General features: G+C 30.3%; 3 protein-coding genes and 3 long non-coding RNA genes across 6 annotated transcripts; 4 read left to right on the top strand and 2 right to left on the bottom strand.

Annotated features, from left to right (window-relative positions):
• Positions 1-13,856: 13,856 nt before the first annotated feature.
• Positions 13,857-22,619, top strand: Gp210 (nucleoporin 210). The gene is made up of 19 exons (XM_040712681.2): positions 13,857-14,127; positions 15,593-15,759; positions 16,296-16,467; positions 16,541-16,676; positions 16,736-16,877; positions 16,934-17,055; positions 17,134-17,316; positions 17,383-17,487; positions 17,545-17,718; positions 17,778-17,936; positions 17,996-18,197; positions 18,264-18,411; positions 18,491-18,633; positions 18,697-18,844; positions 19,569-19,692; positions 20,275-20,376; positions 20,445-20,532; positions 20,601-20,707; positions 22,336-22,619. Exons 1-19 carry the CDS (start codon positions 13,955-13,957, stop codon positions 22,450-22,452), a joined length of 2,712 nt encoding a protein of 903 aa, XP_040568615.1. The 5' UTR covers positions 13,857-13,954; the 3' UTR covers positions 22,453-22,619.
• A 6,810-nt stretch (positions 22,620-29,429) lies between these two features.
• On the top strand, positions 29,430-30,678 carry LOC139905399 (uncharacterized). The gene is made up of 3 exons (XR_011780104.1): positions 29,430-30,107; positions 30,161-30,300; positions 30,363-30,678. It is a non-coding gene; the product is annotated as an uncharacterized lncRNA (long non-coding RNA).
• A 263-nt stretch (positions 30,679-30,941) lies between these two features.
• On the top strand, positions 30,942-32,388 carry LOC139905398 (uncharacterized). Its single transcript, XR_011780103.1, has 3 exons — positions 30,942-31,422; positions 31,475-31,614; positions 31,677-32,388. It is a non-coding gene; the product is annotated as an uncharacterized lncRNA (long non-coding RNA).
• A 962-nt stretch (positions 32,389-33,350) lies between these two features.
• On the top strand, positions 33,351-34,873 carry LOC139905566 (uncharacterized). Its single transcript, XR_011780434.1, has 3 exons — positions 33,351-33,627; positions 33,680-33,961; positions 34,024-34,873. It is a non-coding gene; the product is annotated as an uncharacterized lncRNA (long non-coding RNA).
• Positions 34,874-42,071: 7,198 nt separating this feature from the next.
• Positions 42,072-43,762, bottom strand: LOC121118641 (uncharacterized). Its single transcript, XM_040713226.2, has 4 exons — positions 43,544-43,762; positions 42,632-42,903; positions 42,424-42,577; positions 42,072-42,368 (listed from the first exon to the last, which is right to left on the bottom strand). Exons 1-4 carry the CDS (start codon positions 43,610-43,612, stop codon positions 42,180-42,182), a joined length of 684 nt encoding a protein of 227 aa, XP_040569160.1. The 5' UTR covers positions 43,613-43,762; the 3' UTR covers positions 42,072-42,179.
• Positions 43,763-56,806: 13,044 nt separating this feature from the next.
• Positions 56,807-58,602, bottom strand: LOC121117996 (uncharacterized). The gene is made up of 7 exons (XM_040712529.2): positions 58,525-58,602; positions 58,379-58,450; positions 57,999-58,119; positions 57,737-57,945; positions 57,449-57,680; positions 57,122-57,390; positions 56,807-57,066 (listed from the first exon to the last, which is right to left on the bottom strand). The coding sequence occupies exons 1-7, from the start codon at positions 58,544-58,546 to the stop codon at positions 56,951-56,953; spliced, it is 1,041 nt and encodes a 346-aa protein (XP_040568463.1). The 5' UTR covers positions 58,547-58,602; the 3' UTR covers positions 56,807-56,950.
• Between the last annotated feature and the right edge of the window lie 256 nt (positions 58,603-58,858).

The raw sequence follows: 58,858 nt of genomic DNA, 5'->3' as shown, positions 1-58,858 counted from the left end.
AGGATCGGAGCCCATCAGAAAGGCTTCTTGAAAAATAGGAAGATTTCAGATATATCACGTAACCTTAAATAATTGATGGAATCACGGGGTTTGGTGCTATTATTACCATTGATTTCAGTAAAGGGGTTACTTCTATTTATTATCGATAATAATTCTGTCAAATTATTATTCCCCACTCGTTTTTTTAAAGCCAGTCTTTAATGGGACCTCTACAATCACCTTGGATGGTCTTAAAAGTGCTCCAAATCTTCTTATAAGGAGCTGCAGACAGGGATGCCCTGTGGCTCCCCTTCTTTTTATTGCTTCGATCGAGGAATTTGCTCAGGATATTAGATGCAAGTACTCTGGATTTGTAGTTAATTTTCGACAGAAAACACATCTTTTAGACATATTTGCCTATGATATAACTACATATTCATGTGATAGGGAATTCAGAATCGTAGTTGAAGGAGAGTTTTTAAATTTTACTTCCACTCTTTGTAAAGTGCAAGAAAATATCAGGTTTGGAATTAAATAAAAAAAAACAGCTATCTTCCTATTGGGAGAGTGGGCTCCTAAGAAGGTTTATGAAATTCATGAAAATTAAGGTTCTTGGAATTGATAAGGAATTGATCTGTTTCAAATAAAATCTATTTAGGAAGGTTTATAAACCTTAGGATAGCTGAATGCAGGAGATTGAAGTGTGTCGACATGTACAACATAGAATTGATCCTTTTTGTGCTTTATTTAGCTACTGCGTTACAAATTTTAGTCAATTGGCGATCGAAGCTGAAAAAGGTTGGATACATGAGTTATTTGACCGAAGTTATATTCTGGCTCTCAAAAGGCCAAGGAGACATTTTTAGGTCATATTCTACTTAAAATATACATGAAAATTATAATTGATTTTCCTCTTATCCAGAAAAAGAATAGTGTTTTGTCATTTCTAATAGTAAAATCTATTAATACATTATGATGGGAACAGATTTATTTTATTCTCTTCTGTTTGTCATAACAGGGCTGCCTCCCAAAGAATACGAGGATATTATTAGTCAGTTTTCAAAAAAGAAGGCGTTCTTTTGAACTTTTGATAACCCAATTAGTCTCGAGATTGAGGCTTCTTCCTAAGAAATTTTAAATATCCATGTTATGTTTACATTACAAAAGTCAAGGGTTAAGTCTGGAAAAAAAAGTCTGGACTCCTTTAGAAACATATTGCAAAGAAAATTTGTCAAACATGTATTTATCTTCTTGACTTCTTCAAAAACGGGAAAAGGCAATCATGGAGTCCCCTCACTTTTGTCAAGGACGATAGGAAGTTTACGACTCAGTACCGAATTTCGAGGATGTTTATATACTTCAACTCGCCCTTTAAGGAGTGTGGAAAGAATTTTAACTCCATGCATTTGCAAGTTGCCCAGCATTACCTGTTTTTCGATATTTCTTCGATTTCAATATTGATCTTTTTAATTTGAATGAATAACATCCCCGTTTGCCTACATTCTTATTCGAATGTCCAAAGGGAAGGAAAAGGCTACCCCAGAAATTATGGCTGTCTGTTTTCCTTTAGTTGGTGCTAAAGTATACATCCCTAACTGTCTCACTTCTGGGTGTCCAATAAGCTTTCACTCTCTAAGGAAAATTTGCATTGTATCTGCAGCAAGATATGCAGCCTTTTCTCAAGGGTCCTTGTTACGAAGTAAGTAAATGAAAATTCCCATTCATTGTTCTATTTTATCCACAGTACTCATGTAAATTCTACTAAACCCTTAAATGTGAAGAAGTAAATACCTGAGGATGAGGACAATAACATTGAAGATATAGTTGTAGTTTCTTTGTCCGTTTTAATTTCATCATTTTCATATTATATGTATCCATATTTTATAATGTAGACAATAGTATATTCTGTAAAAAAAAACACCCTTTTTTAACTTTAAACTAAGATAATTTGAGTTTTACACATAAAAAATTAATTTTAACAAATGTTTTGGAATTTTATAGCATTAACTTTTGAAATATATTCATTTTATTAATACCTATATCTGCAACACCAAATGCTAAAAAAATGAATAGTGCAAGCCAAAAAAAAATGTATAGCCTTTTCTTGAAATACTTGGGGGCATATTTGGAATCAGGGGATCAAACTAAGCTACTTAGATGTTTTGACATAATTACTACCTATGTAAATGGATTGTATGGTACTAAAACTAACTAAGTAGAATATATAATATGACTATAAAATTGTAGATATTAACAAAAGTGTCTATATAATGAATTCTAATTAGTTTAAGTTTTTTTTTACTTACTAAAGGCTATTTTCTTACTAATATTTATGAAGTGAAAAACACAATTGAATTACGTAAAAAAATATTTTCATAAATGTATTAAGGAATTTAATAACTTAATATATGAATTATTTTTCTAATAATATGATATAAATATATTTTACATAAAGTGTACTTATATGAGAACCTGCTAAAGAATAGAAATCCATATTATTTTCCTCTTTTTATACTTTACCTTCAAAATAATGTTGTAGATTTTAATAATTTATTTCTATTGTTATTAACAAACTGATATAATACATATAATAAATGCTTAAAAAAAATCAATAATTTTTGCTTACTTTTGTTCGAGATATTAAACAAAAACTGATATTAAGGATCATTTGAATGCAGCAATATTTTTATTTCTAATTTATGTAGATTAATTGAAATATTGACTATTTTGCTATCAGCTAATATGAACACATCAAAATTATCTTTTAGTTCATTGAGAGGAAATTTAAAATATTGTATTTTAACATTAAGTACAGTACAGTACTATATTGAGTATCTTTAATAAAGGTCTCTTTTAATAAGAAAATCGAAATATCAAACAAAAATATGAATAACTAGACGTTGATTGAGAGTCTCTTTGACATAATTACATGTGATTGATATAAAATATTTGAAATTTATATCTTTAATCAATCACTCACAGAGTAATTAAATGAATGATGTAAAAATCTTGAAAATGTTTGAAAGTAGATATAAGAAAGAGGAAAAGCAAAACAGAATCATTTTTTAGATCAAAAATTATTTAGTGAGTAATCAATTTTATTCATTTATATTTTAGGATAAGATATTGATTAGCTCTGTAGAATTACAGGAATCCCAACTTTGAACCAAAAAACGTATGGAAAAGCACAAGATTATTATTTTTGCAAAGTAGTCATCTATACGGCACTCATAGTTTACAATAGAGACGTTAGCTAGTACTCTATAACTATTTACGCAGCCTCCATGAGTCCCAGCTTTGAAATTGAATTAACAAGGTAAATTTTGTGAAGGAGAAGAACAAATTGCATGAACCCCACCAGGAGAGTTTTCAAGAGGCTTAGGCCACCTGACCCTCAAGATCAAGATTTATTATATTAACATATATATTTTATATAATTAGTATTTAAAATTATATTTATAAATTCCCTCTTCCAGAACAAATTTAAAACTCGTGCCCCCCTCTGTATAAATTTCAAACTCCGTCTATTAGAAAAACGATAAAGAAATGTAATCTGTGATATCATAAAAAGTGACCTTTTGTGAGTGAAAAATACAATAATAATTAATGTATCACATCATTTTATGCAAAAATTCATTGGAAAACCTAGGAACGAGATTTTGTTTATGTATTGCTACGGAAAGTGTTTATTATTTTTTTCTACGTGAAAAAAAAAATAATTAACTGTGTTTTAATGGCTTATTGTAGAGAAGTTGGATATCAAAGGAAAACAAGCTCAGGCGAATCTACTTCTGATTTTCAATTTACCATCTTATTCCAAAGTTTTGTCCGAATTAAAGGATTTTGAATAAATATGAGGGTGACTGCCGGAAAGGGTTTCTACGTAATACAGGGCGTAATATTAAAATTTACCAAAACCCGATTAAAATTATTGTTAAAAAGATTCATAGGTTGATTTGCTGGTCTTATAGAGATTATGACGGAATTCAACGAATTAATTGCATATAAAGCAACCAGAAAGTGATGAAGATATTGAATATTCCAGAATTTTGATTGAAATAATGTCCAGTAAATTGATATTAAAGTTGAAACACAAAAGAAGATTTCGAACCTTTTTACCCGAAGGAAAAAATGTTGATTTAATAACTGTTATGCAGTTAGTGCAATGGATTAGGTGTGTTAAGCCAGGTAAGAGATCAGCAAGCGACAGAGTAATTAACTTTTTATGAGTTTGGATCCTGAAGTTCTGTCACTCTACGATACTAAAACGAAAACACAAACATAGAATACATTATCCCGGGTAAATATGTTATTATTAAATTCCCAGCAGTTTATAGGAAGTATAAATATCCGTGGGGAATCTTTCTTATAGTTAAAAATGGTTAAATTCTATGCTCGAGTAGGCGGATGAGGACGGTATATTTGTAACTATTACATTGAATGGTAAAAGAGGTAGGATTTGAGTAAATATGGACCAACTAAGGGTCTATTTATAAATATAATTTTAAGTATAATCTCTTGAGTGATTGGAATTCGGATCCAACAAGTGAAATCCTAATAATGGGATACTTTAATATGTCAATGGACAGAAGAGAGAGATACTTTAAATTACAGAAATGAGAACAAAAAATCATCAACACGTAATCTGAAAGAATTCACATACCAACATGGATTACAATATATAGTAACAAAGTTCAAAAAGACACCAGAAGATACTTTTTTGGATCAAAGGTGGAGATAGAGTGGCAAAAAGTTTGAAGCTAGACTACTTTTTTATGTCAACCTATAGGTAAATGATTATCGGCCCTGTAAGGAATCAATTCAGATCTCACAATTCAATCATGATCACCATATCAATGTATACGTAGGAAGCCATGGAAACTGAATACAGAACTATTAAATGACAAGGATACTGGGAAGATGATCATGATGATTATGGAAAATATCATTCACAGAAAACAGGAAAATAATATAAAAACATACTCACATGCTCTCAAGTTAATTCTGGACTCAACTAGATATGTTATATCAAGCTAGGCGTGAGACTCAGCGTGGAAAGAAGATTAAAGGAGACGGAAATTAGTACCAATGAAATTACACAAGAGATGTTTGTCGAGAAAAAAAAAATCTTGACAATTTTTACCCTAGAGGAACCTTTATCAGAAACGATCTTCACTTGTTCCTTCAGAGATTAAAAAAATGGAAAGGGACCAAATGGCTAAAAAGAAGTCATTGCAGTGTTTAAGGCTGATGGTATAGTTGCGGAAGATATAAGGGAAATAAGTATTACTGTGGTGGAATATTTTCGAGATACATATGGATAATGGAGTTGTAGGTCAGGGGAAATAAGGAATTGTAACAAATGCATGTTCCAATGTGAAGAATCTCGCTCTCCTGTAAGAGAATTAAAATACTTTAAAGCTTCCCAATAATTTTACGTAAGAAATGTCCAACGTTGCTAGCTGTACTATTGGAAAAAAATTTCAGGTAAGTAGTCTTTAAAGGGCATCCTAGATAGAAACATTATAGATTGAAAACTTACATATTTGAATTCCAAAATTAGGTTAAGACCCTCGGTACATTGGAAATCATAGACCTCTAACAATACTAAACACAGCTTATAAAATATATAGTGGCGCATTACCTCAAAGAATGCAAATAATTTTTTTGAGGAATTAAAGATGCGAAATCAATAGCAAATAAAAGTGGTTTGGAGGTTGCTGTACTAACAGTAGATTTTAAGAAAGTTTTAGACAGTATATCACAAGAATGAATATTAAGACGTTTAAAGTTTCAGGATGTTAATCATAATTTTATTCAGATGGTGGCTATATGCTTATGTAACATTGTATACAAGTGCTACCAACTTAAGAAAGACAATTTCAATATTAATAAAGGGTGCCTGCAAGGAGATCCTATCTTTCCGAATTTATTTATCTTGGCATCGAATGCCTTGGTGCAAGAAATTGACTGTTGTGAAAATATTAGAGGGGTGGGGATTGAAAAAAAGGAGACTAAAGTCAAAGTTTACAGGGACGACATAACAACAAAGTACTCTGTTCAAAGACTGTGAAGAATACAGAAGCTTGTGTGAAAAATTAATTAGAAAAAAACTCTTGCTATTTGTATGTCAGTAACATATCATGGGATTAATTATTGAAACTTTTTATCCTTAGTGTTGGTTGTCACATTTTCTCTCGAAGTTCTATTGCTTAAAAGATTTTAAAAAAATGACAATCAATCAATATAGCGAAGGAATTACAGATGAAAAAGTTGAAGAGATTTTAACAAAGCACCATTGACATTGCCGACGAACATCTTAAAAAATTAACATAATGGAGCTCCCTTATGGATTCTTCGAAGCTGATCCTGCATCATAGGATGATAAGGATGATTTCAAGCAGTAATGGAAAACAATTAGGCCTCTCAATGTTAGTCTTTTACAGTCAGGACACATTAGTGCTCCATAATTCAATTTAGGTTACTGTTGTTGTTTTAAACCGATTTTTTTTAATAGTTAAGTTGTCAAAATATATTGGTTAATTATTCATCAAAAATAAAAGTTTAATAAAATGTATATTGAGACATCTATGTTTAAAATATTGTTTAGTTATAATTCCGAGGGAGTACGAAATATGGCTGGCATCGTAAAAGTTGTTACACAGTTTGGTTTGGTACAACCCTTACAGTTCGGTACGTTTTTACCCTCGGTGCAGTACGTATATCACGTCGTCCCCTTTATTGTATCACACAACCTTTGCTTTAAAAAAAACCCGAAATCATATGGTAGTCAGCCAAATAAGTATATCATACCAACTGCTATATATCTCTTATTACTCCCAGACTATCATCGTCATATTACTTCTTCACCATTTTTAAAATAAATGATATACATAATTTGTAATTTTAAAAATATACATTGTATATTGTGGTAACCCTCACAATTTGAAGATTGTTTTGCAGGAGCTATAATCAGCTGTGACGAGGAGAAATGAAATAAGTAAGGACATTGGCAAGAATTACTTTAATGTTGACCCTAAATTCTACTCAAAGTACTTACAATTTTAACTCAGTAACAAATTCTCAAGGTTATTCTCCATCTTTTATCATTTTGATCAAACACGAACGTTCAATCAAGTTTTGAATATAATTTAATATTGTAAGAAAGGAAGTCCCCTACTTCGTAATTAAAAATAGTGACAACAACTAAGGAAAAGAAAATTCATTCTTCAGATTACCGATTCCAAAAACAACGGCCCAACCAAAAAATACAGACGATTTATATCACTAGCTATATTTCTAGTGATGAAAATTGTGTCTATATTGGGCATGTTAAAAAAAAGAAAACGAAAATCAACATGGTACCCAGACAATTTGAAATATGTTTTGGAAGAGAGGAGCTCAGATGTCAAGACGTTTAATTAGATCAGCTCCAATCAGCAGTGACAAGGGAGAAGGGGAAAAAGGAAATAAACAAAAACATTGTCAAGAATTACTTCGATGTTGATCCTCAATTCTTCTGAGTCCAACAGGGACTTACTTACTCTGCAACAAATCCTCAAGGTTACTCTACGTCTGTTATGAGCACACACGAATGTTCAATCAGGTTTTGAATATAATTGAGTGTTGTAGGAAAGGAAGTTCACTACTCAAGAGTGAAATAAAAATTAATAATGACAACAGCTGAGGAGAAGAAAATTCTATCTTCAGATCACCAATTCCAAAAAAAAAATCGTGCACTTCAAAATAGAAAAACAAATTATATCTGTATGCTCTGAACTTTTGTGTTATTTTTATTAGATAATAACTTAAATCATAAGTACTTAATAATATTTAAAAATTTAAATAAAAACACAACTTAAATGGCATTTGCTATATGCTCACATCAAATAAAATGCTTATTCATTTTTTTTATGTCTTACAAAAGAAGCAAATTCTCTTTTCTTAAGTCTTCCCATATATTAAACAGAACAATATGTTGGTATTTTTTTTAATATTTTATCCAAAATTGTGAATGATCGGACAAAGGCATGTCACTATATTTTTAACCGAAACATCTAAACAAAACCAATTTCCTCGAATTCATTAAAAAAAAGTTATGTCTTGTTCCTAACTCAACTAGTAAATTTCTATGATTATTTTAACAATGCACAAAAAGTTATAAAAACAGTACCTGGATCCTTTTTGTCTTTTTTTAAAACCTATCTTTTCAAAATTATCTCTTTCCAAAATTACATTTTGTGAAAAAAAATCATCTCTTTGTTAAAGATTTCACCTACAAAAAATCTATGATTTGTTTTCCACGATGGATTCCTGCTATTTTATTATTTTTAACCATTTTTCGGACAGTTTTCAATTTTATTTTAGGATTTTCCTTCCAAAAAAAACACCTATACCATAATTATTAGAAATTTTGATTTTGATTTTTTTTGCTATAATTTGAAATCATGTATCAAAATCTAGTGCTTCCATTATAATGAACAACCTACTTATAAAAGTAAATGGGCAGGTTTTTTCATTATATGTCAATATACAATTAATAAACAAATAATTAAGGATTCACTTGATCTTTTTTTCCTGTGTTAGCTTTAGCTTAGGTCAAAAACCTTGTCTCTATCTATTTGGGGGAGAGCAGCTAACAAAAATTGACAGCATCACCTTATCAGATTTACTGCTCAGTTAAAACCTTTGCAGAGATCAAATGTATAAGACATGTGAGTATAACAAATGCAATATTGGGTTACATCTAAATTGATTCTATAATATTAGCAATTATACTATAACTTATGATTTTTTTTCATGAAATGATATTCATGTAAATATAAAGTCAACTTATCAGAATATGTTTCAATATAAAAATCTCTATAGTTTCATTTAAAGCCGCTAGGTTTAATTCATTCATTAACGTTAATTATGTTCCAAGACTTTCTGACTACCCGGTAGTTCTCAGTTGTAGATTATAGGTATATTACCTTCTTTGAAAGTCATTAAAATCTGTCATGGCTTATGAATTTGAAGAAGGATGCCCTATTTTGGGGACAAGCCCTGATGAAGATGTGGCTAATAATTTCATGAGGTAACTCAATCATTGCTATTGTGTCTATTAAATGTTTAAAAAAAATTGATAGTCAGGTGATAAGTGGCTGCTGTTCAATAATTACCTCAAATAATTCGAACTTTGATTTCCCCTATAATGTTTTGTTTCAGATAGATTTTTTTTCGATTTGATGGGCTAGCAATCCCAGATAATAATGATATGGTAAGGCCAGAAAGTCCATAAATAAATTTAGTATTGTCTCTAATTATTCCCTCAGTAGAAAATTTACCCTACATAACTAAAAAATAAAATTGAAGGATCTTCCTACTTAAATGGGGGCTTAATAGATACTCTTTTTACAGATTCATCTTCTGTATTATTATCCGTCTGCTCTATGTTATCTTCTGTCAAGCATTCTGGATTATTGGGAGTGGAAAGAATGCCAATGTGTAAAATCCGAGTGTAGGACAAAACCTCATTTATTTTACTTAGCATATGGTATGTAAAAAATGAATAATAGGTAAACATATTAACTCGATTATAAATAAACCAACGCAACTTTTTGATTGGGAGTTAAAAGTGTAAGTCGTATAATTCAGGATTGGTATTTCAGTAATTCCTTCCTATATTTTCTACTATATACGGAGAGGGATTTGCATTTATTTCCTTTCTCTCACCAACAACTTTGTGATACTTTAGAAATTGTTCTTCCAGATTCTATTGAATGACTTTATAGTTTTCTTCCTTGTATTCTCCTTCATTGAATTCGTCAAGGTGTTATCACCATCTTCAACACATTTATATTTAATCACAGTGTTTAATTAAAAACAACATGTAACCCTTGAATACTGAACGAATTAGGTTGAACTACCTAATTCGTCAATAATTTTATGAGTTTTGAGACTTATAAAAGAATTAAATGTGAACACTTTTCATTCCCCAATTGCTCTTCTTAGTATGGGTTGTCATTTTGAGCTAATTAGTGTTATTGGAAGTATACTGATACATGGAATTCGATACACTTGTAGCTTAAGTATTTTTTTTCCTCGTGAAGGATGGAGTAAAGAATCAGTTGTACTTTTCCTCCTTTTTTCAACCAATCACTAATTTTATATTATCGTCATGATCGTCGAGTGATTGTTCCATGTATCTAGAATTCTAATGACTAATTCCTGCGTTACCGAGCTTACGCAAAAAATATACATTGTATTTGGTTGTTAGCTGTCAATGTTTATGCTTATTTTCTTCCAATCAGTTTTTGAACGTTGATTAGTTGAATAAGAGTTAGTTCTTCTTAAGCTGTGTTCAATTACCAACAATAATTGGATTATAATTCTACCAAATGGTTTTGGGACTTTTTGCTGTTTCTTTTTTGTATGAAAAGTAGCCCAAAATTCGAAAACTGAAAACAAATTAAACTGTAAATTTTTTGATATTTAGGTAACGTCATTAATATTTACGTTTAAAAAATAGATTATATATATTGTATTCTAGCCGATAAGTCTTTCACATAACTTTTTTAAATCTAAACAGCCTCTCAATCTCTACGTTCAAAACGTATTTTCTCCATTTTACCAATCTTCTTTAATTTTTGTTATGAAGATATTTTTGGTTATAACGAGTTTTACATGTATTCTATACAATTTTCTCTAATACAATGTTAACAACATGTTAAACTAGATATTTAAAAATATTGTTGGGTCTTACACAATATCACTCACTAATTTGATATAGTCACACACCACTAATGTAGTACTAATAAGTAGAAGAGTTCTTTATTTTTGTTAAGGCCGCGGGTCTAGCACCTTTTGAATTCTGTAACCCGATTCAACCCGCAACATTTTATCAGATTTGCCTACTATAGACAATTTGAAAAATAAACAAATAATACTTACTCATACTTCTTGATCTACAACCTTATGGAATAAATATTAATTCAATGTATGTATTTAATTAAAATTTAGAAGTTTATTTACAAAATTGCCCATAAACCTAAATGCCGTAATCACGGTTTTGTTAGGGGGAGCGACTGAACTGACTATGATTATGGATAATATTAATTTGTCAATAATTAGTACTGCTGAAAAATTTATTAGGGGCCCAGGCCTTTCTTCCCCCCCCCCCTACCACCACGTTGATTACAGGCTTGAAACTTTCACTTATTATGAAAAACCTTTCTAAGTAGACATGTACAGATATCAAAAATTTCAGCTGAGCAATTTTCGTGTTTTACTACTTACAATAAAAATAATAAATGTTGCTTCAGACTAAGGACATGTCATTACCTAAATTTTGTTATACTAGTCTATTATTGCAGGTCACTTCTTTTATATTTAAAGAAAAATTGAGAAACAAATAATTTAATCCGGAGCCCCTACTTGTTTAAACCCCTAGGTTTAAACATAGTTTAGTCTCCACCTCATTTTATTGGTTCACCATTTCAAATAATAAAATTTAAAGAAATGTATTTTTTTAAGTTTAAAAATGCATATAAATAAGTATACATAAATTGTACCTGGGTATGACTTTTGATCAAGGACTCAACTGGACAAAGCCTCCAAGTGTTATCAGTTATGGAATATGGCCAAAACAATCATAATACAAAATTGGGACTAACTTCAGAGAAGGTTCTCTGATTATATGAAGCTATGATCATACCTATAATCTCCTATGGGTGTCTAGTATGGGGACATGCAATCACTACAAAGAAAAAGGCAAGGAAGATGCCCCATTCAAGGGAAAGCAATTTTGGAAATGACTCATACATTTCGATCGGCACCAAGTGCAATTGAGGCAGTTTTGAGTATTGCTCCTCAGGACATATACATTAAGGAACAGGCGATTAAATTAATATGGAGAACAAAGTATTTCTTACGTGATACCTGGGATGGAATTGATAATCTTCCAAAACGTCGTTGGCGTTTGGCCCTTTTCTAGCCCACCCAAGCAAGTGGAAGGACATAAGCTCAACGAGCAATGTCTGTATGGAAGAATGGCAAAGTACAGATAATCTCATCAATAGATGCCCTGCCCTATCTTACAAAAGACATTAAGCCATGAATGAGGAAAACGAAAACATTCGTATTTTAAAATTTATGAAATGTAAAAAAAAATTAAAAACATTATTGAACAAAATTTTAATGTAAACTAGGTTTTAGAATCTGTTGTAGTATACAAATACCCCATTGTGTGGTAGTGTTCGTTTCAATATATTTGATAATTATATATAATTCAACTTTATTTTAAAATTTATGGATAGTAAGCAGTAATAAATATTTAACTAACTGACTAAAGTGTGCATATGTGGTGGAATTGGCAGATTGAGCCGATTCCAATACTTCAAAAAGGTCGATTCTTGCAGATTCCCATCCATCGATACACACTTACTTATTAGCTTTTTGTTAATGTGAGATAGGGCATTTAAATAGAACCTATATACCATCACAATTTATATAACTTGTCACAGTGACAGCAAAACCTGCCACTACCGACAAGCTCTTGATACTATCATTCATTTAAATGCAGTTAATGATCTAGTTGAGCGTAGAGTTGCTCTCATGAAATAATAAAGTGGTCTACTAACATCTGATGAATTGCAGCTGCAGTTCCTCCTGCAAGTGGTCGAAGATCCTCGAAGCTTATATGTCCGTGATTCAAGGAAAAAGACTCTTTCAAAATTTTAATTTAAAAACATATGTGCAATAGAAATTACTAGAACTTTTTTACATTATTATCAAAATTTGGATTAATAATAAATTAAGAAAATATAAAAGTTTTAAAAAATATATATATATATTTTTAATGATAATTCTTATACTGACCCCATAATACAATGGGTGTAAAAGGATAATTTTCAACTAAATCTATCACATAATACTTCTCTATTACGAGACTACAAAGGTTTTATAAAGGCTTTTTTAATCGAAAAAAGTTGAATAAAAGCTCAAAAAAGGTAAATTTTATAGTAATTTAACATGTTCTATCTACTTTAAGTAAAAAATTCCAATATGAATATAATTTCTTGTACGGGCAGATAGATGGACATATAGCAAAAAATGCGAGTTATGGAAATCTTTGCTATTTTTGAGTAATTAGAACCAAATGTTATTTAAAAAAAAATTTTTTTTGATTGTAAATTTATTCAATTTTAAGGTTTTTTTTTAACACGAAGTGCTTAGATGATATTCAGGTCGAAACTCTTTTTTTCTTAAATCTTAAAATTTCTTAATATTTTTAAAAGCCGTTTCAAATTTGTACACTATGACTAAGGCCTAAAAGGAAAAACTTGCAACCTTCGAAGCTCAACATTTCTTAAATTTAAAAAAAAATAAGCTCCATCCTAAGTATATAACTACGTCTTCAAGTGATTAATACGTCAACTAATGTATTCATGGTTTTTTTTATCTGTTTCACATAACGTATATCCAGGTGAAATCAAATCATACAATATTATGGTATGCAATGTATTATTGCATAGCATTAATATTTTTTTTTGCAATAAATCAATAAAAAATTGACCACTTTTATTATTCAAAAGTTCAATGTACCTTTTAAAACTCAAGGATGGCTATTTATTTTCAAACAAGATACCTTTTAAAACATAGAGCAAAAATACATTTATTCTTCAAATCTCGGAGTCAATCTTTTACATAGGTAATTTGTCAAAACTGTTTCAATGGAGGCAATTGTTATTAAAATAAAGAAATAATGCTTAGTAAATAGAATTACATATTAGAAAATTTGAGGAATTAAATCTACGTGTCTGTTTCTCTATGTAGGCACATATGAAGCTTCAGGTAACAAAGATTTACAATGCAGAATTTAATAAATGGATGTTGTTGTTTTTTTACAGAAGGGAAAAAGAAGATCAGTGTTATTTTCTTACTTGTACCCATAGTCTTTGAAAATTAACACATTATTAATACTATTTTTAAGTATATGATATATCAAAGTATGAAAGTGTCCTTAAATAATTGCAAAGTTTTGTGTCTTTGGATACTTGTAAACACCGTAGGACAATCTGTTGGTTATCAACAGGAGTTTTATCTTCCATATTCTGAGACTGAGGATGTGGACTTCACTATTTCCAGAAATGATGGATGCTTTCAATGGTGAGTATTAGTACCATACATTTTCTTATGGATTGTTATTAACTCTATGGTATCTTTAATTTTACTTTTATGAGTTAATTTGTTAAATAAAACATTTCCCAACATTTTTTATATTAAAATATTAGTTAAGCATTTTAAAATAGAATAGAAATCAACTTGGCATATTAAAGGAGACTATTACGTCTAGGTATGGGAATATTGTCTAAATTGCTGTGATCGTAAAAATCACGCCTGAGATAATATCATAAATAATATGGACATATTGATGGACTATATATCTGCTGAAATAGATAACTCTAAATTATATGTTTAAGTGCTCCTTGCTCGTTGAAATTTTAAAAATAGATAGTATTCAGATCTTACCAACAAATAAAGGTCTTTTTTTCTTAAATTTACACCCACTTTAAAATAAACAATAATACTATCCTTAAGTATTTCAATTGCATATTACACAATAAAATAAATAGATGGATTTTGCAAATAAAATGGTAATAATAACTTATTTAATACTTAGTAGTACACTTGGATAATGAAATATTCTGCTTATAAATGGGGCATATGAACAATCTTTACTTAACTTTACATGTTTAAAACTAAACGATTTAAATCACAAAAGTCAAGGCAAAATTCTTTAAACTTTAGAATAATTGTTTTACTACTATTAGTATTAACTTTAGTTGGATTTCTGTATTACTTGAGCTCGAAAAAAATTAGACTTTGGTAGGACTGACTCAAATTTGTCGTAAATAATTTTAGGAAAATTTGACTTCACTTAAACTCGAATAATCAAATCACAAGAAATTCAAGTTATAATGAATAGTGGTATCACTGAATAAGATAATGCTACTCACATCTCTCTTTTTGAAAGAAACAAAGATTTGGTGTATTTACCTTTCAATTGTTTTAATAAGTTGACTATTGTATGATTTAAAATAGTAGACTCTACGTGTTATGAACTTCAAAAAGGTATGACATAGGATTTGGATTTTATACATATTTATATGAAAGGCCTTCATTTGATACTCTGTCACTGATACTTTTATTGATAAAACTATCAATTCAATGTCTATAATTATTAATAACTATTCTGTAAATAATAATTATTATTTGAAAACAATACAAATACAAAAGGCTAGCTCATGTATGTTTTTTTCTGTATGCATCATTGTCCTATGGACTCTTCCCAATTTTTGGTGGAGTATTTGGCAAAGAGGCAAAGGAGAACTAGGAAATTGTACTCCACAAAATCTACAGGCAACGATACAAACAATATAGAAGGATCCATCGGGCAACACGGCATACTCATAGTTCTTTGCCCGTTGCTCTACTAAAAATCGATCTAATATGTATTATCCTACTTCTAATGAAATTGAAATAAATGAAATCCACGTACAAGAAAAATATAATTTATGTATTCATTTATGAATTATTTAATTGCTAAAATTGTTACAAATAAACATTTCAGGAGTACAGAAGCAGTTGAAGTCGTTAATTTAAGACCACTTACTCTTGATTATTCTAAACAATGTGGAAATGTTTTAGAATTTGTTGTCATAGCAAAGGCAGCCCATCCGGAAAAAGAAACCATCATCAAAATATTTGCTGAAAATGTCAATGAGAATATTGATCCAGGTAGGATTACATTTGATTTAAAAGTTGATATTGTATGTATTCTATAGTGTATACTACTTTGGTTAAACGAACAAAAAAAATCGTTTTTTTCGATTTGTATTTTTTTAAGTCCCTGTAAAACGTGAACAAGGACTTAAAAAGATACAAATTGAGAAAAAAAATATGTACTTATTTTTGTAACTGTTTATAAAAAACATGTAATTAAATACTTTAACAGTACTACAAAATTTTTATAGATGGCTATACTTTTGAATTTATTTTATTTTTATGAGGGGCATTGAACTTTAATTGACAAAATAATATACGTTTAATACTATTGAGTATTGGTAAATAAATAATTTATGTATCACTAGCTAGGGATTGTTTGATATATCCTTACAGAATACAAAAATATGAGGCATATTTTGGTATAAATATGCAATAAGGTTTTATGCATGCATATGATTAAAAATAGGCAAATATAATGGTTTGATACAACAAACATAAACACAAATATATCATTTCAATTCATTCGCTGTTTTTTTTTTTTTTTTTAGATAACCCATCTATTTTTGAATATACCATTATCGTAAAACCTGTAGTCAGACTAGAAATCTTAGGTCTAAAGACAATTCTCAAAATTAGAGATCCTCCTTCACCTTTTGGTGTCAGTGCTTATGATGCAGAAGATAATGAGTTTGATACATTGGATGGACTTCAAATACGATGGTAGACTAAATTATTGATTATTATAATTGATTATAACCTTTATTAGATATTAATAATTTTTTTTTAAATCAAGGTTCATCGGTTCTGAAAGAGACGTTCTAGTCTTTAATAGCACTACAAACAATCATGACTCAACAACCTATGTCGTTGCAACAGCATTGGGTAAAGCGACACTCATTGTTCTACTAGAAGACCCTAACTACAATCAAGTAAAAAACACGATTATTATGTATTTATATCATTTCAATTTTTGTACGTTCCCTATAAGGTCATTAAGCCCGCCACTTTGGAGGTTGATGTAAAGTCTCCTTTTAAGGTTGAACCTGATGGAGTTTTTGTACTACCGGGAGGAGAAGTTGAGTTTAAACTCTTCGAGGAAGTTGTTTCTGATCATGGCTCAAAGATAAGGGGTAAGTTTGTGTCTAAGTTTTTGTATATGATGTGTTAATGTCTCTTTTTTTTTCAGATATCGATGTCACCGGTGACAATCCATTATTTACATTTGAGATTGAAGATTCTAGTATTGCATCCATTGACAAAGAAACCTCACTTGTGACTGCATTGAAAGAAGAAGAGGATGAGACTATGGTAAAAGAAAATGAAATGAAAAACAAAAATTATTTCAGAGTAATTAAATGTATAATTAATTTTATAAAATAAAAATAGATCATGGTGAAAAATCGTGAGGGAGAAGTTATCAAACAAGTTCCATTTCGAATTACAATTGCTGATTCCTTAACTATTAAGGCTCATCCTGGTGGTGATCAAGTTCAACTCCTCCAAGAAGAAGAATATGAAATAAAGGTTGAAATCTTTGATAAATATAAAAGACGAATTTATCCATCAAAAGTACTGCGATCATTCAAATATTCATTTTTTATGCACTGTCCATAATTTTTTTTTACTTTTTTTCAGAATATTTTATGCAAGACATCTTATCCAGGTCAGTTTAAGGTTGTAGAGCTATCCGACAACGGTCTTTGGGCAAGAATCCATACAAAGGAAATGGGTAGAGGAAGGGTAAATTAATTTATCGTTCGAAGTTGACAGTTTGATCTCCAACTAATATTTATCTAGGTTAAAGCACATCTCCGATCAGTTTTGACATCAGATGACGAAGAAATTGAGGTGGTTCCTCATCTCAGAGGGAATGTGGATTTCGAAATATATGAAGCTATTAAATTAAATCCAAAAGAGACTATTTTACCCTGGGATGAGACTGTGAAACCAGAATATTCCCTCAATTACAAAGTAATAACGAATTCATTTGATTTATATATATATTTGTATTGCTAAACTCTCTTATTTAGGCATCAGGTGGAAGTAAGTTGTTCAGATACTCTGTTAGTGATGAAGAAATGGCCACATCCACTGGCAATGGACAAATTTTAACCCATGGAGTTAAGTCAGGTTCATTTAAAGTTCGTGCATCAATGGCTCACAATGAAAATATTTTTGGAGAGTCAGAAGTGAGTTTTTCAAAAGACAATCAATGACAAAATGAATTCATTCAACCCTTAAACATTAGGTTTATATAGTTTCTCCAGAGACATTATCCATTGATTTTCATTCAAATGAAGGTCACAGTGGTGTTTTGCTCCGTATTCCAATTGTTATGACAACCTCTATTCCTGACGCTGATGATCGAATGGTCTTTAACGACTGTACAGATATTCCATTCAAATTAACAATGAGCCAAGAGGAGCATTTTAAATTTGAAGAAAAAGACAGTAATTATTAAATGTATTTCTAAGTTTCATAGCCCTTAATCTAACATATTTATTTTGCTATCTCAGTTCGTGGATCGCATCGTTTTGGATCTTCATGTGCTAACATATACATTTCTTGCTCAAAACCTGGTGCTGTATCAGATGTCACTGTTTCATATAGAAATCCAACATCAGGACAAGAATTGAGTGCAATGACAAATATACAATGTTATGCGTAAGATCTGCATCATTTTTATGCAACCGTATAAATATTGTTTTAAATGAAATTTTATTATTTTTCTTTTGGATGGTAGGTCCATGACATTTGTAAATCCAGTCATGAAAAGGAATAGTATATCGACAAATATGTTCCTGGCGATTGGTTCATCTTCAAAAGTCATTATTGATCATGGTCCACTTCCATGGTATAAGGACCCTTCAACATTTTTCAGACAAAGTAAATTTTTAAAACTAAATATTATTTTTACTATTTTCTTTCTTATTCAACTTTCTTTTTTAGTTGAGATCGAAGACCCAGATATACTTAAAGTAAATAGAATTAATAAAGAAAATGATTACGAGAAAAATGTTTACGATGTAACATGTAAAGCAGAGGGGAAAACCAATTTTATTGTAACAATCGGTAACAAAGGATCTGAGAGCAATAAGTAAGTGTGTGCTGATTTCACTTCTAATAATTTATTATTAAGGGCAAAAGCTTGCCTAGTATATGTGGCACAGGTCTACCAATCATCAATAAAATAAAACCCCTGCATATTATGTGTTATATAGAAAAACCACAGTTACAAGATTATCGAGAAAATAATTATTGATGTATTATAATTTTGGCAAATGATTATTTTTAATATATGGCACTGATTATTATTATAGAAGAGCCAAAGTTCACGGTGACGAAGTAGTACGACTATCACAAAAAAAACCTTGTGTAAATTTTATCACTCTCATGCTACAGATTTCCAAAATTGGGTGATCCCCCAAGATTAGTGGAAATATATTTACCTTATTTTACGCAAATGTCAGATTTTAAATTTAAAAAATATATATATTAGATTTTCTTATGATTTGGCGCTCATTCTGAATATATTTTACCACCCTAGGATATTGATTTTTTTTATAAAAAATTGTTTCTTTTATTTTTTCAAGAAAAAAATACCAGCTATCACCCTCCACCCCCCAAAAAAAAGAATGACATTGGCATCAAGTCTAAATATCCACATAGGTCTATATGCTAGAAAGTTTAGTTAAACTTTCCAATTAAAATAACTGTAAGGAACCCATTGCAACACCAAATGTAAATTTACAGAATGATAAATAAAAAAAAATATACGAGTACATAAAATAAGTATATATAACATTTTTTTATTTAATTAGTATGCCAGCAAAAGAATCTAGAGAAGTTACTATCAACTGTGTTATTCCTAGAAAAATTAGTCTTACTCCAAGAACTATTGATGGATCAAAGGTGGATTTGATTGTCAATCCCTCCTCAGGAAAAGTAAGTAATTTACTGATTTTCACTTTTAAATACTACATAGTAAATATACAGGCCAGTGACTACGGAAGGGGTTGTGGGAGGTAGTATATCTCCCTCCTTGAAAAAATAAATTACTGTCAAATTTCAAAATATTTTATTTAGATGGCAAGGGTTGTAATAAAACTTTTAATAAATTGTTCCAAAAATGTAGTTGTTAACAAAGTTAATACAGTTTAACAATTTAATTTTTTTCTTTTATTAATAGAAACGTTATCCCAATTTAATATTGTCAAATTTCGAAATATATTTCTTAACAAATTGTCAAAGTTGTGAAGCGATGTTTTATCATTGGTATAATAATACAAAAATTAAAAAATTGGCATAAAAAAAATAAAGTAATTAAAAAAAATTGTTAAACCTTCGGTCAAAAAAATTTGCATGTTGTCAAGCTATAAAATATTTTATCTAAAAGTTTCTAATTTTTTATTTAAAGAAATTATTCATTTAAACTAATTTATGAGCTAGTCAACAACTAAAGAGCAATCCTAGTCACAGCTCTGTACATACAAACATTCATATACTGCTATTTTTACCCAATTGTAGATTCTATTAGACAAGGAAAAGGGAATTCGAGTATTCGTGGTTGTCAAGGATGGACAAGGTCATACACTTGAAAGTGTTGAGAGCTTAAAATTTAGCATTGAGGTAAGTTGAATATATACCTAACCAAATATTGACTCCAATAATTTAATAATATATTTTAAAAAATCCAGCTATCGGATTCCCAACTTATAAAGACTAAATCCGAAACTTTCCACTTTCCAAAATCAGATTCGACAAATTTAATTATCCCAAGCCGACGTAAGTCATTTTCATTATTAATCGATAAAGAATATTAGTATTTTTTTTTTATTTTTTTTTGTTATCAGCTTACATTGATATATTGAGCCAAAAAAAGAAAGGGAACGTCGATATCGAGGTATCTCTTGTTGGTTACGATGAAGATGTTTTCAAATCTCGTGGATTAGAATTACCTGTAAGTCGAATCTATCAATTAGTTATATTTTATTTAAAAGAGTGTACTAGTTATGCATGGCTTGACTTTTATACTATAGGTGGCCTGTGTGCTTTTAACCAACATTTCCCAAAAAAAATCCGCTTTCCTTAGTTGTTAAGTTTTTTTAACGCTTTTAATGTCATATTTCTTACAAAACAAGTATCTCCAATCCAGGGTTCTTAAGTCTCCCACAATAGCCCAGAAACTTAAGCTGATTCAATTTTTCCCGGGCTTTTATGCTATAAATTGAATTTTCTGTACATTTTACAAAACATAGAAAATGTAACCTTAAGTAAAGTGATTACTTTTTAAACAACATTGAACGTAAGGGTTGAGTATGTATTCAATAAGTATGTAGGGCGAGAAATAATTAAATATTATGTATTTTTGTCAAATTTTCTATAATAATCAAATCAGATAAAATATTGCTGGTCGGGTAGGGGTGGATTGTAGAGCTAAAAAAATACTAGACCCTTCGCGTCTAAAACGCCACTCACTGTATCAATAGATTGTACTTACATTAATAAGGGGGTCTGCAAAAGTTGTATAATGTGAGAAGTAGAATATAATTTTGCAAAATAACCGAAATTTTGGAAACCAGTTCTACCTAGGCTAAGTTTTGAAACCTGGTTTTAATCTTAAATTAAAAAAAAAACCCACACAATTAAGGGGTTTCAATCTGTTCCAAGTGAATTGATTAATCTACTTTCTGTCCGCCCAATCGTTTCAAGTAGGATTATTCAAAATTAAGGCTACAGTTATAACCTATTCTTTATCACAATTTACTTCGTTCTCATATTTTTTTACATTTTTTACCTGTCATCAATATTTTGAATGTTGATGGGTACTCGAGTTAGCTCTTTTTAAGATGTGAATCATTATCAAAAAATAACTAAATGGTTGGGAAGAATTGGATAACTACCAAATGATTTTTGGCCTTATTTTTCATTTTTGGAAGAATGACTGTGAGACACAATAAAGGTAACGACAGTCAGAACGTTGAATGTTTGCATATAAATTTGCTGCTGTGAGTCTACAAATGCCTCATTTTTGAGTGTGCTCTTCATATATTAGAACTGTATGACTACTTGATCTAAAAAACAACAACTTAGCAACGAACATGGGTAGCTAAATCTGAATGTGGCATATGAAAAAAAGCAAAGCTTGTATGTTTATCGGTTGTCTACACCTAATAAATCCAAGCAATGCCAGGTACTTCGACTATTACTCAACATTACATAACAATTGACATCGTTTATCAATCGAATGATATTTTATCTCTACTAATTTTATTCTAAATATGACTTATATGGACATATAGTTTCCCTTACTTTTTTTTACCAACTTGTATAAAAACTATCGTATACTGAATTTATTAAGAAATTAAAATGGTTTTTTTAAATAAATTATTATTCTGATGTCAAAGAATAAATAGATTAACTTATAAAGTACTTTAATTTGAAACATTCCTTGTCAATGGCATGGAATAATTTTGAAAAGGAAATGAGTTCCAAATATGTTATTTTAGATTCAAATAGATTTTTAATAGAAATTTATATTCTAGCTAATTTTTTGTATATATCTCTTTTTTTTTTAATCCTTTACAGGATCCTTTCCCAATTGATGAGGAAGAAAATGAGGAGGAAGAGGATTTTGCGATATATTCAGACATTATTGGATTATCCTTACTAACGGAGAAAGAAATTATTTCATTTAGACCATAAATTTCTAACTTATCACTCTGATTAGAAGTTACCAAATTATTAGGAATAGGAAATTAACTTGATTACAATAATTGTTTTCGTAGATATACATTATATACTTATATTTACAAATGTTTACTTAATCTTTTATTTTTAAATATATATGTACTATACAGTTTTGTCCAGAATTAGAAATCCATAAAAGACTATTAACAAACTATATTTAAATTTTTTATATTGAAATAGTTATTAATACTTTTTTATTGGTTAAATATCTCATTCAATGTGCTTGCCCTTGTTTTGATTAACTTGGCAAGGGTATCTCGTCACCGACTTGCAGCTAGTAAAAAAAAAGTTTTTCATTTATTATGCTAAATTGAAGATGACTTTCCCGAAATACAGTTTGGCTTGACAATAAAAAAAAACCTTACATTTGCGAGGAAGATTAATAAGACACCTATTCCAGTTTTTAAAAAATATCACACATTAGTCCTGATGGCAAAATAAACTGTGTTTCACAGGTTCCAAACTTTATAGCGTTTTTAAAAAACAATCCTGATGTTACAGAAAAATAAACTGTTTTAGAATTTTTTTTTGAGTTATTAGATTCATACTTGGAGCATTCATACCTATATATTCATTTGGAATTTATTAGAGGACAAATATTTTAAAGTTCAATACAAAAAAAATCTCCAAGATATTTGACTCAAATTCAGCTGCTCTTTCGCAAACCACCAGTTCAGCTTTGTATTGCCAAATTGTGTTCTCAAGATTTGTTATTTTACCATCACAATAACATCTTAAAAGAATTTAAAGTTCATTAACTCTGAAAGCCAGTATTAATAGTACTAAATCAAATTATCTCAAATAATGATTATCTAGTTTAAGTGAAAAAGATAAATTTTTATCTATTATTATCGACAAATTTTATTCTGCCTCTCATACAATACTACAAATAGAAAATTATATGGCCTTGGGACTTAATAATTATATTTTCAAACATGGATTTTACTCAAATTAAGAAACATCTCCGATTCTGAAATCATACTTACCAATTAAGTAAGCCTTACCAATTAGAGACGTTTACATCAATTGGAAAGAGCAGCGCTGAATACTTTGCTGAAGGGCGTATTGTGCTTTCTCTCAAGGAAAAAACCCATTGCACATCTTGGAGAAGATGTCTAGTCTTAAAAGATATTCCTCAATATAATATATTTAGGTTTGAGGGGGAATCAGACATGAAGTTTCTTTCTTGTTTCACCTGATTGAGTACGCATCTAAGATCTCCGCTTGATCGTTTCTCATAGAAAATACGTTGTTTGACTTTGCGTGGAAATCTCTTGACATGAAGAAATCCACCTCGAGTTGGAACAAACAGGAGGCTATTTGGTTGAATACTTCTACTTTCAATCAAAACCCCCAAGTATGAAGAGACTCCCTCGATAAAAAGTACGCTTGCATGTTCTCTTCTGAAAGGAATCCAGACAAAATCTGCCCCAATTCTTCTATTCATTAAACGCTTCCATGTTCTCACAGTGATATCGTTTAGACATTTCACCTTGGTATCACCGTCCTTTAAAAAGAGTAGTGTATTATCCACATGAACTAATATCTGTGAGTGATATGAAATCGAAATAACACTTTTTCTACAGATCACATTCCGAGCTCGTTAGTATGAAGATCTCGATCATTCCCTGTCCATCAACCCTCTTCAAAGGAGCCGTATGATAATGAAATGCCATAAAAATCCTAGATTAATAAGTTGCGTCCTGGAATCCGAGTACTCGTATTCAAATTACCTTGAAACCAAGGATTCTGTATAACGGCGAGACTAAACACTTGGAGAACGAGACATGCACAAAGTCATTGACCTGCAAAATTAAATCATCTAAATAGATGCTTATGCTTACAACTTATCTTAAGTTGGCTTCCAAAAAAAATTGGTTTCCTTCCTTGATTACTGCTTCGTCCAAAAGATCGGTAGAGATAGGGATCGCAGTTAACGTTCTAGAAATGTCATTTATCTTATAAATGAAATCACTTGCTTCAAAATCTTGGTAAAAATTATCGAAGCTGATGAAAACATAAAAAGTTAAATTGGTAAATATTGTTTTTCCACTGAAATTTGAAAAAATAACCGTGGTTAGGACAAAATCTTTAAAAAAAATGATATGTATCAAACAGATCTAAAAACCATAAAAATAAAAAATAAATGAATCTTGGTTGAGCCAAAATCTTAAGGAATCAACCGATTCTTATTTTGATTTAGAATAAACTTATTAAAGGTGTTGATATTTTTCTTGTTACTCTCCATCGAGAGTTATCCTTCTTTGGAACAGCGAATATTCCGAAAATGAAGAAAAGAGACTAATCACTTTCAGTAACTATCTCAAAAGTTCCAGAAAACAACAATTCCACAACTTCGTTATCCATTTTTTGTTTAGCCCAAGAGCATAAAGGAGGATTACCTCCCACATAGGCATAAGAAGATTCTTTAGATAAAAATTGAGATTTATACCCATATTCAAAATATTAAACATAGATTTACTTTTAATTAAAATTGCACCATTATGTAAACTAGCTTCTGTGAGTAGCTGGAAAAAGTTATTTGAAAAGAAGTTAACCGCCAAATTTGAAAGTATTTGAATTGCTTTATCTAAAGTATCAAAAATATTCATAAATGAGGATTACTCAAAGAGGTGTAGTTCTGTATCCTTCTCTTGGAGGTATTGCATGACCTTTTAGAGGTCCCATAAAATTCTTAGACGAAGTGTTGACCTTAAGGAAGGGTTAGGGTTCGAAGGCCTGTTAGCCGTTGTCTACCCAAAAAGTATCTTTCGATACCCTGAACTCCACCATATCACATTACACAAAGCTCGGTCATTCCGAACATTATCCAACATCATCTTGATTGATGAAGGACCAGATATAGGATGGTTTGGAGCCTAGTCTTATGATTCCTCCTCTAGGATTGATGTTTTAATAGTCTCTTTAAAGGAAGAAAGTAAAAGTATCCTTCTAGTGTTCTTAATGAGCTTTTCCAGGTATTGCACCGAGTAAAAAACTTCACAAAAGTGAAGGGTTCCATGAAGGAAACATGGAATTTCTCCCATTCCTTTAGTCACATGGCCATGGCTTCCAAAAAAAAATTGGTTTCCTTCCTTGATTACTGCTTCGTCCAAAATATCGCTAGAGTAGGGATCGCAGTTAACGTTCTAGAAATGTAATTTATCTCCTCCTAGGCCCTCCTAAATGGGTCTAAAAGACAATCTGAAATTTCGTGTATGTTAGAGTGATAATTGTGGCACTATATCCAGGCTCTTAATTCCGGATTCGCAATCGGAATAGCCAGTTGTGAATCAACAGACTCCGTTAATTTATAAAATTCATCCGTAAAGGATTAAAATTTGGTGTTAGATTTTGAGTGGGTTGCCCAGTGCATGGCCAGCGTCTCCACTGAAGATGGTAAGGGAGTTGCTAATGCAGCTTGTTTAAAAGGACGATAGATTGTCCAAGACTTTTCACTCATGTTTATTAAATGTTAATTTAACTATTATCTATTTATATTTATACGTCTTGACTCTTAAAGTGGAGAAACAGAAAGAGGATGATGTAAGAGAAGGAACACATGTCGTAGAGGGGTGAAATTCTGGGGGACCAGATTCTTATTGTAGAGTTTTGGGGTATGTTTCTAAAATAGCCAGGGTCAAACAGAATTACAAATGAATAGCTACGCTATGAAATAAAATCAGTATTTTATTTGTCCATAGAACCAACTCCCTCCATGCCTTTGTTGAAAGCATTGCCAATATTGGACAAAACACCAATGATCCACACTAGATAGTTTTCATCTTATTTGAACATTAGAAAAGCTCTTCAGCCTTCATAAACAAAAACTAAGATAATGGGTTAATACTTAATACTATAGTGTAGCCATTCCTACCTATAGACTATTGATAGAACAAAGGTCCCATTTACCTACGATTTTTTATCAACAACAAACAATCCAAATCCAAATTCTTATTATTCATATTAGAACTCTTTCGAAATAGTATTTTGTACAAAGATCAAAATATAGAGAGCCCTTATAAATCACCTATTTCCCTAAAGCATTTTTCTCAATATAAGTTGTTTTAATTAATACTTAAATAATTTTAAAAATTGAAAATATTTACTATTTTAATGTATATTGTGCTATGAAAAGTACTTGTAAGTCTTTTCTCACAGGGCATAGTCCTTGAATATTTTCATCTAGTCCAGTCCAAGTCCTAAGAAAAATAAAAAACTTAAGGAGACCTTATATCGAGTAAAAAAATTGAAATGACAACAAGATCAAGACGAGTCGCATGCCTTAGCTTTGGAGTGCAAGTCAAATATCTGATTGTTATATCAACTCGAGTTGCAAGCCTCCCCATCTGGTACGAACTATGAGTCAGAAACTTGGGACTCGAACATATTCAAATACTAGTTACTTTTCTTGTAATGGAGACTATATTGGATTTGAGACTATTTTTTAATAACTTTAATGACAATCATATTAATTTCTTTGTAATATATATATACTAAGGACCTTTTCCCATTTCTGGTATTTACTCTTACTCAGGCTTGTGACCGGAACGCAAAATTGAACGTTGTTCCATGGAATTTGCGTTCAATGAACGGAACAGAATTAATTTTAAACGTTGAACGCTAAGGTGACATTTGAGCGTTCCGTTCTAATAGTACTTTAAAAAAATCCTGGGAATAGGGATGAAAAAGGGATCTGCACTTCGCTTTTGAAGACTTCTTGACTCCTCTAGCTCAACTGGAGAGGATTGAGCCACCATTATGGCGCAGACAAATAAAATCAAAATCTAAAAAGCACAAAATAAATTAGTACTATGTAAATGAAAAATAAGACTTAACTAAAAGCATCTTGAACTCACTTCTTTGATCATGGCAATCGTTCTATTAAAACATAGTTCATTTAAGGGCGTTAAAACTTTGGAGTTTTGAATGAAACCATGTTTCTAACAATATATTTAGTCATCCAATAAAACCTACCTTTGAACCAAGTCTTCTTAAGTCAACTACTTAATAGAACAGCAATTATAAATATATCTATGCAAAGTTATGTATTGTATATTATGACATAATTTCTCTTCATCGTTTGTTATATATATGTCATACTGTATATAATGTTTTGCTCAAAACACAAGCAAACAAATAGATAGATTAATTAGGAATAAGGTTCTTCAATGATTAATCTAATGTTATGTAATATGAGAAAAAGAATAGCTTGTTTATCTTAATTTCAATTATATTAAATTTTCATTAATTGTAATCAAGATAAAGGAATAAATAGCTCATTTTTCAAATATTGAAATGTTGTATTAATTTTTAAAAACTTTGATTTTCATATATAGTTTTCAGTAGAAATATGGGACTGAACCGTATTAATACCCTAAAACTTTACTTTAAAAAAGGCTTTAAAGGCCAAACCTGTAAAGTTTGAAAGTTTAAATGATATTTTTTTTTGTTCTACCTAATTAATTTCCAGCCTAATTAAAAGAGTATCGTTTAGAATAGGTATATCTTTAACTTAAATTATTTATTTATTAACACATGAAGGAAGAGGGATTGTTGTATATTATTTATATATAACTTCTCTATAAATAACATTAGTAATGTATATTATATTCTGTAAATTTATGCAAGACAAAATATATTGTTAGTTAGAAAAAATCAAAGCCGTCATTACAGGGAGTGTACTCATAACTTTTTAGTGACCACTGATCATAAAGGATGAACTTTGGCACGAAATCTAAAGAATAGAAATGAGGCAATAAAGTAACAAATTATTTAAAAAATATTGTTAATATTTACGAGTTAACAATTAAATGATAACAAAACATTCAATTCATTTTGTGATCAATAACTTAAAAACTGAGCTTATGACGATGTTCTTTATATTGTTAGCGTTTGCAATCTGAATATCAATAAAGTCAATAAGGTAACGTCTCCCACAGAAATGTCAGTCCATAGGGCCAATCAAAATTGCCGTCATTGACCTCCCTTGATGATCTCTTGTCTTATCTAGTGCAACAAAAATATCCCTTTCTTCCAAAAATCCTTGACATACTTCCACAACCAAGTTGTTAACCACCCATCGACCTAGAGAAGTTTTTCCAGCATGTTTTTCAATAAACTTGGAGAAGTTTAGATGATCCAGAACATTTAAGGGGATGTTACAAGATACAAATAACTTTGCTACGTCCAAATTGAATGATGAACCATTTAATTATTCTTCGTCTCCTTGAATAAGGTGTTACTTCAATACTTTTAAGTTGTTGATGTGATGGGAGGTTTTGGAGTGGCGGATTATTGCCATAAAGAACGAAATGGGTACAAGAAACTGGCAAAAACGGTAAGATATACTTTTATTTTCCGAATCATAATTCCACACCTCCGTTGATAGAAACACGTTTTCTTCAGTATAATGATAATGCACGTGAGAGAGTAGTCAGGGGAAGATGCTATGATGACGATTAGTACAATACTGAGGAAAAGTTGTTTAGAAGATGCAAGAGTACCAATGTGTTTCATTCCTTTTTTATATAATCTCTTTCAACCAATAAAATTCGTTCTTTTTCAACGATTCCAACCACCCTACGTTATGGACCATAACGCATGTACGACTTATGTTTTACTTCCCCCCCGCTTTTAGTATTGACGTCATATTAGATGAGTGGTTGCAATGTTTTGACAAAATCTGTTTTTCCTGCCCAGCAGCCGCTACGATACATTAAATTGAAAATTCTAGCAATAGTGACGTCATAGAAGTGCTTGCATGTTTTGTCAAAATCTGCCTGTCTTACCCAATAGTCGGTACAATCAAAGACTCCTGTAAGCAGGACCGGGCACGCGCAAACCTGAATTCAAATACGCGTAGAATATGGGTCTATTGAAAAAAAAAAAAAAAAAAGCAACGTGTTTGGTAAGATAATAAGTCAGGGTGATAATTTTGGTAAGAATAGAAAAGCGTGCGAGGAGAAAAGAAGAAATACTTATGGCATCATTGATTAAATAATATACATCTTCTTCTATCAATCATGAACGTTATCATTCCCGCCTTTATTATTCAATATTAATATAATAATATTAGATGGGGATAGTCGATACAGAACTGAATAAAATGTAAAAAATAACGTCGCCTTCTGTCTGGATTTCTGAAAATGGAGGCCTAGGAATTTGGAAAATACTTACCGGATGAGAAACAGATGGTTTGTCGGATTTGTCGATATAAATGTGCCTTTAGTCCCCTGTCTAGAATTACACGCCACTCATTATCCTCATCTCATAACAAGAGTATGGATATTCATCTATAAAATCAATTTAACGATTAATACATCAAGTCAGACTTTAACTCTGATCTCACAAGGATGCTTATTGCATGTAATATAACCTTATCCATTGCTAATCATCTACGTTCAAAAAATTTATGGAGAAATACAAGGGTAAACATATTGGTTCCCGAGGAACCATCATTAAATTAATGGAGGATGTTGGTACTGATGTCATATATAGAAATACATATAAAAATGTTTTGAGTCATCCACACCAAATGATGATCAAGTTATCAGTAAAAAGTATTTACGAATATCGAAATGGAACTCTGAATTTTGTACTATCTCACAGTAAGTATTAAATTTTTTTATAAATCTAACCATAAAATATGATTCTATTTTAGCTAAACATATCAAGAATTATGATACACAACTCAGTAAAGGGCAAAAACAACTGCTTAAATGGTCACAACAACGGGGGTAGTAGCTTTGGATGGTTTGCAACTAGTTTGTCTGAGACTACTTACTTCGCTTTAAGACTTGGGTATGATAATTAGGTTTTCCAATATTACATAGTTAATAAATATTACTTTTTTATCACTTAAGGCTTAGCTATGGTTGATGGGCTCCAAGAAATGGTGTTCAGAAAACTCATAAATGGCAAAAACAACTGTTTAAATGGTCCCAACAACGAGGGTAGTTACATTGGGTGTTGCATTATAATTAACAATTGTGTATATCCTTCATGATAATAGTATGTTGTTATATAAGCATACCTAAATAACTGCGGAAAATCTTTTTTTGATGCTCTTAATAGGGAGTAATATTGACGGACATTACTACATAATTAGCTTTTGCTCTAAATCTTTACGATTAATTTATTTCTAACATTTTTTATTAATATATTTATTGTCTAATTTTATGATTTTGACATTTACTTTATTATTAATAATTAGTTAGATCTCATCAGTAGAGATATATCTAAGGGTGATAAATTTGGTAAGAATAGAAAAGCGTGCGAGGAGAAAAGAAGAATTACTAATGGCATCATTGATTAAATAATATACATCTTCTTCTATCAATCATGAACGTTATCATTCCCGCCTTTATTATTCAATATTAATATAATATGAGATGGTGATAGTCGATAGAGAACTGAATAAAATCCCCAAAAGGACGTTGCCTTCTGTCTGGATTTATGAAAATGGAGGCCCAGGAATTTGGAAAATGCTTACCGGATGAGAAACAGATGGTTTGTCGGATTTGTCGATATAAATGCGCCTTTAGTCCCCTGTCTAGAATTACACGCCACTCATTATCCTCATCTCATAACTAGAGTATGGATATTCATCTATAAAATCAATTTGACGATGAATACATCAAGTCAGACTTTAACTTTGATCTAACAACGATGCTTATTGCATGTAATATAACCTTATTCATTGCTAATCATCTACGTTCAAAAAATTTATGGAGAAATACAAGGGTAAACATATTGGTTCCCGAGGAACCATCATTAAATTAATGGAGGATGTTGGTACTGATGTCATATATAGAAATACATATAAAAATGTTTTGAGTCATCCACACCAAATGATGATCAAGTTATCAGTAAAAAGTATTTACGAATATCGAAATGGAACTCTGAATTTTGTACTATCTCACAGTAAGTATTCAATTTTTTTTAAATCTAACCATAAAATATGATTCTATTTTAGCTAAACATATCAAGAATTATGATACACAACTCAGTAAAGGGCAAAAACAACTGCTTAAATGGTCACAACAACGGGGGTAGTAGCTTTGGATGGTTTGCAACTAGTTTGTCTGAGACTACTTACTTCGCTTTAAGACTTGGGTATGATAATTAGGTTTTCCAATATTACATAGTCAATAAATATTAATTTTTTATCACTAAAGGCTTAGCTATGGTTGATGGGCTCCAAGAAATGGTGTTCAGAAAACTCATAAAAGGCAAAAACAACTGTTTAAATGGTCACAACAACGAGGGTAGTTACATTGGGTGTTGCATTATAATTAACAATTGTGTATATCCATCATGATAATAGTATGTTGTTATATAAGCATACCTAAATAACGGGGAAAATCTTTTTTGATGCTCTTAATAGGGAGTAATATCGACGGACATTACTACATAATTAGCTTTTGCTCTAAATCTTTACGATGAATTTATTTATAAAATCTTTTTATTATTATATTTATTGTCTAATTTTATGATTTTGACATTTACTTTATTATTAATAATTAGTTAGATCTCATCGATAGAGATATATCTATCCTGTGCACAATTGTATATAGCAACTTCCACATGAAGAAGAGGGGTGATTATCTTTTGATTAAACTCCACGTCTCGCTTGTGTATTGCAACCTAAAGTTATGACATATTTAACTGAATTCCGATGTCAGAACAAGAAAATATTATTTGGATCAATCTATTATTTCAATATTCTGTATTTATAATTTATTATTATTAATAGTTATATGATTTTAATTGTTTAATTTTGTATATTTAACTTAAATGTTTAATGGTTTATTTTTTAGTATGTAGATTATATTTAATTAAAGCCTTCTTTTTTAAACTTTGAGCTTCAAATATATTTCAAATACTCTACTTTGTCGTTTCATTAGCTATTATTCTGAGAATAAGGTTCATAATGAATTACAATTTCATGGAGTGTGACGTTTTCAAATCTACTGTAACGGATAAAAAATGTCGAAGTCAATTATACGTAGTATATCTTCATTAAACATTTTGCTAATAAATACATTAGTTATACCCTCAAAAATCATAATAAAGCAGGCAGATGATAATCACATCAGTATTTTAAACAATGATACCATATGTCTTTTTTCCTCCTCCTCCTCGCACGCGTTTTTCTCTACAATATTATCAACTATAGATATATCTATCCTGTGCACAATTGTATATAGCAACTTCCACATGAAGAAGAGGGGTGATTATCTCTTTTTGATTAAACTCCACGTCTCGCTTGTGTATTGCAACCTAAAGTTATGACATATTTAACTGAATTCCGATGTTAGAACAAGAAAAAATTATCTGGATCAATCTATTATTTCAATATTCTGTATTTATAATTTATTATTATTAATAGTTATATGATTTTAATTGTTTAATTTTGTATATTTAACTTAAATGTTTAATGGTTTATTTTTTAGTATGTAGATTATATTTAATTAAAGCCTTCTTTTTTAAACTTTGAGCTTCAAATATATTTCAAATACTCTACTTTGTCGTTTCATTAGATATTATTCTGAGAATAAGGGTCATAATGAATTACAATTTCATGGTGTGTCACGTTTTCAAATCTACTGTAACGGATAAAAAACGTCGAAGTCAATTATACGTAGTATATATTCATTAAACATATTACTAATAAATACATTCGTTATACCCTCAAAAATCATAATAAAGCAGGCAGATGATAATCATATCAGTATTTTAAACAATGATACCATATGTATTTTTTCCCCCTCCTCCTTGCACGCGTTTTTCTCTAGAATATTATCAACTATAATAATAAGTAATAAGTATTAGTTACTTTGTGAACGCCATCTTGATTGTGTTTTGTAATTCCAATCATGCCCACTAAGTGTTGTGCTCTAGTGTGTAGAACGGGCTATGACAACGAGCCACAACTGTCCGGAGAAATACACGGGTAAATTTTTCCCTTCCCAAGGAACCATCATTAATTAATGGAGGATGTTGGTGATGATGTCATTTATAGGAATACCCCCATTGTAAATTGTGATGTTAAGATAACTTTCAGCATGTTTAGAATAATCCACACCAAATTAAGAAATGAAACTCTAAATTTTGTACCATCTAGTAGTAAGTATTCATTTTTTTTTAAATCTAATCATAAAATATGATTCTAACTTAGCTAAAATTATCAAGAATTAGGATACACAACTCATTAAATGGCAAAAACAACTGCTTAAATATCTCCAAAATCAAAGAAAAAGTCAAAGAGAAGGATATTTTTTGTTGCTGTCGATGAGATAAAAGATAATCAGGAGCGATCAATCACTGCATTATTGATTGGTCCTTTGGACGGCTAAAAGGCAAAAACAACTGCTTAAATGGTCACAACAACGGGGGTAGTAGCTTTGGATGGTTCGCAACTAGTTTGTCTGACACTAGTTATCTTCACTTAAAGGCTTAAGTATGATCATTAGGTTTTCCAATATTACATAGTCAATAAATATTACTTTATTATCACTTAAGGCTTAGCTATGGTTGATAGGTTCCAAGAAATGATGTCCAGAAAACTCATAAAAGGCAAAAACAACTGCTTAAATGGTCACAAAAACGGGGGCAGTTGCATTGGCTGTAGCATTATAATTAGAAAATTTTGTGTATCCTTCATGATAATAGTGTGTTGTTATACAAGCATAAATAACCGTGGGAAAATCTTTTTTTGATGCTCTTAATAAGGAGTAATATCGCCGGGCATTACTAAATAATTAGCTTTTGCTCTAAATCTATACGATGTCATGTTAGAAAACTACATTAAGTCAAGAATGGTTGCCTGAATTGTCTTATCGGTTATAAAGGAGTCTTATTTTTATATCTAAGATAAGTAATTAAGGTTTAAAATTTGACTGCATGGATTAACTTTTCTTTTTTTAGATAAACATGAAATAAATGAAAGTGGGATTCTAAAAGCTGTTCGTACTAAGATTGGAAAAAGATATGGATTTTTATGATTTTGACATTTACTTTGTTACTAATAGTTATTAAGATCTCATCGGTAGAGATATATATATCCTGTGCACAATTGTATATGCAACTTGCACATGAGGAAAAAAGGGTGATGATTTTTTTGATTAAACTCCACATCTGGCTTGTGTTTTACAACCTAAACTACATATGGAACTAAATTCCGATGTTAGAACAAGAAAATATTATTTGGATCAACCTATAATTTCAATATTCTGTATTTATAATTTATTATTCTTATTAGTCATATGATTCTAATTGTTTAATTCTGTATATTTAACTTGATGATGGTTTATTTTTTAGTATGTAGATTATATTTAATTTAAACCTTCAAATATATTCCGAAATACTCTTACTTTATCGTTTTATTAGTTATTATTCTGAGAATATGGTTCATAATGAATTACAGTTTCATGGAGTGTGACGTTTTCACATCTACTGTAACGGATAAAATCCGTCTAAGTAAATTATACTTCGTTTATCTTTATTAAACATTTTTGCGAATACATACTTCCGTTATACCCTCAAAAGTCATAATAAAGCAGGCAACTGATAAATACTGATGTGATTATCACTGATAATCACATCAGTATTTGAAACTTTTAAACAATGATACCATATGCCTTTCTCCCCCTCCCCTTCTCCTCGCACGCGTTTTAATCAAAATCTTCTGACTTGTAGACTTGGGCCAACTTTGTACGTTTTGATAGTACTTTTTCTTTTTTATATGTTTTTAATGTTTATTTTGAGTAAAGTACTAATAAAATACCACATCTATTAGAAATATATAGCCTCATTTTTATTATTTTGATGATTTTCCCTAGCAAAATACTTTTAAAAACTATTTATTTGTAGCATAGCACGCTTTTTTCTCTATAATATTATCAACTATAATTATGATCTAACCTTGGGGAGTAGGAGTAATATTTTTATTTTTTTTAGATGTTATTGTACAAGAAATAGTACAAATCAATTTAAAGCTTATTAAATTTCCACTAAAATAAAAAATAAATCATACCTGTAGTTTTTTCTTTTCAGTAGATATGGCTACCTATAGCCAGAAACTTATTTAAAAGTTTGAATTTTCGATTTCGTTTGTCACTCAAGACATATTTTGAAATGGCCATTGCACAAAAGTTATGGAAGAAACAACAGAACAAACAGTTTGATTTTAAAGTCCTGGTTACTATCTATCATTTGATTATAAATAATGGTTTTTTAAAATGAATTGTAGATTCTATAGGTCTACAAAATTGGGATTTCAAAAAAGTTTTCACGCCAAAACTGATGTTTTGGTGGAAAATTTCTCAAAAGGTCAAATTTCTTGGCTAAAAATACAAAATACAGGATTGAAGCTTAAAAAATCATAATCTAGGGACATCTTTACCCAAGAAAAATCTTATTAATCAATTCTCAATTATTATTTTCTACCCTGTATATGTTCCTCACACTTTTGGCGGTCAGTAGATGAGAAAATTGAAGAAAATTTGAGGATTGTCTTACTCCGAAGAATGGGCGCATGTCACGATATATACCTGTCTAGAAAATATACATATCTACATCGTGGACGCAGAAGAGGTAATTCAGGGAGAAGGTAATAACATGTGGAGTGAGACTGAGGTCCAAATATATGTTAAGCTTGTGATAACTGCGATTTAATAAAGAATATCACAGTACACTGATATGGTGAATTTAATTATGACCTAGGGTATCATGTATGATTGATTGGTCGAAGACAATAATCTCAGTTCCTCCATTTTTGCAATATTGGATAGATGAAGAAATTATGAAAGAAAAGAATGATTCTTTGAAATTAAAAATTATCCATGTCTTTCCCAATCTGTGGAAAGGGGAAACTTACTTTAAGGCTTACAGATACAATCAAAAATACGGATACATTTTTTCAGCATTAAAATCAAGAGCAAAGCTAAGAAAATTTGAAACAAAGTATCAATATCAAATTTGTATCATAGATGTAAAAATAATTATAGACTAATGAAATGTTATTTATATTTATTCTGTCCACATTATTATGCACAAATTTTCAAAATTAACATGTTAGCAAAAAAAATTCCTTTTTATAATTGATTTTTATCTTTTTCCGTCTATTTTCTTAATAAATACAGGGGTACGCCACAGTTATTTGCTTTAAATTGACGTATTTAACTTTATGAATATATTACATTAAAGACAGAATTACTATTTTAAATAAGCTTATGCTTTTTTTATTTATGACAAACTGACTGAACCCCACAATTGTCATTTAATTTAAGCTGTAGAACACAAAAATGGGTATTAAAACTTTTAATATCTAAAGGTTTGATTTTTAAAGTCTTAAAAAAATCAAGTTTTACGGGTATTGTTACGATTCAGTGACATATTTCGATATGAAAGAACTAAATAGATGAAAATCAAAGTAAATAACAAAATGATACAAACTGAGAGGAGACTGAGGTTCCCAGATCCGAATTGACCAATATCATTAAAAACATTTACCTGAGTTAATCTGAATAATATATGTAGCAATAAAAAAAAATCTGTTGTATTTACCCAATGTTGAAAAAAAAAAATTGATAGTGAAAGAAGAATTCGACCATAACTAGAGGCTCTCGTGTCGCAGCAGATAGACGTACCAAAAAACTTCGAGAATTCAGGGTTCCCCTCGAAAAACCAGGTTTTGCCAGGACCTTTAAACTAATAATCAGAAGTTTATCTCAAGTCATGTTACGACCGGTTCGCTTTTCCTCCTTTTTTTTGTCTTCTTTCATCATTTTACATTATGCAGTAATATTGTCAGTATGTGTGTAAAGTGCATTTTGTGTAAGATGAACAGTGAAGACAAGTAGTAAGGACATCTCTAGCTATCTGGACTACATGCAGATGAATAAAAAGCACCCCTACTCCAAGACACGGCGGATGTTTAAAATTCATAAGTCATTGTTTTCAGTAGTGAAAGATAGTAGATACAGATTACATTACTCTTCAAGAATCTCAACTGATGGAAGTTTTATCCATGTCTTCTCTCAGTTTGTCCTCTGTGGCAAAAATTAGTACGGCTCTTTATGATCAAATCTTCAGGTCGAATTGCCCTACAGTTCCATGTCCCAAGTATCTTAAAACTCTGTCTACAGCAAAATATCTTGAAACAAGGAATGAACAACATAGCAGCATAGAGCGTAATGTCAATCTTATCAACGATGAGGTCTACTCCGCTGAAAGATTCGAGTTTGTTAGACATAAGTAAGGGTGATAATTTTGGTAAGAATAGAAAAGCGTGCGAGGAGAAGAGAAGAAATACTTTTGGCATCATTGATTAAATAATATAAATCTTCTTCTATCAATCAAGAACATTATCATTCCCGCCTTTATTATTCAATATTATTATAATATTAGATGGTGATAGTCGATAGAGAACTGAATAAAATGCCTAAAATAACATCTCCTTCTGTCTAGATTTCTGAAAATGGAGGCCCAGGAATTTGGAAAATACTTACCAGATGAGAAAGAGATGGTTCGTCGGATTTGTCAATATAAATGTGCCTATAGTCCCATGTCTAGAATTACACGCCACTCATTATCCTCATCTCATATCAAGAGCATGGATATTCATCTAAAAAATTAAGTTAATGATGAATACATCAAGTCAGACTGTAACTCTGATCTCACAAAGATGCTTATTGCATGTAATATAACCTTATCCATTGCTAATCATCTACGTTCAAAAAATTTATGGAGGAATACACGGGTAACCCTATCCCTTCCCGAGGAACCATCATTAAATTAATGGAGGATGTTGGTACTGATGTCATTTATAGAAATACATATAAAAATATTTTGAGTGTTTAATTTTGACTTCTCCGTGTACCCGAAGCTGACCAACCCAGGTAATATTATATTCATTGAAGAACTCGTCCCTACTATTGATCCTACCATTAAAGTTGGCGGGTTCATTATTTCCCAGTAGAGGAAGAACCTCAATATCGAGTTCCAATGATATCCACATTTTTTTAATTGTTTTTAATAGTTTCAACGGACCCATGACAATTCACGCAGAAAAACAACTGCTTTCAGGAATCTGTTTTTAATGTTCATTGCCCAAAAATCTTTATTGGGAAATATCCTTTTAATCCAAAAGAAGTTCAAGGACTTCCGCACTTATATAGTACAAGTGGAACAAAGGCCCGAATCCTTGACTGAAGCTTCTACTCTGGTTTGTGAAATATATGGTTTTGAGTTACCCCATATTAGTTTTTGTATCCGTATCCTTCTCCATGCCCCATGTGGAGCTTCTTCTCAATGGTATTGAGTTTTTTTAAGTTTATCCTTAGATTGTATCAGATGGTTCATTGAGACATCTGTCATAGACCGAGGTTGGTCTGCCTTGGAGATTGATTGCGTTGATTGTTCGAAGTATTTTCTACTTCCAATTTCCCTATTGTTCAGGATCTATTTTCTCTGATACCAAAGTAGTAAGCAGAAATTAATTATTTGCTCACAATGAAAACATATTAGTTGGAGCTTTGTTAGATGATGATTCTGAATTTCGTAAATTTGCATTGACCCAAGTCTTGAAGGCAAAAATTTCATATGGCTCTGTCACGATATATACAAGTCTAAAAGATATATGTATAAAATGTATATTAGTATATATGTTAAGATTATAAGAACTGCGGTTTAATAAAGGATATAGATAGATGTCACAGTACACTTTGTAGGTGAATTTATTACTGGACCGGGGTGGCATGTATGATTGAGTAATTAATTAATATCGTGACTTTAATAGTGGGATCAGCTGGAATACATATTATCTTAAGTTTATTATTGGCATCATCATTATATAAAAATGGAAAAGTTAGTCGCTGAATGTTCTAAGTTGGGAATTCAAGGAAATGAAGCAGTGGGAAAGTTGATTATGGTAAAATAAAGGCTCAATGTCTGGAGAACCGTACCTACGATATTATTTTCGGGAGTACACCAGGAGTAATACATATGACTTATCTCAATGATTGGACCATACAAAATGTAATGGCGGAGAAAAGAAATCAACATAAACTGAAGAATAGGAATGATTTATTAAGAGTTTTCGACGTTAAGGTCAGGAAGTTTTTAAAAACGAAAAGGAAAGTTGGTTAGACTCCAGGAACGATTCGATTAAAAAAAATGAAAGAAAAATATAACCAAGAAAAATCCAAAATCTATGTAATAAAACTCTGAAAAATATTACAAAAAATTATAAATATTTTAAAGAAATTATTATTATTCCCATACATTAATATAATTAATAATGATATTATTCTGCATTGTAAATATATATATTTAAAAAAGGAGAAATATCAATATATTATTATTATCCTCGTATTTTATTAATATCGTTGTTGAATCCAGTGCCATTGTTATTTGTAAAGTAGCTTTTAGGAGGGATGAACTGGGGATAAAGAAGTGGTCCCGGAGCTACTTACAATTCATTGACAGACCTACCCATTTCATACGTTATATATTTAATAAACAGAGAAGTCTCCATCCTTCTAGATTAATAAACAGAGAAGTCCCCATCCTTCTAGAGTAATTCATAAAGGATATTGGATATCGTTGAAAACGATTTTTAAACTCTTCGTGATTGTTATTGGCTGCCTTAAGTAAACATAAACGTGAGATGAACCAAAGCTATATCTAAACCTTAAAAGTCTGAGTGCAATTATTCCAAGTTAATACTCTTCCAGGTTTCATAACAAATTTCAATTGGAGAACAGCCCATTAAAAGTTATCAACACCCAAAAATGCGAATGAAGCATTTTTCCTTCATTCAAGATATCTTCTTATGACTGGAATATATGTGAGTGGTTATAATGAGTTAAGAACAAGGAGTAACATTTTTCATCTTTATCACAACTTCGATTGATAACTGTAAGGCTAAATCTATCCTCTAAGTAGTTAATTTGTTGAAAAAGGAAGAATATTGGTTTCGAAAGCTTCTTGGTCTTCATAGGAACACTCTTTGGGTCCTCAAACACAACTTCCTCACCCTCCCCCTCTACAGCCCTACGCAAAAACTACTAAGTAGCTTAGAAACATAAACCGTATGAGGTCACTAAATATCCCTCTCTAAAGTGGGAATGAAATGTCTGGGGATGAATTTTACAAGGAATGAATTTACTGTGAATAAAATTATCAAGAATGAAAAGACAGGGAAGTAATTTATTAGGAATGAAATCACCTAGCAAATTCCCTTACGCCTATTGACTATTGATATTATTAATCATTATGACTTATATTTAATATAATTAATAATTATAATGAACTTTTAAACTTGGCTTGCACGGGTTACAACCAATTGTATATAAAGAAGATGTTCGGTTATCTAAAGAGAACAGTCTACAACGTCTACAACCACTGGAAGGAGGAGAAGCATTTAAGAAAAAAGCCCACAAGTCCTGCGGTGATAAAAAAACAAACTCCAAGATTCCTCATACCTCTGAAACGGTACGTGAAGGTAACTCCACGAGCCTCCGATTAACGTTCTTGCTAAAAAGCGACAAGTAAGCATTTTCCATGCCTATAAACACTAAACTGAGGATGAAGGCATACCGTCTCTACCAAATACATATCCTTACAAACAAGATGAAGGCCACCCAGGCTGATCACAGAAGAAAATTGCTGAACGATTTGAAGTCCCATGGTAACCGAATCTTCTTTTATTCGTACGAGAAGCAATGAAATGTCGACAGATCCCACAACATCCAGAAGGGCAGATGGTTGGCAAAAAAGAGAGAGATAATGTCCCCCCGCATCTTTGAATCCAAGTTTTCTGCCAGCATTATGTACCTTGTTGATGTTGGGAGCAACGGCAATGTCATCCTTCCATCTTCTTTAAGCCAAAAGAGGGAGTGGGTACCGACGGTTACTATGAACTCTTGAATGACCAAGTGACACTTTGGATGAAAGCTGAGGTCAATTGGTATCGAGTTTATGTTTCAACAAGAATCGATCACAACTAAAAAACTAGTTGAAAGAAGAGAAGGGCCACTTTAGGACACCCAGACCTGGCCCTCCTCTAAATCCCCCAATATGAATCCGATGGATTACTTCTTTTTGTAGGAGTTAGAAAGGAAGGTCTCTTCCAATTCACAAAACAGCATCGACTCCTTGAAGGCATCCATCATCAAGTACTGATACAAAGTTTCCCCCGTGTACGTGATTAAGGCCTGCAAAACCTTTAGGCCTTGTATCGAGCGAATGATTGGTGAAGATGGGGGGGGACACATTGAATAAATTTTTTCTTTCGTATTATTAGAACTTGTAAATAAAATTTCAAATTTATTGGAAAAAAATAACAACAAAATACAACATACCTGCCAAAAATTTCTAGAAGTCTTATAAGGAATATATTATCCAATTAAAAATCAATTTACGTACCATTTAGTTAAATGGCCCCATTATCTTTATTTTATTTTGAAATATTTTATCTAAAAAGAAAAAAAATCAAGCATTTCTGGATTTAGATAATATAATTTCCGTTTATTTTATGAGAATAAATACAAATACCATAAAAATCATTATATTTTAACGTTTATTTTTAATTTATTTGATATTAGATATTATATTAAATATAATTTTTGAAAAACGCTATTATGTATGTTTAATTTTTTTAATATAATTTTTGTTTATTGAGACTTGAATTTAAAATTAAATCCATTAGTAAAGCGGTCCAATTGTAATTGGCCAGGAGGAAAGATATTTCGCCTAGGAAGAGGGGTGGTTTTGGGACTCAAAGGGTTTGCTATAGTCGATGGTGGGGTTTCAAACAATGCAGCTAAATGTCCAGCCAAGTTACCGGCAAGAAGCATAGGTTTCTGTAAATGAATTAATTTTGATATTGAAGATCATTGACATATATATTCTACATACGTGATGGGTTGGATCGTGGGGGTTGACGAATGGAGATTCGGGAAGTGTGCTATCATAGTATTCATAGTCGTACTCCTTGATCTCACCATTTTCTTTAACAACTGCAGCTGCTGCGTTTTGTCCTCCAGATGGAATATGAGAGCCATCAAGGATTCTATATGAAAGATATTTTAAATCTAATACCCTTTCGAAAAAAGTAATTTTTTACCTAAAACCATTAATACCAGCCTCATATTTGACCTTGTAGACTTTACCATCATCTCCTACGTAAGAATATTCACCAATACGAGAGTTTTTCCCTGAAGACTCCTCTCTGAAAACAGTTCCATCCTCTAGTTGAGCAGCATGGCCAAATTTCCCATTGCCTAGATTAAATCGTTGTTCTTGAAGGATTTTAGCAAGACTAGAATCCTTTCGAAATTGTTGCCCTTGTAATGCACCAAGCAACAAACTCAATGTGCACAAAATCAATCTACAAATCTGAAAAGTATTGCGTAAGTATTTTATGTAAATATCGCCTTTGTCTTGCATTCCTTCTTATTTTAAATAGCTGGGAGCATGTATGCAATTACAGTTAGTATCTATTATTACACTTGATTGAAATTAAATTTCTAGCAATATCTGAAATATTTCAAATAAATATGTGACGTTCAAAATGTTATTTCATAGTCAATAAAATAAGGAAACATTGTTTACATTTACGAAAATCAATCTGGAACAGAGGTTAAAAAGTATGGGAATGAATAACTTCTTTACACAATAGATATGGACAGTAACACATTTCCTATCTTGTGTTTCTTCATTCTAATATGAAAGAACAATTTACTAATTTACCTCCATTTTTTCAAGGTCATAAATATTTAATCAAGCAATATTTGAAATTTTGAATTGTCATGATGTATCACCAAACCGAGTAAAACCTTGTTTGGACGTTCTTTTACTCAAGGAAGAGATGCATATCTACATATGTATGCATGTACATTGTAATATTTAAATAAAGAGAATATATGAAATACTTGTTACTGATCTACATTTAAAGTTAAAAATAAATTTTGTTAATGTGTGACTAAGAATGAAAAATAAACACATATATGAACAAGAATATTATCCTTATACTTACAATGGTATTCATTACTTCTTTTGTCCAGTGTTTTTTAAGACGAACTGAATGTAAGTTGCGGGGAGTCATTCATATTTATGAAAAAGATAACCCTTTTTTAGTAACGCGTTACCGCAGGTGGCTTTATTCTTATGAAAAGGTGTAAAATGATATATTATTACTAATTATTTAGATTGTTTGATGGTTTCCGTTGGGTGTGTAAGAGACAATTGTTGGATAATAACGAGTTATTTTCGTTATTTTGCTTCATAGTTAACTCATTTTCTCGATTTAATTTAAGAGCAACTTAAAACTTTATACAATATACGGCATACTACGCATAACATTTTTTATAGTATTCTTAACCGATTCAAAATTACAGAGTTTAATTACTTAATTTCATATAACTGTTAGGACTCTATTTAATAATAGGGATGTATTATTATATCCTAATACGATTTCATTTTGGGAAAAAAAATCAACGTTTAAGACACAAATAAGGAGCAAGAGTAGACACATCGACAACTGAGTTTATTGGAGTTGTTGATGTTTCGGGTATAACAAATTATATCAACTGATATCAAATCAATACATAATTTCAAATGATATAAGTTACAGCAAAAACAATATAAACTGACTACATTATCACAAAAATATTGGTTCTCCAAAAAATTACTTTTACCCATCAAGATCAGTTTTTTTATGTTCATTGAATTGGTTAGATGGAGTTGCACTGATTAAGTAATTGATAAGTAAACATAATAGCATTACTCCAACTAACCTTGGAATTGTCCTTGAAGTTCATATACATTAAGTTTATTTCCTTTTCTAGCAACGACCGAGTATCGAACCTACGCACATTGAGTTCACGAGACTAATTTCTCCCAAGTGATTTGTTCCATTTTTATTCCATTTCTAAATTGAAAAATGAAAAAAAATTGTCAATATAATCGTTGTAAATTATACCATCAATCTTGTTGCTATAGCTTCTTTGATTTTCAAGAAAATACTCTCACAAATTTGTAATCCTTTTTTAATTATTAGAAAAAAAACCTTTTCGAAATCTCGAATCTTTAATCTATTCATTAATTGTGTTCAGAGATCACTTTTATTCGTTGGGCAAATAATTTTCAAATCAATTCTACAAAATTTCTAGGCTTGAAGAATCTGATAAATTCTTTTGCCGGATAGATATATATGAAATGCTCTAGGGTTCATTCACAAAAAAAAACTTTATATTTTGGCAAAATAGCTCGTTCATCAAATATAGCATATAAAGAAGTAATAAATTGAGATTGATTAAACAAAGTTATATACAATATATGAGTACATGAGATGATATTATTATATAGATAAAATAGTGTTTTTAATCTCAGGTATTAATCAATAAATGATATTTGTTGTCTCTAGGGTTACTATTTTTAAGTACAGGAGTAACTAAGTACTGAAATTTGTATTATGCTTTACATATTCAAGAAGTTGTGTTACAATTTTTTTTTCGACTATGAATATGTGTCACAAATTATACTTGTTTGTCAATAACTTTTTGGCTGGAAAAGCTTCAATTAAATAGGATAAGATTTTAGTAACAAGAATCATCTGAGTCCCCTTGAATTATATGGTAGGAAAAATTCAATTCCTAATATTTTTAGTCTAAATCAAAGTGTTTACTTAATTAAACGTTTCATTTTCCATTTAGAACTCTAGGGTTTCCTTGAGTATTAGTGTGATTTAATTTTCATTTCTTGAGTATTTACATAATCAATAACACATTTATAATTTCTTGAAAAATATTTGAAAACGTGAAAAAACAGTTTCTACCTATTACATTTACAAAATTACAAATTAACGTGTACTAAGTGTACTAAAAATCAACAAAAATATTTTGTAATGTTACATAAACTTTTTTTTTTAAGTATTACCTTAACATCATCAATAGAATGTATATTTTCATTACATTTTTTTTTTTTTTTAAGCTTAACACATCTTTTTTTTAATTCAAATAACTATACACTTATATTAGAATAGTAGTACAAAGAAAAACATGAATGTAAATAAAACGCACATGGGCATAAGACTTTAAGCAACATTAGTAAAAAAAAATCAATGATAGGTATAAAATAGGTAATTTTACAAATATTGTAAGTGTTATTAGATAGTAGTCATTTATTTGATATTACAGGTTCCTTCGACCAATAAATTATTCATCCAATATTATAAAACCACTTATAATGTTTTATGATCAACCAACGGTTCGTGACTCTGCTATTTATCAAAAGTAGTAGGTTATAGTTTTTTTCAATAGAGTTATGTACAATTCTATGTTTATATTCGTTTCTTATGTGTCAACTCATTGAATAAATACTCCAAGGACAAATGCGCCCTTAGAGGAAGATACTCCGAATGGCTAGTTCGGAAGATATGTTCTTCTAACGAGGAAGACGTTATACTTCGTAATAATTAATATTTCTAAATAATACCGTGCTTCGTACTAATTCAAATAAAGTAAATAATAGTAATATTTGAAATATTGAAATTCCCTACTGATCGTGAATGGATCTCTTCAATGTTGCAATCTTTTAATCTCCTTTGCAAGGAAGGAGTCGAATCTGCTCTCTTGAAATGGATGATTAAGTTAGAAGTATCTTTTTTAGATTTCCTCTATCTGGCTTTGGCCCTATCCCTTGGAGAACATATCTGATGAGTTTTTGCATTTTCGTCTCATCAATAATACAAGTCCTGATTTCGCAGTTGTTATTTAAGTTGAATCTGGATTACAAACAACAAAGAAGAACTGTCTTAAAGGTCTCAAGGGGGTCTTACCTTCAAATTTTTGGAAAGGTATTGCAGCATTTTCTTCGGGTAAACACTTGGGTATGCTCCATGGATTCAAACATGTAGAAGTGGAATTTATTTAAGATAATTTTAAGTCTTTTTAGCGTATTTGAACTATGATAAGATGAAGACGGATTTTAAATCTAATTTGAAGCGATCATTTTTTGATTATTCATTGTATAACATATCATATTAGCAAATTTAAGGGAAGAAATTTAGGAGATATAAATGTTAATAGATCTATAATAAATAATGAATAATATGAAAGTTCTTTTTATGAGTTTCATGAACTAAATCAAGTATTGCTGAATTTGAAAAATTCGACTAATTTTTATTTTAACTGTTCTAGTGTAATTTAAAATATATAGCATTCTCATTTCTATAGTATAATCACGTGGTATTATATCCATTTAAGCAGTTGTTTTTGCATTTTATGAGTTTTCTGAACACCATTTTATGGAGCAAGAAAATATTATTTGGATCAATCTATAATTTCAATATTCTGTATTTATAATTTATTGTTATTAGTTATATGATTCCAATTGTTTAAGGTTGTATATTTAACATAAATGTATGATGGTATATTTTTTATTATGTAGATTATATTTAATTAAAGCCTTCTTTTTTAAACCTGGAACTTCAAATATATTTCGAAATACTCTACTTTGTCGCTTCATTAGCTATTATTCTGAGAATAAGGTTCATAATGAATTACAATTTCATGGAGTGTGACGTTTTCAAATCTACTGTACTGTCTAATATACGTAGTATATCTTCATTAAACATTTTGCTAATAAATACTTTCGTTATACCCTCAAAAATCATAATGAAGCAGGCAAATGATAATCACATCAGTATTTTAAACATTGATACCATATGTCTTTTTTTCCCCCTTCTCCTTGCACGCGTTTTTCTCTACAATATTATCAACTTTAATTATGATTAGGGTTGTGGGAATTGTGTTCAGCGCAAGCGTCCCGGCAAATACAACTTCATCTATCGTGTTCCTCTGTTTTCTTTCGGACATAAACAAACTTATATTCATAAATCATACTTGATGGCCGATGGGTAATTTCGAACATACTTATAAGATATATCAATTATGATCTTTTTATCATTATAACTTATCTGAAAATTTACTAAATAAAGAATCTTTCCTTTCTCCAAAATATAGCTCTACTTGGTACTATTTAATCAAAATAATATTATCCAGAAAATGTCTTAATGTTAGTTATAATTTATTGTATGATACAAATAGTATGAAATATTAATTGTCAAAATATAAAACTTTGGTATGTAAATATAGAGAAGCACAATGAAAATTATTTGAGGATGCAAATAAAATATATGAAATTTATATTAATGGAGAATAGTAGAAATGGCAAAGGATAATCAAAATAGTCTAAATGATTTAGTATCAAAGGGTGTTAACGCAAAATACAAAGTCATGTGGATTCAATATATATCAAACAAGTAAAAGTTGTAGGAGGTCGTGGAACAAGAGTCAAGAAAGATTGTGTAGACAGTCTGGTTTCCAATTTCCTCATAAGAATGGGAAAGTTTGGGTTGCAAAAAGCGTTGAATGCGCAAGATGTGATAAGAGAGGCCACTGTGCAAGAGTATGCAGGTGTCTAAAAGAAAACCCTATTTCGATCATCAACTCTATTCAAAAATTTGAACTAAATAAATTACCCATCAATATATTGAACGTCCATGGAAAATACTTCAAAAATATAATAGCTACATAGCAATTGTATCTGTTGCTGGATCAAGAGTTCTAAGTAAATATCTATACAAACCCAATTAAAAAAGTATTGTTTAGAATATATCTTTAACTTAAACTATTTACACATGAAGGAAGAGGGATTGTTGTATATTATTAATATATAACTTCCCTATAAATAACTTTATAAATTTATATTATATTCTGTAAATTTATGCGGGATAAAATATATTGTTAGTAAGAGAACATCAAACCAATCATTACAGGAAGTGTACTCGTAACTTCTTAGTGATCGTTGACCATAAAGGATGAATAGATAACTTTGGCACGAAATCTAAAGAATAGAAATGAGGCAATTAAGTAACAAATTATTTAAAAAAATATTGTTAATATCTACGTGCTGACAATTGAATGATAACAAAACATTCATTCCATTTGGTGATCAACAATTCCCTCAATTTCTTAGTACTTAGTTTGGACCTCCTTTTCGTATTGATGATATTCATCACTCTCTCAGCATCACAATTGACAATTGTAGGGTTTTTTTATACAAGGTTTTCACTTGTTGAGAGTTCCTTTAGTTTTGTGTAGCCAGGATTCTTTTGAAGCACTTCTTTTAACTTGGTCTTGAATGGATCTTCCTTCAAATCTTGAGTCAGATTTTCTACTATGGTTAGGCTAGTAAGAAGAGGCAAAGATTTCCTAAAGCGCAGTTTTTGCCAAAGGTATTTGACGAAAATTTTCCTGTGTAAATACGACTTCTTCTCTTAAGGAATAATTATTAATTACTTCTTATGTTCTTCTGGTTGCTGCCAAATCTTCATCAAGGCTGTTTAAATATTCTCTGAAGACTTCGAAGTGATAGTATCATAGTTCTCCACTACTTTTAACCATGTTCCCTATCTTGTTATAATAGGTGATGGAGGTTGGGTAATTTCATAGAAAGCAGTAAATATTCTCCTTGAGATGGCCCAGAACATTTAAAGGGATGTTACACGACACAAATAACTTTGCTACGTCCAAATTGAACTATGAACCATTTAATTATCCTTCATCTCCTTTAATCTTGTGTTTCTTGAAGACTTATAAGTTTTTGATGTGATGGGAGGTTTTGGAGTGGCGGAAGACTTACCATAAAGAACGAGATGGGCACGAGAAACCGAAAAAACGGCAATATATACTTTTATTTTCCAATTCATAATTCCACACATCAGTACCTTCGTTGTTAGAAACCCATGAAAAAAGTCACGTTTTCTTCGGGATGATGATGATGCAGGTGAGAGCACAGTAAGGGGAAGTTACTTTGCTGATGATTAGTACAATACTGAGGAAAATTTGTTTATAAGATGCAAGTGTACCAACGTGTTTTATTCCTTTTTTTTTATATAATCTCTTTCAAACAATCAAATTCGTTCTTTTTCAACGATTCCAACAACCTTAATTATGCTCTGACCACTTTTTGCAGGAGGACTTATTAAACAACCAAGAATCTGTGAGAGACAGTAGGAAATTAAAATATAACACTGTTCCTAGCAAATTTAATGACTATTCAAATACTAATTATCAGCACCGAGGGATAAAGCGTAGACTTTCAACATGCCAAACTGAGAATGAGGATCATTCAGTTAATAGGTATATTCTCACTATTTCAATGTAAACCAAAAATAAGATTGATTCAAGCAGAATAATACACATTTACCATGCATATTAATTTCCGTTTTATATTAATGTGGTGATAATCAAATGTGATAATTTTGCAATCACTATTACACAAAAGCCATGACCGTAACAAAAAAAAAAAAAAAAAAAGATCGGGGACTTCGTCAGACAAGGTTGAAGGTAAATGGAGCTATATTTAAGTTAAATGAAATCCTTGAGAAAGAGTTGTTAACTCCACAAAACATTTCTGTTCTTGTAGACCGCTTCACGGAGGTTGAATACAGACAATTAATAGATTGGTGTAGAATAAGAGCAAAACCACTCTTTTCTCTCAAGAAGTTAGGAATTTTGCGACTACTCTACATTACTGTATTCCAAAGGCGTTCAAATACGTAGCTCAATTTCTGAATCTTTCCAAATCAGCGGTTCTTGCGGGAACATAGAATGCTACTGTGGGTTTCATGTCCCCGCATTCGAAGAATTGAAATGTCCAAGTGTGGACCCAAATTTTCAAGAAGCCAGCATATGTTCGTATGGGATATCTATAAAGGAAAGGATCAAATTTGATGCCAAACTAGGGAAGTGTTTCGTTTACGTTGATTTTGGAGGACAAAGTAATAGTGGGGAAAAGTAGTGGCAAATGAATGCTTAGTGGTCATGCATATCGGTCTAAAAACCCTTGCGAGAATTATACGCGAAGCAATAACCATTAGCTTTGAATCAGGTGTTATGATAAGGTATGTCTGTATGGATGGCGCTATATACAATTTATCAGCATTAAACACACTTGGCTACAATCTTTAACCAAAGTTAAATTACTTAAAAGTTTAAGTCTAAAATATTTATCGAAATTTTTATAATATTAAAGATATTTCCCCTTCCTTACACACATTCCACCGTGGTCGCTCTTTTTGATTTAGAATTATAAGATTGTCAATACTGGAGGATCTTCATCTTCTCCTAACCTAATCTGAGACTAGACTTGGGAATAAATTGACTGGATCTCATATTTCTTTTCACAAACGCAAAATGAGAGTGAAACTCTCATCAAACTTGCCATCAAGTTAATATCGATTCATTTGCCAGGTCATTAAAGTGCCTCATAATAATTTGATTTCTGGATTTGAATGTGAGGACGTTCTAGTAACTACATGACAAATTTTTGATATAATGAACAGCCACTCGAAATATGGGTCTCATCTAAAGGTAGCATTATCTCCAAGATATCACATGTAGAATAAAAATTTCATAGATTCATTGAAATGTATCCCTTGAATTTTATATTGATATTATCAATTTTGAATTTTCCTTTAATCTAGTGGAGTTTAAATACAATTAATATAGTTATAATAATAAGAGTTGATTGGACAATAGATCAAAAATCTTCGAAAATGTATTTAATTGGTAACTTTAGATAATACAGTTTTGGGTTAAACAAAATAACTTAACTTTACACATTGTTTTTATTTATTAATTATATCAGTGTCCTAAACGGGGCTTATCCTTCAAAAATTTCCTCTAGATACTCTCATTCATACATGACTGTAAGCGTTGTCAGGTTGGTTCAAACGATTTTATTTTTTTTAATACCAAATGCATAAAGATGAGAAATAAACGGATTTAAATATGTAAAATATGACTATTTTATAGTTTCCCAATGAAAAACAATTATGATTTGCTGACGAAAGACTCTTAACAAATATACATTAGTAGGTTTGCCTTTTTGATGCATCAGGGATAAATTATTATTAAAAAAATGCAATTTATTATGACTTTTTAAGACAAAGTTTACTATTGCGCTTACCATAGCCGCAGTTGACATTGGAAATGGGGAGGACATGTCAGAATTGCTCCTTACCCCTCCACGTATATATGTACATTGAGGCCACCAATTAATGTCGTGTTTAATAATTGTATTATTTGATTTAATATATTTTTTGTGATTTTTATGTATTATTTTGATTATCTGAAAAAACCTACTTGAATATATATATTTTTTTTTCGAAAGCTGTTTATAATTATTATTTAATTCAATTCTTGAAGAGTAAACATCTAAAATAATATGAATCTATTACTTGGTTATTTTTAATTGAATTATTAGTCGAAGTATTTGGACTTCATTTATAATTTACTTATGTTACATTGTAAATAAGTACTATATGTTTTAATCATACTCCCAGCTTCAATGTACACGGAACATAATGCAGTATATGACTAGAGTTTTTTTAGAAAAAATTTGTATTTAAACCAAAGACACATTTTGTTGCTGAGAGTAAACATGCAAATTTGAAACAAATTGACAAATAATTAGTAGCAATATAATGTTACATAACCTTAAATTATTTTTTAATATTATAACAAAATGATAAATATAAATATCATGAAGTACCCCAAATTTGGGGACCCCAAATTGATTTTTGAGAAAATTGGTTTATACTTATAAATAAGATTTGCTTTAAAGTCATTTTTCAATTTACTTTTGAAATTAATTTATTTTAACATTGCATTAAACCTAATAACTTAAATTTTAATAAATACAAAAGTAATCCCACACGTTCAGTTATAGTTTTGTTAGCAAATTTTCAATTAATTTCGAAATTTGTCACCTTTTTCACATTTATGTCTCATCTATTTATTATTTTATTAATAAAAATTAAATATTTTTTATACATACATAACTGGTATAGTTTAAAATATAAATAAATGTATTTGCTAAAAATTTTTATTCTTTATTCTCATGATGGTACTACAGGGATAAATCAATACCAACCCTTGTACAAGACGAGATAAAGACTAGAAGAAACATTGCGTTTTTTCTTTGTTAACCATTACATGATTGTCTTGTGTACTGAAATTAATAGTAGAAATGTGATTTTAGCTTTCACTAAGTGGGCTACACCGAAAAAGGTCAAATAAATTGCAAAATCTACTGAACTCTATGGTTTTGTATTCGAAACTAACAAGATTCAATGTTATTATTTCTTTTTGTATGAATACTATTGGAAAACCTTCCTTGACTCACAAAAACTTCTATTACCAAGTTGCTTTAAAAGGTCCCCCCTCTATTACCCCGCTAGGGTCCTGCCTTGACCACATATCGTGAGAGGCTATATTCCTACCTTTTTTTTTAATGTATCCATTTCAAATCAAATTCAATCAAATAAATAAGGAAACAATTTTTGTAAAAATATTATAATACAAATATATTTTTTTAAATGTGTGTACCACACTGTTTCTAGAACAGAGGAGAAATTCTTTAACGTTTAAATTTTCTTCAAATCATGAATCTTAAATAAGGATGAAGTGCTTTGTTATATGTAGTTCCTGTACGTGCAGACATATTTGTACCTGGTACATATAATGATTTTTAGCTATCAATAGGTTTATAGCAAAAATTATACACTGAAATAATGAACATTACTCAATATTCGCATTAAAGATTATCCTTCTATTTTTTTCCGAAGGTTATATATTCTTCAAATGAACAAAAAGAAACACGTAGTCTTCACCTTTGACTCATAGAATTCTACAATTTATCACCTTGTTATAATGATAATTATAATGACAACTACAGGCACAAAAGAAGTCACAACTCTACGTCCGAATCTTGTTTTGTAAACATGTATTTATGTTCACTTAGTTTATCAGTTTCATTTTTTCTCGTTGTTATCATTTTCAATCCTGAAATATGCCTATAAATAAGTACTGATATAAATTTTTGTATTGTTTCATAAATCTCAAGTGCCTATAAACATAATCCAAGAATAAGCTTGCTTTTTATATACTTAATAATTACAATAAGAGTTTAATGTATAATCTTGATAATATAATAAATATAACAACAATGGTCTTTTGTGTGAAAAAAATATGAGTTTTGTATACAAATATATAATTGTATTTTTTATCAGAGGTGGAATGAAAACGGTTGTATGAGCAGCTTGTTTATTTAATAAAAGTGAATCTACCATGAGCATCATAGAATACTTACTTCTATACACAGGCGTCCGTTAGTTTGATATACATCAATTACAACATACACACTTTAGTCTTTTAGCTTATTTAAGTAAAAATACAAGGTTGTGCTCACTTCAATTTCACCGTTTCAATCAGTTTGGGTCTCAGTTCTTTCATTTCAACTATTGATTGAACTGAGAGGTTCAGAATTCGCTTCAAACTAGAGGATCGGTGTATTGGCCAAATTCCCTTAATTTTCCTCGATTAATGGTTATTTTAGAGGTTTATTATTAATATTAATATATCGAACAACTTATACAAACACTCGGGTACACTATTTTGCACTAATTTATAGTAGTATATCTATATCTATTTTTTTAATACTTCAACTCTTAGCCGTCATTTTACATAGAAAAATAACTATCCTTTACTATATGCCAGATTGATCAAATTTATATGAAATTTTTTAAATCTTATTAAAAACTGGATCTAGAGCAAGTAGTAAGAATTTATTTTTTGGAAGTGTGAGACTAGTTGTTTAAAAACATCTTTTTTCCATCATATCAAATAAAACCCCAGTGTAAAGGGGAAAAAATAAGCCAAGAGATACAATGGTTGAATTAGCTCACGTTAGTTACTTGCATAGTGCAATAAAAAACTTGTCTAATTACTCCAACAGGACATTGCATTATTCTACAAAAAAAATGCAGTTATAGCCATTCAACTGTCCCCAAAGCCATTAATTCGAACTTAAAGATTAAGCCATACAAACGCTACCTACATTTTCAAAAAAAAAATATAAATTAGCAGGGTTACAAAAGGTTTAACATTTTTCAACAAATGAAGTTTAATGGATGAAGAATAATTTTCTTCCATGATGAGATTAACTGGATCTTGAATTGTTCAGTGTGATCGTTGGGTAGCTAAAGTTGGAGATTATGGCTATCATATGTTCAAAACATAGTTTCTAGCCTTCATATTTAACCATGTTGTCCTTGGGAAGAGTGGCAGTTACAGTGGGTTGCTATATTTACGACATCTGTGGTGAATGCCTATAAATATTTTTAACCTCTTATTGCTTAGAGAAAGTGATCGAATAAAATAAATTATAGATCTATATATTTCGTTAATTATATTTTTTTTATTTTTTGAACTAATTTCACAACATGTTGTTTTAAATACGTATTTATTATTGTTAGGATGTATCTAATTGACCCTGTAGTAAGCTACCCTTTCTAAACAAGCTTAAATTATAAAGTGTCAAACGGCAATTTTTTAATGGTGTGATCAAACCAAACAAAAATTACATCCTTCAAAAGTTCCACTAAATCAGGTATACAAAAAGCAAGACTAAAACAATACCTTTTTATCTATAAAGATATTTGTACTGTAGGTCAGCATACATTGAAATAAATTGAACCTATCTAGCTATTATATATCATGTTTCTTAAAATATATAATCACAACTCCAGCAAAGCTGAAAAGCTTAGTTTGTATGTTTTCATTGTTATGTATAAAATTTTACACGGAGCCCAGACATAGTGTCAGGCATTCTAGTTTGAGAGTACTTGAATTAAATACACTATCTTATATAATAAAATATGTACATATTAGATATATGTATGTACTACAATAGTCAATTAATGTACCTTTTATCAAGAAGAGTCAACTTGTATCAGGGGGGGGGGAGTTATTTTATCAAAATGATGATATCCACCTTTAGCCCAACTTTTCTTATGAATTTATGTCTTAGGAGAATTTTGGTAAACAAAAATTTTTAATATGTCTTAAAAAATAAGAAAACCTTACCACAAAAATTACATTTTAACTCTTAAAAACGCTTTCAAAGAAAAAGGGAAAAATTTGCATATGTTGAAGACAATAATGAAATTTTATAACAAAAACGATAGGTTTACAATACTATAAATTGAGGAGATTTTTTTTAAGGTTAAAAGGTCCCAAAAAGGTCATTTTCCCAATTTTATTTTCGTAAGTGAGTATGTTGTTTTGCAAAACTTATTAAAAATAATTATACAATTTAAATCTCAATACTAGAATATTATTAATTATATTATATAAATTTTATTCAGATAAATTATCTATAACTACATGAAAATCATACCATGTTAAATTAGCTTTATAGCATATGTTTGATATTTATGTTTTTAAATTATTTGCATATCTATCAAATGATAATGTTCTGTAGTTTTCTTTTAATTTGAATAAAGATGATGTTCTTGGCATAGAAAGACTGGTGGCCTTATTGTATAAAATTTTTATATAGAGTCATTCGATTTTAGCTTTTTCTGAAATGTTAGAAATAGTGAATTCATCTACTTCATCTGTTTTTGTAAAGGGACTACCTTTAGACTTAAGTAAGTGTAATTCAGCATTTCGTTTTATATCCAAATCCTTATTTTGAGCCTCATTAACGCTAAGTCCCATTTCTTCCACCTTTTGTTGTGAATCATTATTCTATCTCTTCCAGATTCCCACAAGCTCACCATTTACGGAATTTATTGTATATTAATCTAGTGGTTTGAATTTTATAAGGTCAATTGAATTTACTTTTTGACAACATAATCCAAAAAATATTTAGAAATTTGAAAAAAAAAATATTTTTCCGAGCAGCTTCTGATACATACTTACAAGTATACTTATAAGTACAAATTATTATTAATCACGTATGTGTAAAAATACTTAAGACGGATCAAAATTAATAACTAGAAGTAATATCATTTTCACACAACCTCAAATGTTTGATTTAAAAAATGTATTTTGTTATTTATACTTAAAGAGAATAATTTTCAAAGACTCAAAGTTGAGTGGAAATCATATAATCTAATTTTACTCTAAATATGGCTTCTTAAAAAAATCTTTAAAGTCCCAATATCATACCAAAAAGGGCATTATAAACTTTCCAGACGGCTTCTTTAATACTCTTTAGCAAAAAAACAGCAGTTAATAAATAAAATTACTCCACAAACGGGACACTCTAATATGTGTATATGAAATACTGATAATGTATTCAAATTTATCTTCATTGCTTAGGTTCAAAGTACAAAATGAATAAATTAATATTAAAATATTACTCAAAATATGGATAAATATCAGGAGCTTATTGAAATTATATTTATAATGTAAGTTTCAGAAAAATGTAATACAATTAAAATATAGGTACATAGGTAGATACCGTTCAATATAGTAATTTTACTTAATCATTTAATGAATATTTAATTATTTACTAGAACACAAATCTAGCAGGGATTTTGAATGGCATAGATTTTAAAACCCTTGTTGTTTACAGATGCTTCATTGTTTGTCGACTCAAATCCATCACTGCGGAAATTAATTCTGAAGGGCATTGAATTTGCTAAATAAAATAAGCTGTAGGTGAGATATTATCTTTTACTTTACTATTTACTCACTGCAAACTGAATTATTGGGGCCAATAATTCCTTTACCTCTGCCACAAAATTCATTGGCTTTTAATACGTTCTGCAATGCCTTGCTCATGAATACTTTACCAGGCAAAATAATGCAGTCATAACCTTTATGATTTTGATTAGTTTTTCCATAGTTGCAGCATTGTCCACTGTCACCGCTAAGTTTAGTGCCAGCAGCAATTTTAGTTGTTAGATCAAAGTCCATATCCATGGCAGTTGAATAACAAATGGAGCACATTCTTCTTTCACGTCTATAATTATAATTGGAAACTCGTAACATTCCAAAAAAGGATTTAACATGACTAGTACCTAATACAAAAATTTTCCATTTGGTTACCCAAGTGAAGACCCCCATCAAAGTTATACGTAAGAAGGCAATGACTAACTGGTCCAAAAAAAAACTTCGTACATCCATCTGGAGCTCTAACTTCAGAGTTACATTCTGTTTGAATAGCTCGTATTCTCCAATTAGCCGACCCAGGTCCACCTCTAAGATTCATATTCAATGTATTGCAAGAAGGTGAATTCATGGGCATAATCACTGAAAGAAGAATAGATAATAGTATTGTTTCATATATAGTTGCTGTAAACTCTCACTGTGTTGTCCGGTATTTATTCCACAAATTGTAGGACCTGTGGCACCACCGGGCGACGTGATGGAAAAAGTATCCGATAAACATAAAGTCTTTTGAGAGACAGCTGTTGATTTTCCTCCGATTCCTGCAACACCAGTTCCTTTTATTATGGTAAAGGCGGATGTACTTATGGTGCTGGGGCCTGCCAACATGAAGGACTCAAATTCAAGTCTATTAAGAAAAGTACCTCATACTTTATTATTCTTTAGATTCTATTGAAGTACCTTAATTGACAGACGTTGGAATCACAAGGGCATATGGTGACAGAGCACATGCCAGTTTCAGTACCAGATGATGTAAAATATGTGTTGTTAGAACTGGACATTCCACCACAGCCCAATGAAACTAAATAAATGAACCTTATGTCATTGTAATATATAATAATTTATTCGGGGAATATGAGCCAAAGGTCTTATTGAATGAAAAAAAAATGTAATAAAATTTTGACCATTCTGGCAAGAATGACAAATTTGTCTATTATATAATCTATAAATTTTCAGGGTTAGTAATTCAAATGCACCTTACTAAGAATATTCGATATAGTTATATAATCTTAATTATCCTACTTTGATAAAAAGTTTAATAACAATTAATTCATACGTACTTATACAACAAGTTCCATATCCAGCTGCACATGTTCCTCCAGGAGATCCATTTCTAGATTGACAATCGTTAGCTAAAAGAAATTAACATTAATTAAATTCGAGTGAAAAAAATCCGAAATTACAGTTAAAATAGAAGATTTATCACCTGTCAAACATGTTCCATTCATTCCATTACTCCCTGCACAAACCGTGTTTGCAAACTTTGAAACACAATAAACAATTACTTTTAATTATTGAATTATTAGTAATACCTTACCTGAACGACAGTAAATAGGGGAACTAAGAAGTAAACAATAATTCAAAATTAAGTTTTCAAATAAAATATATATTATAATTACGTACATAATTTTTCATCCCTCTCATTAAAGTCGCTTTTATCATCAATTCTTCTCTCTTCCCCTCTCACATCAATTGAGAAACTCAAAAGTGCGATTAAACGGAATCCTAAAAGAAATAGTCTGTTGGTAATCATAATCGAA

This window comes from Lepeophtheirus salmonis, chromosome 5 (genome assembly GCF_016086655.4).
Source record: "Lepeophtheirus salmonis chromosome 5, UVic_Lsal_1.4, whole genome shotgun sequence".
Lineage (NCBI taxonomy): Eukaryota > Metazoa > Arthropoda > Copepoda > Siphonostomatoida > Caligidae > Lepeophtheirus > Lepeophtheirus salmonis.
Note: the sequence above shows the minus strand (reverse complement) of the source record. Positions and strands in the feature narration are given on the sequence as shown.

Coding starts and splice junctions, on each gene's coding strand:
- LOC121118641 (XM_040713226.2), bottom strand. CDS start 43,612: ATGACTCCCCGCAACTTACATTCAGTTCGTCTTAAAAAACACTGGACA. Junction 42,578..42,631: donor GCTGGTATTAATGGTTTTAG/GTAAAAAATTAC, acceptor TCTTTCATATAG/AATCCTTGATGGCTCTCATA. Junction 42,369..42,423: donor CCCACGATCCAACCCATCAC/GTATGTAGAATA, acceptor ATTCATTTACAG/AAACCTATGCTTCTTGCCGG.
- Gp210 (XM_040712681.2), top strand. CDS start 13,955: ATGATATATCAAAGTATGAAAGTGTCCTTAAATAATTGCAAAGTTTTG. Junction 16,468..16,540: donor GATGGACTTCAAATACGATG/GTAGACTAAATT, acceptor TTTTAAATCAAG/GTTCATCGGTTCTGAAAGAG. Junction 18,198..18,263: donor TAAATTTGAAGAAAAAGACA/GTAATTATTAAA, acceptor TTGCTATCTCAG/TTCGTGGATCGCATCGTTTT.
- LOC121117996 (XM_040712529.2), bottom strand. CDS start 58,546: ATGAATGGAACATGTTTGACAG. Junction 58,451..58,524: donor GAATGGAACATGTTTGACAG/GTGATAAATCTT, acceptor AATTTCTTTTAG/CTAACGATTGTCAATCTAGA. Junction 57,391..57,448: donor ATGGAAAATTTTTGTATTAG/GTACTAGTCATG, acceptor TTATAATTATAG/ACGTGAAAGAAGAATGTGCT.